At 49.8% G+C, this 67,270-nt stretch overlaps 5 protein-coding genes across 17 annotated transcripts in view; 3 read left to right on the forward strand and 2 right to left on the reverse strand.

Moving 5' to 3' along the window:
* Nucleotides 1–1,186: 1,186 nt before the first annotated feature.
* KHDRBS1 (KH RNA binding domain containing, signal transduction associated 1) lies at nt 1,187–22,892 on the forward strand. Of its 3 annotated transcripts, XR_009726595.1 has the most exons (11): nt 1,187–1,520; nt 8,520–8,647; nt 9,202–9,318; nt 10,360–10,506; nt 12,698–12,834; nt 13,682–13,904; nt 14,820–14,887; nt 15,198–15,256; nt 17,640–17,834; nt 20,459–20,520; nt 21,823–22,892. XR_009726595.1 is itself a non-coding variant. In XM_061360838.1 (10 exons), exons 2-10 carry the CDS (start codon nt 5,173–5,175, stop codon nt 17,735–17,737), a joined length of 1,059 nt encoding a protein of 352 aa, XP_061216822.1. In that variant the 5' UTR covers nt 1,384–1,520; nt 5,157–5,172; the 3' UTR covers nt 17,738–18,966. The 3 variants fall into 3 exon arrangements, 2 of the variants coding, with proteins under 2 accessions (XP_061216821.1, XP_061216822.1); XM_061360838.1 differs by lacking the exons at nt 20,459–20,520; nt 21,823–22,892 and adding an exon at nt 5,157–5,254 and having other exon boundaries at nt 1,384–1,520; nt 17,640–18,966; XM_061360837.1 differs by lacking the exons at nt 20,459–20,520; nt 21,823–22,892 and having other exon boundaries at nt 17,640–18,966.
* Nucleotides 17,748–33,381, forward strand: TMEM39B (transmembrane protein 39B). Of its 4 annotated transcripts, none has more exons than XM_061360834.1 (10): nt 17,748–17,834; nt 20,459–20,520; nt 26,624–26,832; nt 28,637–28,856; nt 29,242–29,325; nt 29,938–30,092; nt 30,691–31,027; nt 31,827–32,014; nt 32,439–32,559; nt 33,010–33,381. In XM_061360834.1, the coding sequence occupies exons 3-10, from the start codon at nt 26,705–26,707 to the stop codon at nt 33,244–33,246; spliced, it is 1,470 nt and encodes a 489-aa protein (XP_061216818.1). In that variant the 5' UTR covers nt 17,748–17,834; nt 20,459–20,520; nt 26,624–26,704; the 3' UTR covers nt 33,247–33,381. The 4 variants fall into 4 exon arrangements, with proteins under 4 accessions (XP_061216818.1, XP_061216817.1, XP_061216820.1 ...); XM_061360835.1 differs by lacking the exons at nt 17,748–17,834; nt 20,459–20,520 and adding exons at nt 24,595–24,702; nt 25,787–26,494; XM_061360833.1 differs by lacking the exons at nt 17,748–17,834; nt 20,459–20,520 and adding an exon at nt 24,589–24,702.
* Nucleotides 33,382–46,057: 12,676 nt separating this feature from the next.
* MARCKSL1 (MARCKS like 1) lies at nt 46,058–47,839 on the forward strand. The gene is made up of 2 exons (XM_061360856.1): nt 46,058–46,223; nt 46,649–47,839. The coding sequence occupies exons 1-2, from the start codon at nt 46,137–46,139 to the stop codon at nt 47,180–47,182; spliced, it is 621 nt and encodes a 206-aa protein (XP_061216840.1). The 5' UTR covers nt 46,058–46,136; the 3' UTR covers nt 47,183–47,839.
* A 1,500-nt stretch (nt 47,840–49,339) lies between these two features.
* Nucleotides 49,340–65,746, reverse strand: HDAC1 (histone deacetylase 1). Of its 2 annotated transcripts, XM_061360855.1 has the most exons (15): nt 65,644–65,746; nt 61,211–61,323; nt 60,639–60,756; nt 57,640–57,714; nt 56,325–56,463; nt 55,566–55,707; nt 54,307–54,399; nt 53,901–54,009; nt 53,633–53,773; nt 53,045–53,153; nt 52,809–52,939; nt 51,884–52,030; nt 51,733–51,781; nt 51,315–51,386; nt 49,340–50,042 (listed from the first exon to the last, which is right to left on the reverse strand). In XM_061360855.1, exons 1-14 carry the CDS (start codon nt 65,690–65,692, stop codon nt 51,359–51,361), a joined length of 1,443 nt encoding a protein of 480 aa, XP_061216839.1. In that variant the 5' UTR covers nt 65,693–65,746; the 3' UTR covers nt 49,340–50,042; nt 51,315–51,358. The 2 variants fall into 2 exon arrangements, with proteins under 2 accessions (XP_061216839.1, XP_061216838.1); XM_061360854.1 differs by lacking the exon at nt 49,340–50,042 and having other exon boundaries at nt 51,221–51,386.
* A 914-nt stretch (nt 65,747–66,660) lies between these two features.
* The window catches only part of LCK (LCK proto-oncogene, Src family tyrosine kinase), a 9,437-nt gene continuing 8,827 nt past the window's right edge, over nt 66,661–67,270 (reverse strand). For all 7 annotated transcript variants that reach the window (XM_061360861.1, XM_061360859.1, XM_061360858.1 and 4 more), the window contains one exon: nt 66,661–66,989. In XM_061360861.1, coding sequence (XP_061216845.1) covers nt 66,787–66,989 — 203 coding nt within the window. In that variant the 3' untranslated portion in view covers nt 66,661–66,786. The remainder of the gene's footprint in view (nt 66,990–67,270) is intronic.

Here is a 67,270-nt window from a genome sequence, read left to right on the forward strand (position 1 = left end):
GGAGCAAAGCAGGCACACGTATCGGGACACACAGAAGTCCGAAGCCATCACTAGCAGGAGCTCTTTATGCAGGCACGATGTTTTGTGCAGCGGAACTGTTGAGCGCAGCACAAAAGGTTTGTGCAGGTTCAGGAGAGGTTGTTGGGAAATGACACTGGAGGTGAGAGAGACAGGACAAGGTGCAGGTTGTCTTACCCGTTGATGTCGGGGGTTATGTTGGTCCATGAACATCAGCTTCAGCTCTGCAGAGAAGGGGTGGCTGCAGGCAGCAGTCTGTCACCAGATATTGAGAGATCAAATAAGAATCCTGAACAGGCTAAAGTATATGTGTAAATCACTCATTATAAAAGCTGTTGTCTTCTCATGTTCTCATTCTACAACTGCCAAATTATTAATGAAATGCCATGTTTGATTCTACACTGAGGAGCTGCAGTGCTGAAAATGTACCCTGGCTCTGTTTGTGCTGCCTCTGCATCCACACTAACAGAACACCCTGTACACCAGGGCTGTCACACATCATCCTGTCTGGGAAGCTTTTCAGTGCCACTGGGCTGGAACTCACGGCTGCGTGAATCCCCCAGCGAGGTCTCCTCCAGCGCGTCTAACTGGAGTTCCTTAACCTCTGATAACCGCAGCCCATAGGATTCTTCCTCTTCCCTGCTGTGTAAAGTCACCTGGCACACAGAAATTGCTGGCTCTCTCCAAACCCCCATTACATGGGACCAACGTAACGAGGGCTTGCCTCCCCGGGCACTGCCGAGGCCTTGCAGCACAGGACTACAGGGAGAAACCACTGCCCCTCACCGAGCCTGCACAGACCACGCCAAAGGGCGACTCTGCCACAGCACTGCCGCCTGCAGGCGACGCGCATGCGCGACACCAGCTTTGGCGCCGGCGCGCCCAGCGCCTATGCATGCGCAATGCGACACGGGTGCGCTTTCTCCCACCGCCCCAGGCCTAACGTCATACCGCCCGAGCCGGCGCTGCCCCCGCCTACCCACGTGTCGAGCCGTTGGGGGCTGTACGGCGCAAGTGCGGAGGCGCGCGGGGCGGTGGCGCGGGAGCTGGAGCTGGGGGGAAGAGAGAGGAGGAGGAGGACGCGGCGCTTCCGTTGCGTCACTTCCGGCGTTGTCGCCGTGGCGGTCGGTGTGGCCGCTCCGGTGTGCTCCGCCCCCCTCTCCTTGCCATGCAGCGCCGCGACGACCCCGCTGCTCGTCTGGGCCGCGGGCCTGGCCCCGGCGGTGCCCGGCAAGGGGGTGCCCCGTCGCGGCGGCCGCCCCGAGGCGGGGGGGGCCGTGGGGCCAGTAGCGGGGCGCAGCCTCCGCCGCCGCTCCTGCAGTCCAATGCCGCTGCGGCCGGCGCCTCTACCGGACAGGCCCCCGCCGCCGGCACCCCCGCCCCGCTGCTCTCCGGCGGCTCTGCCAAGATGGAGCCTGAGAACAAGTACCTCCCTGAGCTGATGGCCGAGAAGGACAGCCTGGACCCGTCCTTCACGCACGCCATGCAGCTCCTCACCGCAGGTACCAGGGGCTGGGTAGGGTGGGACCCCGGCGTTCGGTGGGGCGGGTAGGGGAGAATGCAGCTCCCGGTGAATGCCGTGTGGAGGGGTGGGGGAGCGGGAGACACCCGGGTGGCCGATGCTGCCGGCGCAGGGGCATCAGCGAGGGGCGGCCGCTGATCGACCCTGTCCAGTCTGACCGCGAGGGTTTGAAGTTTAGATATTTCTCTCATTTAATCTTTGTTAGCCCTGTGCTTAATCCGTGGCCTGGACCGAATTAAACGCAGAGCCAGAACTTTCTTTTTAAACATGGTGTGCGGTCGCGTTGGCTCTTTTCATCCCTGGGGAAAGAGGGGACCACAGAGCACGGTAAAACCCGGGAGTTCCCCATGCAGCGCCTGCTCGAGCCTCTGCGAGCCGTGGTTTGTGATCTGTTTTGATTATCCATTCTGGTAAACTGTGTTAGAGTTTATTTCGTGTCCCTGGTGAAGCTGAACAGGGAATGGAAATGGCAGCCTTTGTTCTGTGTCTGACTGGCTCTTGTCCTTCCCCATCACTGGTGGCTGATTTCTTCACGTCTCCACGGAGCAGCTGCTGGTGCCTCTGCCGAGCAGATTCTGCTGCTTTGAGACTCTGTGGCTAGCTTAAAAGTGGTAATGAGTCAGAATAGCTGCCACTGACAGCATTATGTGCAGGTAGTGGAGAGCTGGGAGGCACCCAGCGCAAGGGTATGATCTGGTTTAATCTTCACATGAGCAGAGAGCTTCACTCTGTTGCTTATTCTGCTTTTGAATTGGTTCATTTTAATTTTTTAGGGTCTTTAAAGTGTATAGTATTGTCGTGGCTGGTGCAGTGCTTGGGATTTTATTAGCTCCTCCTTTAACGTAGAAAATGATTCTTAGGAATCACTGCCTCCCATTGTGTGAGGAGCTGAGGTCTGTCATCGTGGGAACTTTGGCATCACTCACCGACATCTTGATCTAAATAAATTACTTTAATATTCTGATTTGACAGCAATTTGATATTTTTCATTAATAAACCCCTTTAGCCAGCTGATGCTCAGCAGCTCAGGATAATGCCTCCCAGAGAAATGAAACCTAAGGCGTTTGCTCATTCTGGCACAGAGCCGTGTTCTTAGCCTACTTCATAAAGCTGTGGTCACTCGAGTGGTGTAACTTATGAGTGGTTTTTTTTTTCCATTAAATTAAAAATTGCTTGTAGTAGACTGCAGCTTTGTGGGGCTTAAAATTGATAATTGGAAGAGCTCCAGATGCTTCATGCTTGCTTTGGATGTTTGAAAAATTGGTGACCTTTAGGAGCATTCACAAGCAGCCCAAATTCAGGATGCTCTGAGCAGGGAGCTCGTGAGAGAGAATCTGAACTAAAACAGTGGGTTTAGGTAACTGAATGACAGATGACCCCAAACTGATCTGGATTGCTCAGAATTTCTCTTCTGCTATGGCACCCTTTGGTGATGTCATGTTGGAGAAGCTGCTATAAAGCTTACTTAGGAATTTAGGTCTGAGCCAAAGCACAACTTAAGCAAAATGACTTCCAGACAAAGAAGTGACTGATTATTGAATGTCAGCAGTATTCTTATCCCAGCCTGTTTTCAGGAATAGAAGTTGCTTGTCCTGCCTACGTCTGGGAGGAAACCCTGAGGAGCTCTGCCTTGAACCCTAGCACTGTTCAAGGCCAGGCTGGACACAGGGGCCTGGAGCAAGCTGCTCTAGTGGAAGGGGTCCTGACCCGTGGCAGGGGATTGGAACTGGATGAGCTTTAAGATCCCTTCCAGCACAAACCATTCTATGATTCTATGAAATTAAGACTTCTTCTTTAAATGCAACGTGTAACAGAAGCCTACAGTACCTTTGTGGTTCTAAAGCTGCATTTCTAGAGAAAAATAGCATTATTAAGGCGCAAAGTGAAGGGCAGCACAGTGATGTCATACTGATTCCTAAGAAGTGTCCTGTGTGATGGAAAGACACGATTCTAAAGAAACTGAAAACTGGGATTTCTTGCACCTTGGAATATGATCCATGTTTCCTCACTTCTGTAATTCAGGGTCTGTGTGACCTTCCATAGGAACAAAAACCCTTTTTTTTTTTTTCCCCTCACTTTGAGTTATGCCCTCCATCTGCTGCAGGGAGATCAGGAGGAGATGCTGAGGCTTTGAAAGGCACAGTCCTCTCTTTCTGTGTGCCTTGGGAGGACAGGAGATGGCCAGCAATGTGTTATCTGGGTGTAGGGGTGGGGGATTCTCCAAATTCTTGTGGTAATCTTGGCTATTTTTATATCATGGAGAAACTCCAAGTGAAAAGAGCTGGTCATCTCTGAGCTTCCTAAGCTGCAAACAGGTATTTGAGCTGTGTCATTCCACTAGCAAGGCTCTGTGTAGCTAGAATCTAGTTGGTCCTCACGTTAAATACAGCCCTTTCCTTCCCCAGAGGTGTGGAGTGGTGAGGAGTGGATTCACAGCAGTGGGTAGGGTATTGGAGAGGGACCTGTAAAGGGAGGGGGGGCTGAGGACTGGAGTTAGAGCACCACATTGTGATGCAGGGAGCAGTGTGAGGTGCTGGAGGACTCCTAAACAAATCCCCTGTTGACCAGGCTGTTTCCTGTGCCAGGTTAATTCAGTCTGTGTGTATCCCTAGGAAGATAAAAGGGATGCATGGGAAAATTGGCTGCATGGGTGGTGGCCTCAGTGGAGTGACTAGCTAAGGAAGCCACCAGTGGGATTAGGGAAGGGCTGAGGTCATGGGGGTGATGAGAAGCTGTGTGTAACCCAAAGCAATCCAGTCTGCTGGAGCTTTCTTTGTGTGGGATTAAAGCTGTCCTGAAATGTGGACAATCGTACAGGTTCCTCTGCTTCCATGTGCATGCCCTGCTCCACAGGACCTGTAACTGCAGCCTTACGCTAGTGTCCAGATGTTGCAGGTTGTGATGTGCTCAGAGCATTTCCCTGTTGCATTTTCCAATGTATTATGTGCTGCTGAGCATGCCAATGTGATGGGGCGTTGCTCGGCTCTGCCTCCTCCTGCTGCCTCCCAGGAGCCTCCACTACCTGTGTGTTCCTCAGAGCTCACCTCCAGGCTTTCTCCCTGCCTCAGCTTGAGCCCAGTTCCTTTACTTCCCCACGTCCCTGTGCTAGTGGCAGATCCCTCCCTTCTCAGCAGCCCTGTTTGTGTGTGATCCCAGCATATGCACGTGAGGGGGGGGGGGGGGGGTGTTGTGGCAGAAAGCAGGAGGAAAATAATGGGAAATGCCAAACCCTGCAGCTTCCGCTCCTGAAGGAGTCCATCCCAGAGCAGGTCCCTGCTTCCTCTCCTGTGCAATCAAACCAGCTGGGGAGCAGTAGTGTAGAAGAGAGGTGGCTCTGCTTTCTTCCAGAGGCTCCCATCCGTAAACTCTTGGGGTTTTCCTGGGGTTTTTTGGATGTGGGGTCAGTATTGTTATACTGATAATACTGATAATACTCTCAGTATTGTGAATGAACAGAATGGCTCTCTGCTTACAGAGCACAAATGTGCTGTGGAACAGTGTTTAATGTGTTTTTTATTAAGGAAGAGCTTGGGTTTCGATCAGGAGTAGCACTGTGGCTGCTTAGCCTCCTCCTTGTGAAGCAGCGGTGTTACCAACCCCCTTTACCTACCCTTAGGATTTCTTCTGAGACAATGCAATCACTGCCCCACATGAAGTCCTGGAAACCACTGCCACACATGCCGCCAGCCTGCTGCCATTCCCCGTGGCACAAAGGTAACCTTCTGCTGCACCTCTGACACGGCTTTAAAATATCAGCACTGAAATGAGGCATGTTTAATCCCTCCAGGTATACGTATGCTTCTCCTTCCTATCAGTAAGTGGTCTGACAAAATGCTACCACTCATCAGTTCATTCAGTCCTGCTTCGTGTTGTATAGCCAGAATACAGACAGATAACGCTGGAATCCGGAGCCGTAAGACATGTCACAAGTGGAATGTTTTCAGTCCTTCTTCACACCTATTTCCAGACACAGAGTTTGCTCTGCAGGTGTAAAGGGAACTGCTGGGTCACCACTCTGACCTGAACCACAAAACCTAGAGAAGAGCTTAGAGTCATTCTGTTGTGCAGGGTTTTCCCGTCTCCTTTGTTTTATACCTGTGCTGGAGACATGCTGGTGGTGGATCGGATGAGGGTTTTTAGCCAACAGTTCGTTATCTGTTGCCCTCACAGACTGGTTCTCAGTTCTGCCAGGAGGCAGAGTGCATCTGGATGTGGGGTTGGTGGCAGCTGTAATTCACTGCTTTGCAGAGCCTGACATCTGATTGTGTTGTAGTTTGATGAGGTAGAAGATGCCTCTAGGTACTTTAATTTGTGTCAAGAAAGGATTAGGGTGCTTTTATTGCTGATGTGGGCATAGAAAACAGTTCTTGTTAACATGCAGAATGCATTTTTAGGAATTAATCTAGTGTTTTTGGAGAAACAGAACACTTGAGAAGTCACCGTGATGCATTACAGGGTCTAAAGCTGCTCCCAACCAGGGATAAGGCCACCAGAGCAATCTTCAGTTTCCAAATCCTGATTCTCCAATCTGTTCCTATAGCTAAAATTAAAAACTACATAGAACTCCCCACGGCAGCAGATTTTTTTCTTATTTTATACATTTGCCAGTGCTTGAACTCTTGGTTTTTTGTTTTTTGGTTTTTTGTTTTTTTTTACTTTTGAGTAATATCTTTAGAAAATCATCTCTTAAAGCAAAAATCAAGCTTTTTCAAAGCAAGTAGAGCTGGTAATTTTAAGAAGTCATGGTAACACTTTTGTAAGAGAGCCAAGATGTTTTTGCCAGTAGAAATAACGATATTCAGGCTTCTTTTTTTTTTTTTTTCCATAAATTTGCAACATAATTTCCAAGGTCCATGTTGAGAACCCGAAACTAAACCCCAGTATGTATTACTGTGTCCAGAACGGAAAGGTTACAATATTAATCATTGGATGATGTTTTCCTAAAGGTTTGGGATTTTTCTTGATTGCACATGTTGTTGGACGACTTCCTTGTGGAAAGGTGCTTCTGAGCCCACTAGGTTGTGGTTGCCTGTGCTGCAGGAGGATGCTGTTATCCCATTATACCTGTTTCTGTTTGGATGGTATGAGAGTATGACCAGGTGGATAATATGTCAAGTATCTGATACACCAAGTTGTAAACATGAGCATTTAATCTAAAGCTTATTGTTTCTGGCGTGGGCTGAAGTTCACAGGAAACACCAGATACTGAAATTCTGCTGGAACTTGGGTGATGACTAAGTAAGCCTCAGTTTTTGTCTTGCAGCTTTAATCCAGTTACAGGTGTAACCTGGAGAAAGTGTCTCTCTTCTCCCGAGATGTGAGAATTTGTATTTAGAGCACTTTCAACTCAGAAAAGGTATTTATCATTCTTGGGTTTGCTGATGAAATGACACCATTTAGGTTTAAGGCAGGGCCATGCTCCTCTCCTGATTAGCATCTGTAAATAGAAATTTGGGATGGCTATGCATGGTGTGACCAGTTTTGGTTTTGGTTGATCCAAAGAGTATGTAATGGTTCATCAGTGATTTGGGGTTGTTAATAACGGATTGGCTTCAAATTTGTGGGAACTTATCTTCTAATTTTTGGCCATTAAATAAAATTTGTACCTAAATGGACATTCCTGGAAAAGAAAAGCCAGTCAGCTCTGGGCTGCGGGCTTTGGGGAGATGTTGGGTGTCCTGCACAAGGGAAGGTGTGTTAATGACTGTAAGAACCTGTGCTAGAAATGCCTGCCTTGTAGATGGTCCGTAATCTTCTCCATTTGGGTTGTCTTTTGAGGTGATCATCTCCTACCATCTCCACGTGAGTTTAATTTCTAGCTGGATTTGAGAAGGTGTTTGTGTGCTAGTTCCCAGTTGGCCTGCCTTAACCATCTGCTTCCAGAAGGTTATTTGGTCTTTGTTCCAGATTCCCCTCAGGCTGCTGCATGCCTTCAGTTCAGTCAGGCCACCTCAGTGTTTTTCCAAGACCCTGGAATTCACAATATACAATTAAAAATCAGAATCTTAATTTGAGAGACAAAAATTTGTCCTTGCATTGCCTGACAGAGGGGAGACTGAGCTGAGCTCTTAGGCAGAAGCTCTCCCCTGTGAGGGTGCTGAGGCACTGGCGCAGGGTGCCCAGAGAAGCTGTGGCTGCCCCATCCCTGGCAGTGCTCAAGGCCAGGTTGGACACAGGGGCTTGGAGCAAGCTGCTCCAGTGGAAGGGGTCCCTGCCTGTGGCAGGGGTTGGAGCTGGAGGAGCTTTGAGATCCCTTCCAACCCAAACCACTCTGGGATTCTATGAATCAAGTTAAGGACTTGACACTCACAGCTGTATGCTTGAGGCTTACAACCAAGTTACGAATTGGGTCTTTAGAATTCATCTAATGAAATGAAGCTTATAAGAATTTCCTAAACCAGACCACACTCTAGTGTGTCATGCGTTCAGGCTTCTGTTTATTAGGAATCCTTGCAACTCACCAGAACTCCATGGTCTCAGTGCGTGGTGGCACCACTCATTAAATTGCAGGTTTAAAATAGTGCATCGGCTTGAACGATAAGAACTTCGTTGGTTTGCTGCTGGCTGCTGCGTTACAGTGAGCATAACACATAGTGTAGCTGGTGTCCTTGGAGGTTTGGGTGTCTGCATGGATTACTGCATTCATGGTGGTGGTGTGAGGCTGGGCGTTGACAGAGGAAGGCACAGCAGAAGTGATACACAGGACTGTATGTAGTTTCCTACTCTGATGTGTTGAAGTTATTTGTAGGGCATTCTCTGCTGTTCTTTCTTAGGTTTATTCATGACCCCATTATTGGCCTTCTGGAGTCCCTAGGTGTGAAGGGAGGAGGAGGCTAGGACTGTCTGTCCAGACTCCATCAATACAATTCTGAGTGTTCATGTATGCACAGAGAATGAGGGTTGTCTGTCCTGTTGTAATTCCAACTCCAAGTTATGCTTGTTTGAGGAATGTAAGCAGCCCTATTTTTATCTTGTTTAGAAATTGAAAAAATTCAGAAGGGTGAAACAACAAAGAAGGATGATGAGGAGAACTACCTGGATTTATTTTCCCACAAGAATATGAAACTGAAAGAACGAGTTCTGATACCTGTCAAACAGTACCCCAAGGTGAGGGCCAGAAAACAGCTTATTGAATCTCTGTGGTTTGCTTGTTTTCTATGAATTTTATGGCTGACTTTTGGCAATAGGAGCTGTCAAAGTGTCACCAGGAGTTATGCCATTGTTCCATTATTGCTATGGATTTTTTCCTATGCAAGCTTGCAGGGTCTTATTCCTAATATATTGGGTCTCTACAGTGCCTTGGGATAAAGCTAAATGGTGATGCATAGTAGATATTTTATTATTAGAACAGACACTTTGATAAGTAGAGCTTTTTGTTTTACAGTTAAGAACTCCTTTAACTCTTCAGACTTGCTGCCTGTAAAACTGCTGGAGAGTAGATGTTAGAATTAAACACCTTAGATGAGTTGATTTAGCTTGATTTTTCTGGTGGAGCATTTTTTCATGAAAAGAATGTTCTGGAACTTAAATTTTCCTGTGCGTTTTTTGGTGAGGTGCAGAGAAAAAGGAGCGGTTAATTTTCTTGTCAGCCAGCATAACATTCAGAAAAGCTTTTGTTACTGAGCTCTGGAGCTAAGGTTTTTTTAATTCTTCATTTACAGTTCAACTTTGTTGGAAAGATTTTGGGACCTCAAGGCAATACCATCAAGAGGCTTCAGGAAGAAACTGGTGCTAAAATATCTGTCCTAGGAAAGGGTTCAATGCGAGATAAAGCAAAGGTAAGGGCATCACCCTTGAAAACATGCACACATTAATGCCTTTAATATGGCCGTGAGGCGGAGTGTATTTCAAAGCATTTCATAAAACATCAAGCCATTTAAATCCATAAGCAAAGGCAGTCAGAAGTCCCACGTTTAGGAAGTCATGTTTCCTAAAGTGTTCTGTGCTTATTGGAAGCAGTCTTGGATGGGGCAGAAGCATGAGATGTTTTCTTTATGAGCATGACTTTGAGTCCAGTCATCTTTTAATTCCCTGTGCCCTTGGATGCAGAGATAGTTTATTTGAAAGGTGAAGTACCAAGTTCATAAAACAAGAATTAATCCCAGCTACTCTGACAAGTCGTTCACAAAAGGAATATTTTTCACCTCCAGGAAATAAATAAAATCCTTTTTCCAGTGATTCCCTCTGAAATCCTGAAATTCCAGTGGTTCACTGAAGATGCTGGAGCAGAATGTTCCAGGGACTCTTTACTAGATCGCAAAGTGCCAAGAGGGTTTTTTTTTGACAGAAAGTGGAATTATATTTTTTCTTCCTTCTTATTCCTAAAACTGAGCCAAAGGAGGACAGAGCTGTAAATTAATTCAGCTTTTTACTTCAGTAGCACAAAAAGCTTTCCTACTTCTACCTTATTTGTAGCTTCTGCAAACCATCTGAATAACACAGATATCTGAGAGGCAAGTTAAAGAGCAAGCTTGTTTGTGTTGTTAGGTAATAAAGAGCACCTTGGGCAGAAAGGTGGTGTGGAAGAGGAATAGCACAGCTTGCCTAATCTGGGGGGAAAAAGAGGCCAGCATCACTCTATTAGCAAAACTATCAGTCACCTGCAAAGGCAGCTGCAAAGAGATTGGAGGTATAAATTGTGTGTGGCTTTTTATAGAACTCTATGCTCATATCCATCCTGTGTTACCATGATCTGTGTCCAGACATGACCAAAATGCCTTTACAGACATCTCCTGCTAAGGCTGAGAAGACAGGTAAAAGAAAAATAGTTTCTCTGTATCTTATTTAGCTTTAGGAATCCCTAATCTGCTTTGTTTCAGGAGGAAGAACTGCGTAAAGGGGGAGATCCTAAATATGCTCATCTAAACATGGATTTGCATGTCTTCATAGAGGTTTTTGGCCCCCCTTGTGAAGCGTATGCTCTGATGGCTCACGCCATGGAAGAAGTCAAGAAGTTCCTCGTTCCAGTATGTATCCTGGTGTTCTTTCCTTTTTGAAGGAGGTAGATGGGTTGTGATTCTGGCTATAAGGATGGGGTAAGGTCTGCACAGTGCAAGGCTCATGCTGCAGGAATTGGTGTCACTGAAGAACCCTGGAGTATTAAAGTGTGTGTGTGGCATTTGAAGATGACCCCATTAATCCTGCAGGGAGGCATGTATCATTCTTCTAACCATAATTATAAAGACATACGCTTACAGAGCAGTTGTTTAGAACACTTGGAGTATGTATTTCTCTCCCAGGACTAGCTGTGGACCTGGTGTGGGTGTCAGTTTTAGCAGGAGGATTAAGTTTAGCCATGCCTGGAGTCTTGACTGGCTTCCTCTGAATGGGGGCTGTAGTGGAGAAATCTGGCTAGAAAACTTCATTGGTCAAATGAGAAACTAGGTACAGAGGTGTTTGCTCTGCCCTGAAGGGGTGGTGAGAGGATGAGGAGGGTGATTGCCCAGGCAGCTGGGTATTAGTATTCAATGTTGTAGTTGTTTTGTGAGACAAAACTGTCAAATCAATATTTCTCCTGCTTTAAATGCAAGTGATACGAAGGAACCTCTAATTTTGCTACCCAGGCATTTATACAGATGACACTTGTCGGTTTGGGGATGTCTTTTACTGGTGAACCTTGTAAGACCTTCGTGGGCAGTTTTGTGCCAGTATGTAATGCAAAAGTGCTAGAATATTGCCTCCAAGAACTGCAGAGCTTGGAGGAGTCTTTCATGTATTAAAATGATAATGTCTCTCATTAAATTAGGGTAAAACACAATGGGGAAAGAAGCAGGTAGTACTCCCTTTGTTCATTATCCTTTGTGTCTGGCTTGCTCAGCCTGTAACTCAGACATGTAAGGGAATATAAGGGAATAGTTCTTCCTGAATGTAAGGGAAAAGTTCTTTCCTGTGAGGGTGCTGAGATGCTGGCACAGAGAAGCTGTGGCTGCCCCATCCCTGGCAGTGCTGAAGGCCAGGTTGGATACAAGGGCTTGGAGCAAGCTACTCCAGTGGAAGGGGTCCCTGCCTGTGGCAGGGGTTGGAACTGGATGAGCGTTAAGGTCCATTCGAACACAAACCAGTCTGGGATTCTGGGATCCTATGAATGTCAGGCCCTGGTGCTGCTCTGTAGCTGTGGTTGGAGAGTTCAGAAGTGCTTCCTGAAACACCAGGGGCAGGTGGAACCCAAGAACTGTGGGTAGTAGGGAAGAACGAACAAAAAGTTTGTGGGTACTGTGTGATTTTTGTGAGTGACACGGAAAGGAGAGAGATGGCTATGTGAAGTGTCTTTGAAGGAAAGAGGTCATCTTCAAGGAGCCCCTGGGATGTACAAAACCTCACAGCAAGCGTGCTTCTTGCTATTTAAAATGTCTTAAGTACTGCTGCCTTCACACAGTGTGTGAAACTTGTGAGAATTGACAGAGAAGTCATTATGGAAGCCAGCACTGCTGTGAAGACACATCTGGTAGGAGACTTCTTGCTCTGTGGTGTTGCCATGGCACTGTGAAGATCCCTGGTGCAAGGCTCAGCTTGCCTGTGTGTTGAGGAGAGATGTGGCGTACAATGACTTCTGCAGGGTCGTCAGGCATCTATCTGTGCTAATTCCAGGAGCTACATCCCCCAGGGTGATAAAATGCACAGAGCCAGAAACATGCTGCATTCCTAAGAATTTAAAAAGACAGCCTGGATTTGTACATGGGTGTTTGCTCTTTGTCAGGCTGTCTTACGCAGTTCCTTTAGTGTGTCAGGATTGCAGCAAGGTGTTGTTGCCTCACATGGGCTTGTTGCCAGTCACTCCTTAAATGTAAGGTGCTTGAGGTGAGGTATGTCTTGCATGACTTTACCTCTGAACTCCCCGATGCTTGCAAATAAATCTTGCTGACATCCCTGGGATGCTGAACACCACATAGCTCCCAAACAGCTGTGAGAGGCCCTCTTTCCTGGGAGCAGTGGTTGGGCTCACCACAGCTCCTCAGTCTGTGCAGGTCATGTGCCCTTCCTGGCCAGTTTGGAGAAAGTTGTAGTTGTGCACTGCTGATCACATCCCAGTAAAACTAACCCATGGATTTTCATTTAGGACTATGAGGTTGGTTTATTCCAGTGTGGTAGCCTGTGGTATCCTGGAGCGCAGACTGGCTAGTTAACTGTTCTCTGGAGTTCACTCTTTCCCCTTTTTAGGATATGATGGATGATATCTGTCAGGAGCAATTCTTGGAGCTCTCCTATCTGAACGGCGTACCGGACCCAGCCCGAGGCCGGGGAGTCCCTGTGAGGGGAAGGGGAACAGCCCCACCACCGCCTCCACCTGTCCCAAGGTATCTTTCCCAAAGCACAAGACGTGGAAATGCTGCATCTTGCTCAAGAGTTGTCCTGCCAGATGAGGTTAATGCACATCAGCTATTAGCTTGACCTTGGCTTTTCCAAGGCTTTCTGACGTTGTATTGCAGGCTTGCTTTTGGCAAGTTGGCATTAAATGCTTTGTGGTTTGAGATGTGATCAAGCACAGTGGGTATCTTCTATATTATTTTTGATATCTGAAATCAGTAGCATCATAAAGTAACCTTTCAAAACCAGGTGTACAAAATCATGTATAGATAGATGTTGTGTTTGCTTCTGTAGCCTTCAGCAGAATAAGCATTTTCAGTTTAAACTGGCCATCTTTTGACAGTTACAGCATTACTCTGTCATTGCTGTCAAGGCATGGGGATAAATCAGTGAGAAAACTGTTACTAGGTTCCTTGCTCCACTACCTGTTTCATGAAGGGGAAGTCTTTGCTTCTGAGTGTTTAGCCCAGAAGTGCCCCTGCTCATCTCATCATTGATCTGTAACTTCTGGAGGTCTGGCAGTCATTGCAGGTTAATGGCAGAGGGTTGTTTAAAATGAGCTCTGAGAAATTACTTGCCCAAAGCTCTGTAGCAGATTTATTTCACTGTCCGTACCACATCTAATACAGTAGAGTTCCCATCCCAGAAGTTTTTGTAAATCCGGCAGTAACATAACAATTTTTGTGCTAAAGAAGTCATAGTTTGGTTAATGGTAACTCCATTTATTTGTTTATCAAGCTATTGCATTTTAAAGTAGGTCTAAGAAGCACATGTGCTGCCCTCAGCATTCAGCACTTGAGCTGTACCTCTTCACAATCCTTCTCATCTCCTTCCCAGGGGACGCGGGGTTGGTGTCCCCCCCCTGCCTCCTCCTCCTCGGGGGGCCCTCGTGCGAGGAGCCCCAGTGCGAGGTGCCATTGCCCGGGGAGCTGCTGTAGCCCGCGGGGTGCCTCCCCCCCCAGCAGTACGGGGGGCTCCTGCACCCAGAGCACGAGCAGCCGGCATTCAGAGAATACCGCTTCCTCCTCCTCCTCCCGCACCAGAAGCCTATGAGGAATATGTGAGTAACTCTATATCTTTGGTTTAATTCCAGCTTAGCTGACCACGTATCAGATGCTCCACATTACTGAAATAAGGGCTAAGATTGCTCTGGAGACATGACCAGCAGCACAAATGTTGGTATGGGGCTGGGTGACCTGCTCTGTGTCTTACTCCTCAAAGGAGGGAGCTGCTCCTGTCCAAAATACAGGGCAAGGCGTGGTTTTGGTAAAACAGAAATGCTCCCCTAAGGCTTAAGCTGGCCAACTATTACTGCATGGTACAAAAACTACATCACAAAGATTGATGTAGTTCACATTCTGCAAGGGAATTCTTTAAGGAAGAAACACCAAAGATTTCCTGCTTCCCCTAAAATCCTGAGAGTAAATATGTGAATGAGTATGGTGATGTTTCATGCAATGTAACAAAGCACCACCCTCCCTCCAAGCTTCTCTTGGCATATGTGCTCTTGATATTCTAAAGGGAAAAAAAGGTTTTGATGCACAATAGCATTTTTGGGAATCATCACAAATATTCATGCATCTAAAAAGTCTGTTTATCCTCTCAGTTGAACTTAATTTTTGCACTGAAACCAATCAGAAGTTATTAGGTTGTGTTTGTCTACCTGTAAATCTGTGGTTTTGACAGCACAATTACAGGCTTCTTGGCATGAGGATTTGTAGCACAGACAAACTGCAACCTTGGACGTGTAAATGACTTTCAAATGCATTGTAAATATTAGTGTGGTTTGTTCCTCTGAAGCCAGAGGACACAAGCAGATCTCAGCTACCTGTCTTATGGCTGAGCCCCTTCCCTGCAGCAGGCAAGGATTCACAGGTTCCCCTGGAAGCTGAATTCAGTTTTGCCATTACTCTTGGTCAGGCATTAACCATCCAGTCCTTCCATTAACACTGTTTTACATCATCATCCATTTCAGGGCTATGATGATGCGTATGCAGACCAGAGCTATGAGGGGTATGAAGGCTACTACGGCCAGGGCCAAGGGTAAGTCTGCTTGTCTCCTGTTATTGAGCAAGTTATACATGGTCCTCTCTTTCTCTTTCTTTTAAGGGAATGGAAACACTCAGTTCAGAATTTGAGCTGTAGGGAAAGTGCCCTATTCTGCTGAAACCCAGGAGAGCCTGGGTAATAATTCTGGGGAGCGTCCCAGTGTCCTTGATAATTCCATAAAAGCAGCGATGAGACTCGCCAGAGCCATGAGTGACATTGGGCATCTTTTGCTTTTCAGGTGTTTGTGCAAGTTGTGTCAGTTTGATTTCAGCACTGTATGTAACCAAGACAATTACTCTTCCAGGGACACAGAATACTATGATTATGGACACGGGGAGGCACAGGAAACCTATGAAGCTTATGGTATGTCTGGGAATACTGTTCTCCTGACAGGGAAGGGGCTGCACATAGTTGGAAATCGCCTGCAGCAGTTGCACACAGTTGGGAATTGCTTGTGGTCAGCCAGCTGTTTTCTAGTGCCATTCCATTCTCTAAGCAAAAACTTACTGAGAACCTCGAGTAGTTTTCATGGTAGGGTATTTATGCCCTACGGATTATTCAGGTCTGAACAGCCAAAGGCATCCTGTGGATTTTAGATTCTTATCTAAGTGGGTTGTCTCAAAGATGATGCTTTCAAAATTCTGTTTTTTTAACTATGGAAATATTTTTTAATTTCCTTATAGCTTTAGAATATTTTAAGAGCTCTGGATTTCCACCCACAGCACTACTTTTGCTGCAGTCTGGTTTTCACAGATTGTATTTTGTTGAGTTGGATGAGTGCATGGTTGCATCTGCTTCCTTATCCTCAAAAACCTGCTGGCTGATACTGACTTTGCATATACATTTGATTGAAAAATGGATTTAAATGTCATCTGAAGGCCTTCTTTTGAGTAGGTGAAACAGTTTTGGTCAATATGACTTTTAAGTAGTCTATGAAGTTTTAGCTAATTACATAAAACTGTCAACTTAGGCTAGACTGAGGGGTGGGGGAGAGCAGTTTAACCACAGCTGTACATCACCAGCTGTCAAAAACAATAAGCCTTATATTTGAGGTGCTGGCAATAAAGGACTGGGTGACAACTGCATTTTTTTTTTTAAGCTAGTTCATATATCCAAGCTTATGAATGGCGTCTGCATGTGGCAGTGAGTAAGATTCGTTTTCCTCTCTCTGTAAACAAGCTATAAACAAGTTATGAAAGCCACATAGCGTGCTGCTTAATGGCATGGAAATAGGCTGTATTGTAAACAGCAGAGCATCAGCCTGAAGGCTTCAGTGAATGCAGGTAGTGAGGGTAATGACCAGCTGGAGGGGATTTCTGGGGTCCTTGGGACCTGGGAATCCCAGTCATGTATTAGGGAAGCAGAGTTAATGATGTGGCTGGTTCCTGCCCCAGGGCATTCCTTGCTCTGGACTTAAACTGTGTGAAGTTCAAATTCAGGTGCCTTTCAGGGATGTGTTTCCAGTCTTTGCCAGTCTGAGATGCATTTCAGTAGACAGCTGCTGTCAGGAGCTCCTGTCTTTCCTGCCTTCAGTGGCTTGGTTTGTTGCCTGTGTTTAGTCACACAGTACAAAGAGGCTTTTGTGCCTCCTACTTGGTAGGAGAGTGGTGGTGCTGGCTGGGATATGATGGCCAAAATGCTCACTGTACACTTGGTGTCAGGTTGCCACAGCTAATCTGTTTATCCACAGTAATTTCCTTTGGTCTCTGCTTTCATAAAAATAGAATTAGAGAAATAAATTGTTGAGCTAGGCTGGAGAGTTCTGAGAAAATGGGAACATGCTCTGAGGTGGTAGGAACCAGCTTGGCTGGCCTCAGGCTTCATACACTTGATTTCATAAACCAGTGACCCTGGAGAGAATGGCAGGCATGCAAGTGTGAATGTTGCAAGCACAAGCCATAATGAAAGCTGAGCTTTGATATCTGAGGCTTGAGTGAGCTCAGAGACAATGGGGTGTGAATTTTACTTGCTTGAGCTGTGTGCAGCAGGAGGGTTGGGGCTGTCCTGGTGAGCGCTTTGCTCATCAGCAGTTAACACTGGTACAGTGAACAGATGCTTTCCAGTATTTGTGGAGGGGAAGGAACAGCATGCCACAGTCAGAAAGCAGACTGGTATCTGGAAGTTGTCCTATGCTACAGCAGCATAGGGACTTAATTATTTTGGCATAGTTATCCAGGACCTGTCTTACCTGGTGGCTGGGAAGGAGGGCAGTGCTACCTGTAGCCGTCCCCCCAGCGAGACAGCAGGTTAGAGATGCTGCTGGCCACCAGCCTGAGGGGCTGTGGCTGTTGCCACCTTTGCCACAGCCAGCTGCCAGCGCTGCCCTGTGAACTGGCTTTGGCTCTGCTGGAGTTAATGACCTCTAAAAGGCACTGGGTTTGTCCAACTTGGTGCTGAGCCAGGCTGTCGGGGCTGCAGGCTTCCCAGGATCCCACACAAATGCCTTTTTTTCCCAGTGTCAGAAGGAATGTGGTTTAGTGATGGACTTGGCAGTGCTGGTTTAGTGGTTGGACTCAATCTTACAGGTACTTTCCAACCTGAATGATTTTTTGTGCTGCGAATGAGAGGTTTTGGTGGACCCACGGGGTACTTCACAGACCAATTTTGTGGTGAAACCACCCTAAAGATGCCCCATGCTGCTGCATCGACTCTGGAGGGAAGCCCATCCATCCAGGACCACAGCTCCCTCCATGCCCTTGACTCACAGCACTCCACCATCCTTGACATATCCCTCTCTTTTCTACAGGGCAAGATGACTGGAATGGAACAAGGCCCTCCCTGAAGGCCCCGCCGGCCAGGCCAGTGAAGGGGGCCTACAGAGAGCACCCATACGGACGTTATTAAAAAACAAACATGAGGGAAAAATATCAGTTATGAGCAAACAGTTGTTACTGATTCTTGTATCTCCCAGGATTCCCGTTGCTTTACCCACACCAGACAAGTAATTGTCTAACTGTTTTTCTTCGTGGCCCTTTTTCTCCCACTCCATCCTCACCCTGCATTCTGGCTTCTGTACGTAGTATTTTAAAATGAGTTAAATAGATTTAGAGGAGCGACTTTCAGTTCTTTTTGTTTTGTCCTTTTTTAAGTGTGTAGGTGGCTTTTCTTTCTTTGTCATTTAGCTAAGACACAAACTGTACCTTTTTTTTAAGAAAAAGAAAAAAGTTGAGTTAAAAATGTTAGTTTCAGAAGTGACATGCTTTGCTTAGCAGTTATGAAATTAAGGTTTTGTTAACCTCTTCACTTTGGTTTTAAGGAACCCATAAAAGTTGTAGTTGCAGAATCCCAAAGTAGGCTACATTTCAAAATTCAGGGCTGTTCTTAAGAACTAATAGCATAATGTAACGGTAGTAGCTGCCGCCGTTTAAAAGTAACCTCAGATGTCAGACTTTCCTTAAAAGCAGATTGCTGGTGAATCCTAAGTTTAAATTTTAATATGAAGGATCCTCAAACAAATTAAATAGTTGGGGGGGTATTATTAATTTATTTTAAGGTAATTGACTTAAATGAAAAAAAAAAAAACAAAACCAAAAACAACCAAATTAGGTTTATAAAATTGATTTTTCTTATGTGGGTTTTGAAATCTAGCCCCGAACATGCGGTGTTGAGAGATGCTTGGGAAGCAGATTTTCCAGTGTAAAGGGGTTCTTAGTTTGGTTCTGTATGAAGAACTTGGAAGGGAAAATCAAATCAAAGCATGGATCTAATTGCCCAGTGTTTGATTAGAAAGCAGAGTAAAATTGCCGTTTTAGTCCTCTAGTTCTTGGGGCAGATAAATCAGCTCTAGTTTAAAACCAACATAAGCGTTGATGTTAGCGATCCATTGCCTTGTTCAAGTGTATCTCAACACTAGCTTTGCATAAAAAGGGACACTGCAGCTGAAAAAAAAAAGAGGAAAAACTTCACTTTGTACATAGGATAAAGTCCTAATTGGATTTGTACATTGTCCTCCCACTCTGTTCCTGAAGATTAAATGCTACATGTGTAAGTCTGCCTAACTAGGTAGCTAAAACTTGTCAAAATGTCTGCCTCAGTTTGTCAATAAAGTTTAGTCCTTTTTTAATCAAAGTAAATGTGATGAATTGTCATTTTTTGGTTGAGAGCTAAAATAGCTATTTATATTTTTTTCATTCAAATAAATTTAAATTAACGCTAAAGATAATTGTCTTTTTAAAACCTGGAGACATTCTAAACCATGGTCGTTTGTGTAATCCTCACAAAAAAAACTCACCAAGCTCATTGAGCTTCAGTTAAAAAGGAGAGGAAAAAAAAAAAGGGCAAAAGAAAAGCAAATTTGTTTTTCACCCCCTGGAAGTTGTTGCAGTCAGTTTGATCCTGGGCTATGGCAGGAATCTGTCCTTAGGAAAGTGGTCATGGTTCTTTGCTGAATTACCAGTTCAGATTTCAGCCTCACCAGGCTATTCCATGCTGCAGACTCCAGATTGAGTCTGAAATGGCTGGTTTAAACGTAGCGTGACAAAATGAGCGCTGAAAATTCCAAGGCTCAGCTGCCACCAGGAGGAGAAGGAAGGTTGCTTTCTGCTTCATGTTAACGCCCCTACCCCCCTTGGCTAAGCCCTTCCGACTTTCAGTAGCCTTTCTTTGGAAAGCCACATAAAAACGTAATTTTTTTCTTTGAGAAGGTGCTCCAGTTGCTCCTTATATCCTTCTGCAAGGGTGTGTCTGTCTAGAGATAGAATAGAATAGCTTAAACTGCTGCTTAGACATGAAAAAGGGTTTGTATTTCCCATCTGCAAAATGAATCTGGCATTCCAGGGGGAGAGAATTAAACTGCTCGGGGGTGAAAAATAGAGCATTAGGAACCAAACTGCCTGTAGTAGTGCATGATTGAGGGGAATACTTTAAAACAAAAAGTTGTATTTGTAGATTGTTATTAAAGTGTAAATAACGGCATTTTCAACACTGGTTTGGAGTCAGCTTTCAGGGCATAATGTCTTGCTTGATGAAAAGATCACCCTATGCCCCCCTTTTAAAGGAAAATTATCGCAGGAGAATCAGGATGTGTAAAGCTAACATGCATCGCAAAGCCCAAAAGGTAACCTAAATGTCTGATTTTAATAGCACATTTCTCTTTTACATAAACTGCGACGGCAACTTGCATAAACTTTATTGAACCAATTCTTCAGATGTTAATTTTAGTGTAAAAAAAAAATGGCAAAAAATTGTTTAAAATAAACATTAAAAACACCCAAACCACATGCTTCTGCATAAATCAGCAATAACTTTAATAACGTGCCCTTTGAAACTGTAACGTAACGTGGGCAAAAAGGAATCGGCAAGCTTAAATCTCAAGAGATGTAAAATGACAGTGAATATAGATAGTCCTGCTACTGCCAACAACAAAATTCTGCTCAGTTACTTAAACATGTAAAATGATGGCCCTTTTTAGACCCCGATATTGCTATTTACTGCAAAATGCCCAAAGCTCAGCTTAAGTTGCATGTTTTCCTTCCTGTGTAATTGCATGCAGGAATCTCTCTGGGCTTTTTTTTCTTTTGACTTGTGCTTGCCTTTGGGACACTCACAAATGTCTTCAATTTACAGGAGTCAAGAGTGCATCGTGCCGAATCACTTGGGTGAGGATGAGCAGGGGCACCATGAAGTGGGTGAGTTTATTTATTTTTGCAACCCATTGCAAGCTGCTAATGTGTTCTGTGTGGGAACGGGGGGGGGGGCACCATCTGAGCTGTGAAATCAAAGCCATTCTTGCTATATGCATAAATAAATGACTGGAAGGCTGGTTACATGACTGACACTCTTGCAGAGGTCACAGTGTGGAGGAAGCTTCGGTACATACCTGTGTAACGCTCTGCCACTGAGATCCCGGAGAGAAGGAGGTTTAGGTGGGTTTGAGGAGATGGAAATGTGGGGAGATTTGTGTCTTGGAGCCAGTTCCTAATTGAGATACCTCCAGGAGGGTGCTGTCAGCAGCAGGTGCTGTTGAAACTGTTATCCAATGCTCTAGAAACAGAGCAGCCTGATAGGAATTCCTGTGTGAGTCCATAATATATTAAAATTGCAAACTGCAGGGTTTCGATCAGATCCTGCCCAGCTAGATCTTGCTAGTTCTACCCTATCCATGTCTCCATCAGTTCTGGAATGGGATCTGGCTACTGGCTTTTGTCCAGTGTCATTGCCAGAGATGATTCTGTCAGTAGTCCTGCCAGACTGAGCGGGATGCGTTTAGCTCAGAGCCCTGCAGGGCTGCACGCCTGTTGTCAGTGGGTAACATCCTGAGCCCTCAGGAGGAATGCTGGACCCCCAGCACCTTTGGGTGCTGGTGCTGGAGAGCAGTCACAGCAGTGGGACTCCCTCTGTCGGCTGCTCTGGCCTCACTGATGTGCTAATCTCCAATAAATACCTTAATAAATGCACACAAGTGCTCACAAACCAAGTGGCACCTTGCACCTTGCACCATGCACCAGTGGAGTGACCTGCACACACAGCAAGGACACATCTCCCCAGGGCCCAAAGGCAGGAGCTGGAAGCATTTCCTTTAGGGACAGCTCATTGCTTTCTGTCCAAGCTTGAGATCCATAAATAAAAGAACAAAGAGTCAGGTCCTTGCCACGCTGAAGAAGTCGAATGGCTTCAAAAGACAACTGTGAAAAGCCTTGGGCATAGGACAGAGAAGGACGTAAGTCTTATATGGAAATTTAAAGCTATCAAACGAGCTTCTCTTATCTTAGGAACATGAGGAAAGAGGATAGCAGAGGATAGTGGAAATGCAAGAGTGAAATTACCCTTAATTTTTCAACTCAAAAATTGGATCCATAGTTTTCTGATAGGGAAAATTACAACATGTCTGGATTTGTGGCCTGTTTATTGAATGCATCTTCATTTACAATGTAATTGGAACATCAATTTATATGGTGGTGTACCAATCTTTCCCATTTCTTTCTTAATAGGCACAGCTTTTATATCAAGTGGAAAAGATTTGATAGAGATCATCTATTACGATGCAGTTTTTTACCAATAGAAGTGGATCTTGTGACACTGCTTTTGGAGTAACACAGCTGGGTTGTGCATTGCGTTTGTTGCATGTTTATGTGGAAGACTTTCATGCTATGGAGGAACATAAATCTTAATCTACTGAAATAACTCTATATGGGAAAAGTATTTTGAAAACATGCCCTGCATTAGACATCTTCCTCCCTCTCATAGCATTCCTGCATTTAGATTTTAGCCTGGAGTCTGCAGATGATAATTTGATCATTGAGGTCCCAAAATAGCCATTGGCACTGGATGTATCTCTTGGAGGTAATCCAATTAGCCAGGCATTCCAGGGGTGATCCAGGACTGAAATTAGTCAGAGGTACAGATTCCTTTGACTGCTGAAGGCTGAGTCACTTAAATAACCTTCCCTTTTCTACTGTCACGTACCTAGTGGAGGAGGTAATCTGGCTCTGAGCTCACGAGCACCAGTGATCTTTCATTTCCTGCTTTCCCCAAAGGGCTAATCCATATCTTATTATTTGTAGTATTTTGGTAAAGACCATAAACAAGATAAAGGCCCCCACTGTACTTGGTGCTGTGGGGTGTGATGTACAGTAATGGTCACCTCTCCTCTCTGGAAGGGTTTCCCAACAGTTCAGTTGTTTCCAAGAGACGCAGCTCTGGAAACACTCTCTTGCAGTGAGTGCTCTGTGCCTCCACAGTCCCATCTCCTCTGGTCCATGCTTCCAGCTCTTTGGTATAAATACTCGGGCTGGCCTTGCTTGGAGCTGCCGCAGACTTGGACTTGACTCTTGCTTGGTGATATCTCACCATGCACAGTGCTTCATAGTCAGTATGTTGGGCAGCAACAGGAGTGGGAACCAGAGCTTGCAGGGAAAAACACTCCAACTGGTATTAGAGGTATCCCCCAGTGTCTTTTCCTGCATGGAGGCTGTCATTCCCTGCCTGTTCCTTATGCCTGGTTTCAAGTTGCTGTTTGGATTATTAAATAAAGCAAATGGCTATGAGCTTTATTTTATAACTTCGGGTATTTTAATGTTTAACTTAAACCACTGTTCTTTCAGTAAGGCTAAGGCATTATCTTGACACGGCCCTCTCAAACTCTCTGTTTGGTAGATCAGGATTGAGAGCATAGCTGGATTCCCCACCTGGCTGTTGAAGCAGATGAGTCCTTTAGTACAGAAAGAAGGTTTAAATTTGTACAAGAGCATCTGTCATGAGCAGAGCCAAGAGAAAGAGCTCAGATGTGTGCATCTTCCTTCCCTCACCCCATGCCAGTGCTCTCCTCCAGAACACCGGGGCTGAGGGTGATTCCTGCAGCCAGTGATCAACCTTCCGAGCAGCCCTGGAGAAGGAGGGTTACAAGGAACAAGTACATATGGTGGTGTTGGGGACGAAGATGTGGCTTAGGGAAATACTTTAATTGATAAGCCTCTACCATCTTGGATGAGATGTTGGACACATGCCCCCTTTGTAAGCTTTGAGGGGGAGGAACCCCTGCAGGTTGCGCTGGGCCCGTGGGAGCTTCCATCTCTGATGTAGATGTTACTCCTTTCTACTCAGGAAATTCAGTTCCTGTGAGCACAGAGCAGAAACCTTCGCTGTTACTGCTCAGTTGAGGCTTCTATTGCTACCATATGTTCTACTGGAAGTGTTTGTCTCTGTGTTCATTTTGCTCCTTTTGCAAAGTGGGATGAATCTCCTGATGAGATGATTACAGATCTGATAAAGGAAGGTTAAGACGCTGTTTGCTCTGCTGTGGCTGGGAAATAGGAACCTGCCTGCTCTTGGTGAGTGTTGGAGAACACCAGAGTGTTGGAGAGCGCCTTGGCAGCTGCAGATGCTGGAGAAGCACCAGTGTGCAGGAGTAGTGACACAGAAAGTGTTTTGCAGCAAAGCTACTACTTTACTGCTGGCTTCAGAACCAAATAACTGCAACCGACAGCTCATATGCAGTGTTACAGATGCAGACCTGGCATCAGTACAGGTTTGCCTTTGTACAGTTATCAGTACTGTTGCCTTTAGAGTTGTTCCTGGAGGACTTTTAAAGCCTCACGTGTCTGGATACTCTGTTTTTTTGATGGCTTTGCATGATAAGAGGTTTCAAAACCAGTAAGAAATGAAAGATTGTCCTGATGAAAGGCCTTGTAACTGCAGAGATGGACAGGGCTTGGAGCAAGCTGCTCTAATGGAAGGTGTCCCTAGGGGGTTGAAGCTGAATGAGTTTTAAGGTCTCTTCCAACCCAAACCATTCCATGATTCTATGAAAGGGCAAGAATTGCGGAGATGTCCCCATGAAAGCTCATTAATCGGTAGAGGTGGCCCTGTGAAAGTTCATTAATTGCCTCCAGCCCAGACACGGGTGATTCTCAGGGTTGTATAATGCTCCATCTGCACTCAAGCGTCAAAACACCCACGACTTAAGGAAATCAGTGGAAAATACCACACGTGGCTGGTGGAGATGGTGAAAGCTGATCAAGGTGAATCACAGCATTAAAATAACTCGCAGGGGAGATGGCTGGCAGTGGGGAGCTGGGGCAGATGTTGGAAGTGATTAGTCATCCCCTCAATAAAGGCCTAATGAGGTTTATTGCCCGGAGGTCTCTCTCTTGTGTCTCTTCCCACCGCGGAGCTGTCGTTCCCGTTCCCTCCGTGGGGATGGAGTCGTGGGGGGGGGTCCCAAATACCCCCCAGGGGTGTGCCCGGAGGGCGGGGTTTGGGGCGGGGGCGTGGCCATGCGGGCGCGCACGCAGGAAGCTTGTCCGCTGCCGGCCGCCATCGCCCCGCCCGCCATATTGTGCCCGGCGCAGGCTGAGCGCGGCCGGAGATGGGTGAGGGGGCCGAGCGGCGGCGGGAGCGGGACCGGCACCGGGGCGCGAACGGGGGAGGATGGGGGTGAACCGGGAGCTGGGGGAAGGGCCGGACTGCCCGCGGGCCGCTGCAGAGCCCGCAGTTCGCCCCGCCCCGCTGCCGCTGCGAGGGGGGCGGCTCCCGGGCCGCGGCCTGGTCCGGAGTCAGCGGCGCTGCCTCGGAGCCGTGCTCATCCCTGCAGCCCAGGTGCGTGCTCCTGCAGCTCCCCTGGAGGCCCCCTTCCGGAGCCGCGAGTGCTGCTCTGCAGGTTTATCGTACCCCGGTGCTCCCCCGTGGGCCGTGCTGTGAGCCTGTAGCTCCCACTGCAGCCCTGCCTGCTTCCCGAGGCCCTTGTAGTCCCCACTGCGCTCTCATCGCCCCTACTACTCCCCGTGTGCTCCTGGCTGCTCTCCTGTGGTCCCTACTTGTGCCCCCAGATTTCCCCTTTCTCCCTTGCAGCCTCTGCCTGCATCCCTGGAGTGTTTGTGGCTCCTGCCTGCACTCCTCTAGACGTTACAGCCCCTGTCCTCTGCCCTCACAGCCACCACTGCCCCGTCAGAGCCCACACTGAGCTCCTGATCTGCTCTCCTGCACCTCCCAAGTGTTTCTCCCAGCTCTGTACCCAGGCCCAGCACTTTCATCCTACAGCCTTCCCCTCTCAGACTCTCTTATCGTGGTGTTGTGGGTGTTGAACCCACTGGTCTGAGGTCCTGTGCATCTAGTGCCCCCCACACAGCCTGTGTGTTGTATCCCTGTGCATAGCCCCTCCTGTTCACCAGCATCCCCAGCTCACAAGGACTCTGTGTGCCATGGCACATACTGAGGTTTCTGCACTTTACTCTCTACTCCCAGCCCTGCAGCCCCCTCTGTGCCCTGTGAGGACGCCCACCTTGGGGTGTCTTTGCTTCACTCAGGTCTAGCTCCAGGCACAACTCATTTGTGCTGTGTCCCTCATTGTCCACTATAGTGCATCAGTTGCTGGAGGACTGCAGCTCAGCCTAAGCTTTAGACCTTGTTTAAGAGCAGTCTCTAATCCTTCAGCAGTTATGTTTTTCCTTTTCCCAGATGCTTAGTGATGCAAACTGGAAATCAGCAGTCAGAAAAAGAAAGGTTGAGCAATTGATATGGCCTGATCAGGGTTTCTTCACAGCCAGATTTCACTTCTGGTAGCTCTCATGTGTTATCACTGGCCTTTTGCTATGGTGTGTAGATCTTCTAAGGTTAAACAGGATCTAGAGGGAGGGCCGTGTTATGGTTTACACTGACAAGAAAGCACTAGAAAAGCTAACTTTGGACTAACGTCTTGTTGAGCTCTGTGCCATCCAAACATACAACAACAACGTAAAACTCTAAAAATGCTAGTTATTTTTTCCCCTCTTAAAGGAGCAAAGAAAAAAGAAGCCCCTTTGTGTGCTGTTCTGGTGTTCCTTTAAAAGACTTGTGAATTTTTTGATTCCAGAACAAAATTTGGCAAAAAGGGGACCTAGGTAATACCCCCAGTTTACTCAATCCTTTAGGCAAATTATTTAGCATCTCCATAAGTGTATTCGCTCTGCCTGTAAAACAGGGATAACACCACAGCCATGCAGATCAAGTTCCTTGTAAACTGCTTTGAGTTGGGAGAGAGGCATGAAAAGCTGCTTCCTGCTCCCCTGGGAGCCTGCATACACTAGGCTTTAGACTCTGAATTCCCAGCACCTTGACAAGCTGCTGCATGTCCAGGAGTCAGGAGCTATCTGGGGCTGCATCTATAGCCTGTGGCAAATACAAGAGGTGTAGAAAGGGGCTGAGCAAAGTGATCCTGCTTTTTCCCACAAGGCAGCAGTGTGAGCAGTGGGTTACGGCTGACACTGGGGGGGCGGGAAGCAGGTGAGCCTTAAATGATAAACCTTTTCCGTTCAGTTCTAAGGCCTGCAGACCTCACCAGGCAGTGAAGAGCAGAGAAGGCACCTGGCAGAAGAGCCCTGTGCTCCCTCTGTTATTATGGCAGGGGGACGACGGGGCCCCAACCGCACGTCCTACTGCCGGAATCCCCTCTGCGATCCCGGTGCCACTGGCGGCTCCGGCCACGCCACGAGTTCCTCTGTCACGGGCGTGCGTTCCCGCACCAGGTACATCCAGCTCACATATCCTCACACCAGCTGCTCCTCAGCAAGCTGTGAGACCACCTCTGTGTCCCCATCTCACACACTGCTGCATCTCCTGGGGCTCAGCATCTGTTGCCTCCCAGTGTCTAGCTGGGATCCTCTTTCTCCAGTATGTCCATGCTATGTGTTCTGACTGGGGTAACGTGAGTTCTGATTTCCCTGAGCGCTTTATCAGAGTGTGACATGCTGCCAGGAGACAAATCTTTCTCCAAAGCCTTACTCTGGAGTTCACTTGAGACCTGAAGTTAACATCAGTCTAGGGTAGAATTTAGCCAGGTCAGGTGATGTGTAGTCTGTGTTTGGGGTTTTTTGCAGGTTATAACCTAGCTGGTTCATTGCATTTCTGCGACTGGAGAGGAGGAAGGAGAAGCAAAGCACCAACAGCAGTGCATAAGCAGCAGGTGCCTTTTTGTGAACTCTCTGTGAAGAAAATGTGAGATCTGTCTTAACATGCTCCCTGCTTACGGCCCCAGGCCAAGAAATTTATAGGGATACAGTTATTCAAAAAAGCTATTGCAAGGCCACAGAAGGTGGAGCAATCCACCTTGTACTTACTTTGCTGTGAGAGCACACACAGAGATCCTTGTCACGAGTAGGTGATGTGGTACAAACCCACGCCCCAGTGTACCTCCAAGGATTCACCTCTGATACCGTATCAGAGGGTACCCGTACCCTCTGTGGTAGCCTCCATCACCTACGTGGCAGTCCAGGCTGAGAAGTCCCAAAGTGTTTTATATGTGTGTGAGACCTTTGTTGCTGCTTTTGCAAGAGCACCCTTGGGTCTCGTGTCTGTTTCAAGCAGAAAAGGCTTTGTGTTTCTATTTAAAGCTCTTTTCTGGAGAACGGGAATTCATGTTCGTGTACAGGAACAGAGTTTATTGGTGGATTTATCAGTCCTGAGGAGCTGAATCAGTCTGGTCAGCTTGGGAACGTGGGGATTTCAGAGAGGCAGCTCAGGTTCCTAGAGGTTTCCCTTCATGCACGGCCTTATTTTAGGCCATCAGGAGTGATGCACCGTGTCCACTGCTGGGCTCAAAGGCTGTCTGCAGTCATACTCTGAGACTGTTGTGGTTTCATTTTGGAATTTTCAATAGGAGTTTGTGCTCTCTAGTTCCTTTGAAACCCACACCCAGATTCCTTTGACTGTTGTTATTTAGAGATTGCAAATCAGGAGAGATATATCTAGTGTATATTAATTCCCTTCCCTTTGAGTAAAATGGTTGCTGTCTGGGATTGTGTGCATGCTCACACTGGAATACCTCTCACCTCTGTGCATGCTCACACCTCTGACTAAACTTGTTTTTCCTCCATAGTTGAATGAAATTGAAGAATGGGAAAGAGCTTGGGTTTAATTGCTCTGGATTTCATGTTCAAGTACTCCTAGAAATGTAAATAGCAACTTGAGGCCGTAAAGCTTCCAATTAATTAAGAGGGCCACTGGTTGCCCCTTGAATAGCAAAACACAGCTATGGCTTTTGAACTTGATTCAGTGCAAGGGACGTAATGTCAAATGACCTGGTGGTGTAGGCTGGCCTAGTTCCAAATGCTACTCTCACTGAGAAAATTCCTGCTCACATCTGCTGTAACAGCCATCTGAGACATCTTTGGGTGCTGATGCCTCTTGGTTTGTGGGCAGCCAGTGCCCATGAGTGAGCTTAGGTTTCACAGTCAGTATTAGAACCCTGTTTGTACAGTGTGAGCATGTGGGCTGGAGGACAACACCGTGCTGATCTTGAAGTGACTGCTGGCTTTTGCTTTACCTTGACAGGAGCGGTTCAGGCACAGGTCTTTCCAGCCCACCCTTGGCAACTCAGACAGTCGTCCCCCTCCGGCACTGTAAGATCCCAGAGCTGCCTGTGGAGAGGAGCGTGCTGTTTGAGCTTCAGCTCTTCTTCTGTCATCTCGTTGCTCTGTTTGTCCACTACATCAACATCTACAAAACAGTGTGGTGGTATCCACCCTCCCATCCTCCTTCGCATACCTCACTGGTAAGCACCAACGGGCAGCTGCTGGTGGGGATGCTCACGGGCTGTCTCCTTGGTCCTTAGACGTTGAGTTTTCTAGGTATGTTTGATGCGTTCAACATGTGACACTACAGCCCTGGCAGGTTGCTCAAATGACTCTTACTTGGGAAGTTTTGGGCAGTGGCTGTCTGCTTGGCGTTTGACGTGGTTTAGTGGTGACCTTGGTAGTCCTGGGGTAACAGTTGGACTTACGGTCTTAAAGGTCCTTTCCAGCCTTGTTGACTCTGTGATTCTGTGCTTCTCATCCTGGAAGAGTCCAAGGAGAAGAGAATAATTGGGAGCTTCTCTGTCGAATGTGGGTTTCTGATGCCTGATGGAAAGTAGAATCACTTTGGTTTTGTCACAACAGAACTTTCATCTTATTGACTTCAACGTGCTGACGGTGACAACGATTGTCCTGGCACGCCGGCTGATCAGTGCTATTGTGAAGGAGGTAAAGTCCCCAAGCAGATCTCAGACCTATTCTTTCCTCTCGGGTGAAATGTAAAGCTATTGCAGTTCCAGACTCTTCTGTCCTTTTCTAAAGAACTTTGTGCTATGTCCAAGTCAGAAACTGAGGCGTGGGAAGAACAGAGAACAGAAATGAGTGCCCCAAACCATTGCTGTCCTTCTGTGATTCCTTCTGAATTACTGTCTCAACTAGACTGTAGTAATTCTGCTTTCTTCCTTGTGAAGAGCAGTCTTTGGCTCTTTTCCTGCTCTCTTAATTATTTCATCTCTTCACAAGGAAGAACCAGTGTAGGTCGGTTTCTGCTGACTGTGGTGAGCAGGTCCAGGAGAGTGGTCTGTTCACACCGATAACTACCACACATTAACAAGAAACTCTGAAAGCTCTCCTCATCCCGGCTTGAGGAATGAGGTCCTGGTTTATGGAGAGTCCAGATTTCAGCCTCGAGAAAGCCTCTCCTTCCTAGTGAAACAGAGCTCTTCCTTCACTCATATGAAGTTGATTTTACAGATTGAGTGCTGCTCATTTACTGTTTGCTTCCTGTAGGAAGAGTGGATGAGTCTCCCTTCTGCCCAGCTCCCTCTTCTCTCCCTGCAGGCCTCACAGAGTGGGAAAGTCTCCCTGCCACGCTCTGTTTTCCTGGTGGTCACTCGGTTTGCTGTTCTCACTGGCACAGGCTGGAGTTTGTGTCGATCGATAATTCACCTCTTTAGAACCTACTCTTTCCTTAATCTCCTGTTCCTGTGTTACCCGTAAGTATCTCTTCTGTCACTTGTGTGTGATTTCTAATGTTGCTTCAGTGCAGTGGGTGATGCTCAGTTGAAAAGCCTGAGAGTAAATAAGTACTTGGTTGCCTGTTAACAGAACTTAAACTACCCTTTTATGTCCTTCTGTGTCACATTTCTTCTTGGTGGTAGGGCATATCTTTAACATTTACCCATATTTCAGCTTTAGTGTAAGCATTGATTCGTAGATTGCTCTGGAAAGGATTGTCTGCTTTTCTCATGGTAGTTAAAGAACCTGTGTCTTCGGTTTACTTCAGTCATTGGGTGCCTCTGCCAGGCAGTGAATCAAACAGCTTCCCTGCTTCATGTTAACTAACAAAAGGAAGCCTGTTCTATTTCCAGTAGCTCCCTTTTCTCTAGTAGGTACAGGAGGAAGTATCTCAAAAATCTGAGACTCTGCTTGTGTTTGAGATCAGATTGGTGAAGCTCTTTCCTGGAGTTTTATCTAGGTACCAGATGCTGTCTGGGAGGGGGATGTGATCATGATGCTGATCTGCAACCAGCAACGGCATCACACAGGGAGCTCGTAAGGAAGTAACGGCCTTTCTGCACTTTGCTGCCCCAGGTTTGGCATGTACATTCCCTTCCTTCAGCTCAACTGTGACTTTCGGAAGACGGGGCTCTTCTCCCACGTGGCCAGCATCAGTCCTAGGGAGACCAGCGAGGTGACCTCCAGGAGCCGAGACTACCTGAGTGTCCTGAAGGAGACGTGGAAGCAGCACACGCGGCAGATGTATGGCATGGAGGCCATGCCCACGCACGCCTGCTGCCTCTCCCCAGACCTCATCCGCAACGAGGTGGAATACCTGAAAATGGACTTTAACTGGCGGATGAAGGAGGTGCTGGTGAGCTCCATGCTCAGTGCCTACTATGTGGCCTTTGTGCCAGTCTGGTTTGTGAAGGTGAGCAAGGGCCAGCACTGCTGTTGTGGATGGTGCTCCTCCAGGACTGGCTGGGGAGGGTTGCGGAGAGGGGGACACAGAGATGAGGTCTGATTCTTGCTTCTCACTTAGCTGGAATCTGGGAGAGGTCAGTCAGGGGGCTGGTCTGGGTGCACAGCCAGCTGTATCAAACCCTTTTAGAGAGAGGCCTTGTGAAAAGCAAGAAGCAAAGCCATCTAGGTTTAGCTTTGCTTCAGCTCCAGGTGACAGAGAACAATATTACCCCGATAAAGCGTATTCTGACTGTCGGGAACGTGTGCATCCCTTTACAAGGGAGCACTGCCTCTTCCTGCTTCCCCATGGAGATAGAAGGACTGCAGGCCACCCAGTCCCCCACACACCGACCTTCTGTGAATACAGAGCCCTGGGACAAGGGGATTGACTTTAGTAAGGGAGACAGTACAAAGGAGGCTGGACCTTATTAGGGTTATTAGCTGTTCTATTTAAGTTCTTGATATGTTGTACAGTGAGATAAATGTTTTATAGTAAATATGTCAGACTTTGGGGTGAGCCTAAGTCCCTTCCCCTGCAGGGTTGATGCTCCCACCCATCATCAGCTGAATTAGGAGTGTATCAAGAGCTGTCTCTGCTTTTATGATAGGGGATGATAGCATATTTTCACTATGGTGTGTTCAGAACTTGTGCAGCAGCCATCCTATGTGGGTGCTTCTTTCTGAAATGGGATCAGTAGCTCTGTGCAAAGCCCTCATTTTACCTACCTGAGTGCTTCATGTCACACATTCTTCTTGTCCCCCCACAGAATACTCAGTACTATGACAAGCGCTGGTCATGCGAGCTCTTCCTCCTGGTGTCCATCAGCACATCAGTGATCCTGATGCAGTACCTCCTACCTGCGCGTTACTGTGACCTGCTCCATAAAGCTGCAGCGCACTTGGGCTGCTGGCAGAAGGTCGATCCAGCCCTCTGCTCCAATGTGCTGCAGCATCAGTAAGGAAGCAGCTGACTCCTGGGGCTGGGGCTGGAGTTTTCTCTTGTCTGGCAGGCCTGTTGCCATGAACAGGGATGGGATGGGGAGCTCAAATTTCCAGCCACCTCTCCTCCTCTTCTTGCTTACAAGAAAGAAAAACGAAGGCAGAGTTGTTGGCTGACACATCCGACAGCGTGCAGACACTGTCTCTGCTGTCCACTTCCAGGTGCAGCAGGCAGATCTCCTATTTGGAGATGTGCCTTCTGCTTGTTGCCACAAGTAACTGCTGCTTGTCACTGCCACAATTCTCAGCCTTGGTGGCCAAACTCTGGTCTCGCAGCTGTGGAAGCGGCTCGTATGTTCTCCTCTCTGATGGTGGGACAACAGCAGACCCCCTTTCAGCCATGGAGGTAGAAATCAGAGCGCTCTGCTTGCTCCCCACAGGTGGACAGAGGAGTGCATGTGGCCCCAGGGAGTGTTGGTGAAACACAGCAAGAACGTATACAAAGCTGTGGGTCATTACAACGTGGCAGTGCCCTCGGACGTCTCGCACTTCCGCTTTCATGTAAGGTCATGTTTCCTACAGTCCCAGAATCCCAGCCTGGTTTGGGTTGAAGGGACCATAAAGCTCCCCCAGCTCCAACCCCTGCAACGGGCAGGGACACTTTCCACTGGAGCAGCTTGCTCCAAGCCCCTGTGTCCAACCTGGCCTTGAGCACTGCCAGGGATGGGGCAGCCACAGCTTCTCTGGGCAACCACTTGGTCCTGTCTCCTGAACACTGAATTGCCTGAGCTGGCTCTGGCGGGAGAGCTGCCCATGGTGAGCAAGGGTGGCGGAACAGGTTGAGTTTGGCACATATTATTAGAGGGCAATTGGTCCCTGCAGCCCAGGGCTCTGTCCAGAGCCATTCAATGGTGAATATTAAGGGAAATCCCGGGGAAGTCCCCACAGGCCTCTGCTACACGTATGGTGTGGAAGACACAACCCAAAGTGTCTCATTGTGGTCTCCTACAGTTCTTTTTCAGCAAACCCCTGAGGATCCTGAACATCCTGATCCTGCTGGAAGGAGCCGTCATCTTCTACCAGCTTTACTCACTGATTTCTTCAGAGAAGTGGCACCAGACCATCTCGCTGGCTCTGATCCTCTTCAGCAATTACTACGCCTTCTTCAAGCTGCTGCGTGACCGTCTGGTGCTGGGCAAAGCCTACTCCTACTCTGCCAGCAGAGACTCAGAGCAGAAGTTAAATTAAACCAATTGCACTGGTGCTCAGCTGATGACAAAACAAAACGAGATCCTCAGAGCTTTGTATTTTTGTTACCACTGCTTTTTTTTTCTTTGATAACTGATGTAATTAAAAGGAAAAAACATATTTTTTTACTCCCAACCACTGTTTGTGTGTTTGTTGTCTGGTAAAACTCCCGGGAGGAGCCTCCTCCTGTTTGCATTTGAGAGGAGTGGTTGATGAACAACTGCACTGAGGTTTGGGAGGTGTGATTGCTGCTGCTGGTGCTGGAGCCAGCTCCAGCTGGTGCTGGGTGGGAGGATGAGAGTTCTGGGGATATGAGAGCTCACACCCTGGGTCCCTTTACCAGGGCTGAGCCCTGACGCCCAACGCCTGCACCGCCGCAGTGGAGTTCTCCGTTGCCCCGCTGAAATGGGTTAACGGCTGGTGGGAGCTGCTGCAGCCCCCCCCTCAACCCTCAGCAGAAGTGGGGGGGGGCTCAGTGGAGCTTTGGGAACGCTCCGGCCGCCCCAGCTCTGCCGGGTCAATGCCGGCGTTTCCCCTCCTGCCCAATGAGCCAGGGAGGGTGCGCGGGGAGAGGGCCCGGGCCAGGAGGGGGGATCCGGTCTTTGTTCCGCTGCGACCCCGCTGCCGCCAGGGGGCGCCGGGGCCCCGCGCGCTCCAGCTCCCGGTATCCCGGTCCCGGCAGCGCTGCGACAGAGAGCGGAGATCGGACCACGGCCCGGGGCTGGGGGGAACGGGCCCGGCCCCTGCGGCACTCGGGGCGGGGCAGCAGCACCGGGCTGGGGCTCCCATGGGTGGGTGGGGGGGATGCTGTGCCCGGCCGTGCCAGCGGGAGGACCCCGGCAGCAGAGAGGGGACCGAAGGTGCCCCGGGGGTCTCGGTGCTCGGCAAGAACCCCACAGGCAGCCCCGGGACACGGCAGGGACACGGTGGGGCCAAAGGCCACCGGTATCCTGTTACCGGGTGCCGTGTGCCAGCAGAAGGGCACCGCGAGGAACAGGAGGAAAGACGAGAGAACGGGGATCCTGCGGAGCCCCAGGCTGGAGTGCAGCTGAGCCCCACAGAGGCCCCAGCACCGGGTCAGCACCATGCAGGGATGGGAACGGGACGGAGCAGAGCCCAAACACCGGGGGGCTGAGGGCAGGGAAGCTTCCCTGTGTCCTGATGTGGGAATGCTGCAGGAAGGGTCCCCCGACATCCCCTTGGCGTGTCCGGTGGGACTGGGATTGGGGCTTAGGGTCCAGCCTGTCCCCAGGCTCTCACATTGCCCCAGTCTGTTCCAGCTCCAGTCCTGGTGGGAATGTTGGGGCGCTGTGGGCAGCTGTGTCTGCATGCTGACCCCATCCCCAGCGTGGCAAGAGGAAATAGCCATGTCCAGCCTTTCCCAAGGATGAGGATTTCCTTCCTCCCATTGAGCGGGGCCCCTGAGGTTAGCATGCAGCTGTGGGGCGCTCAGCCTGCAGGATGGGGGCCTGGCAGGTAGCAGTGGGGCAGAGACACCCCCTGACACCCACATGGGGTGAAGTTCCCAGCAGGATCCCCACTTCCTCCCCTGCCTGGCCAGGACCTCATGCAGCTGCCTGCAGGGGTGACGGAGCCAGTTTGATGGGGTCAGGATGGAGACATGGATGTTTCCTTCTCTCCTTCCTCATGGCTCCCCTTTGCCCAGCCTGAGTGTCCTGCAGGTATTTTGGGGGCAAAAAAAGGAGTTGGATGCAGAGAAAGCGGATTCCCAGGAAAGGCTCTTCCTGCTTCTGGGAAAGGCAGTCGCAGGGAGCAGGAACATCTCTCAGATCCTCTCTGACAGTTCACAGGGGCTTTCCCAGGTGATGACATCCACGGGGAGATCCCAGGTGGGAATTCCCCTAGGAGCAGCCCTCATGGGCTCCCAATGGGCCCTGGGCTCCCAAACGCAGGAGCTGCTGATCCAAGCAGATTCACATCGGCCACCGCTGTCCCGCCACTGCCTGACCTTGCTCCGGGCTCCCCTGGCCAAAACCAGGGCAGGACATGGCCCACGAGGCCCCACACTGAGACCTGCCATAATTGGCAGCCCTGAATTAGTGTAACCATACCCTCATTAGCAAACACACACACACACGGCCTCATTTTCCCATCTCCAGAAGCCCACGGAGCAGACAAACATGGGGAGGTGCTGCCCAGCCTCTCCTGGTCCACTGCTCATCACCTGAGGCCACCGAACTCATTGCACTTGTGCAGCAGAGAATGGCGCTGGCACCCTCATCCCCACCGCATGCTCCCCATGGGGAGATGATGACTCTCAGCACTACATTGCATGGAGCAGCCCGGGATCCAGGTGGATCAGTGGAGCGGACCTCTCCCCTCCTCCCCTTCTGCTTTTGCTGCCATTTAACCCAGCTGTCCCCAGAAGAGGCTGTAAATGTACAACAGCTCCATCCTCTGCTCCAACAGCCAGAGGGAAGGGAGCTGCCACCACTGCCGCTCTCTTCGCACCGTGCTGGGCTGAGAAGCTGCATCACTCTGGGTCTAAATAACCCCAGTGATACAGGCTGGAAGCTCGCAATGACTGGAAGGCTGAGAATGGACTGATCAGAGCCTTTGGAGTATCCACAGAGCAGGGGACAAGGAGGGAGCAGGTCTCCCACCTCCCAGTAGGTGTCAGCCTCTTTGGTGGCCCCATCCCAGGGTCTGTGCAGGTTGAGCCCTCCTGGGTGTCCAAGGGTCCACAAAGCACCCCCAAACCCACCCCTGAGACCGGGGGGGACCTCACTCCTTGCTCAGACCCCAACCAGGAGACCTGTGGGCAGCAACAGCGGGGAGCAGGGATGCTGGGCTGTGTCCCCAGACGGCTGCAGGATGTCCCACACGAGCCTGCAGGCCCATGGGCTCTCTTGCTGGCACCAGGAGGGTTTCAGTCCCCCATGAGCCACACGTGCACTGGGGCCCGGCTTCCTCCCGCTGCAGCCCCGAGCCTTTCCGCTGACCTTCCGCCAATCCCAGGGCCGCCGCTGCCTTCCTGCCCTGCCGCCCCGTTTCCTGCCCAAGCTCCCACTGCTCTCCCTGCAGTGCCAGAACCCTCCATGGATCTGCCCTGGGACAGGGGGACCTTCCCCCAACACAGTGTCCCCAAGCACCCTTCTGGGACACAGCCCTGATGCCACTGTGGAAGAGACCCAGCTCAGACAGGGAATTTCAGGGGGTCTGTGTTTCCCCACCCATTTTCTTCTCGCTCAGTGATGAAGGCATCAAAAGGAGCAGGTCTCCGGTGGGATCACCCCTGCAGAGCCGCAATTCCTTGGCTCCCATCACTTTTGGGGATCTATCAGTGATGTAGTCTTGAACCCACAGCAGGGATCCCACGCTGGGCTGCCTTCAGGGGTGGGAATGAGCAAGACCATCGATACCCCTGGTGCAAACCCTGCTGTTGCTGGGAGCTCGGCAGCGCCAGCCCCGCTCTGTGCCGCAGTCCCTCTGAGGTCAGGCCATTCCCACACTGATCCCAAGGGTTTCACCCAAACCGATCAAGAGCGCGGGAGCCCCAGCCTGCAGCAGCAGCAGCCCCGGGGGGGGGCAGGGAGCAGCGGCGGGATGGGACCTGCACAGGCACTCCCGTGACCCAGGCAGCCACAATAGAGCATGAGCAAAGAGGGAGGCAAAAAGGATTCCTTCTCCTTCCTCCTGGAGCGAGCTGTGACCCCGCTCCATAGCACAGCCCCTGCTGTCCCCCCCAGGCACCCCTCAGGGTGAGGATAGGGAAGGGCTCCTTATCTCCCTTCCTGGGTGATGCAAGGTTTGCTCATCACCGCTGCTCCCCAGGGCCACGCTGCTGCAGCGTCACCACCCCAGCTTCACCCCGCGCTGCAGGGGTGATGGCCCTCACTTACGTTTCATCCCTCCCTGCCCCACAACTGCCTGGCCAAGACCCACCAGGGTTTTCCCCCTTCATTTCCAGTGCAGCCGGGGACGTCCCAGGGGACAGAGGGGATGGGGAGGTTCACTGCTCAGCAGGCTTTGGAAGCAGGCTGTTGGCAGCCCGGTGCCAGCCAGGAATAAGTGGATTAGGAACCAATCTCATTATCACTGCAGGCTGCTTCGAGAGGGCTGCGGGATGGGGACACAGGGCAGAGCGTGGCTGTGGTGCTCTGGCTGTTGCCAGCCCTGCAGCACCCAGCTCTAATGAGCAGGGAGGTTAATTAGTCAGTGTTAATTCACGTTAATTAGTCAGAGGAGCTGAGAGACTGATTCCTCCTCTGCCACCTGGCTGGGGTGTGCAGGGCCTGGGTGGCGGGTGGCACAATGGTGTGTGTGATGCACCTGCGTGTGCACACATGGGTGTCCGTGTCTGCACGTGCAGAGACAGCCCATGTCCATGTGCGCACGATGGGACGAGGGACGCGGAGTTCCCTGTGGGTGATCTATGCTATTCTTCAACTTTGTTGCCCTATAGCAAGGGCTGAGACCCCCGAGGAAGCTGCGAGGATTTCCAGGCGGGCTTGGGAAAACACCCCCGCCAGGATTTCCTCCATTCCCTGGGGTCCAGACACAGCTCTTTGGGGGTGAAGAAGCCCCATGGGCAGCAGCAAGGACAGGAAGAGCAGCACTGGGCTCTGCTGCAAGGAGGGAAGAGGATGGGAAACACGGCGTGGCTGGATCCAGCCAGGATTGAGCCCCGCTCTGGGCTGGGGGCTGAGCAAGGGATCCATCTCACACCAGTTTAGCCAGTTTGGTCTCACCAGCTTGTGCTGCTGTTGGCTTCTGCAGTTTCTCTCTTCTTAAAACAGGATTGCAACCACAAAAATACTAAAAAAGGCAAAACCTTAATCCTGTAAATCCTATGCTGAAGGCTTGGGGTGCCCATGGTCAGATGCAGCTCAGTGCCTTTACGGGGGTGTTGCAGCCACCACATCAGCTCTGCAAATTGACCGAGCTTAAATCAGCTGCATGCCAGAACAAACTGTTACCCCTGCCAGGGCAGCAGGGATTCATCCATCCCACTGGGGCACTGGCACCACGGTGAGGGCCATGCTGGGGCAGGGACAAATGGCACACACTGAGGCCTTGGGCTGCCACTAACTGAGGGAAGCAGGGTCTGTGTCCCCATGATGGGGATGAGCTGATGTCGCCCCCGGCTCCCAGCCATCTGGCCAGGCTGTGTTAAAGGCCTGGAGAAGCTGGAGAGGAACGAGGTCAGGGCTGTGATGGCAGCCTGTACCCACTTCTCCTTCCCTGGTCACCCTCTTGTGTCTCCAGTGGGACCCAATTGTCCAGAGCAGGGACTGCTCTTTGGGGTATCCTTGGAACCCGAATGGGAGGCCAAAGCAAGCCCCAGCCCTGACTGGTGCCATGTGCTGGGTGGACTTTGCACCACCGCAGCATTACCGCAGCCTGGCAGCACCAGCAGAGCTGAGCAGAGGGGCTGCACTGCACCTTGAGGAAAAGCTGCCCATGCCCTCAGCACCGCTGGAGACACTCAGGGCATCCAACACCAGCACAAAGGGAGCGCAGAGCCCCGAACCCCTGCAGATACCCGGGGATATGGTCAGGAGGCACAGCGTGCATCCAGAGGTGCCACTGCTGCCCAACCCCAGCACACGGTGCAGTGCCAAAACCGTGCCCGCGCATGAGCGTGACGCGCATGTGCGAGCCCCCGCAGGCAGCTGCCTGCGTGTCATGCATTTCTCAGGAGAACAGGGTTAGTGGGTCACTGCAGCACCCGGGGCTCTGCTCCAGCTGAGCTGCTTTGCTGCCAAACCCAGCATCATGGCACTGACAGGGCTGGGGCAGGCAGCAGCTGAGGCCACGACAAGGTGCTGTGGCTGCAGCTCCCTTGGGCTGAGATGATCTTAATGCCCTCCAGCCATCACACACTGGCATCCAAGAAGCCAGGCCAGTGCCCGCCCTGCTGCCAACAGGCAGGGAGCAGTCAGGGAGGACACATGCACCCTCCCGGGGGACACTGCAGCCCCCCACAAGGGCTATCAGATGCTGCAGCTCCCGCAGGCTCTTGGTGAGGCTGAAAAGGAAAAGCTGCCGCAGTTAAAAGTTAACATGGAGACAAAGCAGAGCTGGGCCAGTAACGCCAGCTCAGCCCCACCAATGCAAACAGCGCTGGCTTTATGGCAGCCCAGCCCTGATAAAGGGGTGAGTGGCTCCGTCTCCAGCTGCCCTGCCTCTCCCTGCCGTGCTGCTCTCCTTGGCACTGTCATCCCCACCAGTGCCCATGTCCATGTTTGCACATGCATGTGCAATGCAGCATGAACATGCTGGTGCACTGTGGACTGGGAATGAGGTGACTCCAGACCCGGGGTGAAGACAGACCTGGGTGCAACCCAGCCATGGGGCACACCAGCAGCAACGCAGGGCCCATCACTGTGCATCCCTGCTCCCACAGCCACCCGCATCTCGCATCCCGCAGCCGTTGCCATGGCTACAGCCATGCAAGTCTGGGTGAAATGCATCTTCTGGAGCAGCCACAAGCCATGGGGGTGGGGAGGGCACCACTGCTCTGATGCATGCCACTGAAGGATGATAAGTACATTATAGTGAGGACCCCCCCATGCCAGAGGTTTGCCAGCACTGAGCAGGCCCAAGGATGGGGGCTCAGAGAGCAACAGCTGCCTCCAGCCCATGTGCCCCCCACCAGAGCATCCCACCAGCTCTTGGGAGGCAGAGAGTGGAATCAGCATTCCTGGAAGGCAAAGTGCTCCCCAAGAACCTTAGCACCAGGCTGGGGCATGGAGCAGCCCTTTGAGCCCATCACCAGGGTGTCTGGGCTGCCCGACCATCTGGCTCCTGCCCAGCCCTGCTCCAGGCCCACTTTCAGTTTTGCTCCAAGGTAGAGGGGAATTCTGTTCCTGCCAGTTAAGCAATCCAGGGACAGCAGGGGATGAGGGAGGGGATTTCTGATGGAAAGTTGCAGACAATCCCAGAGCTGCATCATTCCCTGCTGAACTCTGCTCCCCGCTCCCACCCCACATCTCACCCTGTGGGGCCTGAGCCCCTGCCCCATCTCACCCGCATGGGAACTTGGGAAGAGGCTTTTCCTGGCACGCCAGGATTTACTGGGGGGGACAGGTACCCCTGGTGACACATCCTCAGTACACATCCAGGATCTCCTGGTAGAAGGAGCAGCAATGAAAGGGTTAATGGCATCAACACAGATTCCTAATGAAGCTTTATTGTTAATAATCCATCAAGATGAGTGGGGCTGGAGTTTGTATCTCTCTGTTTGGATACCAAAAGATGACACCAACCTTCCCATCTCCCCCATTCCACCCTCCACCCCTCTGGCGCTCCCCATCCTTCCATCCAGGCTGGGTGTCTGTGTGTCCTTCCTGCTGCCTGTCCATCCATCCATCCCAGTCCCTTCCCCCATGCTGTCCTCTGCACACACTGGCCTCTTCTCTCTGCCTGGGCCCGTCAGATGTTGCTGAAAGGGAACAATGCGACGTATTGTCTCTCCCCGCTTGCAGGCATCAAAATCCAGCAGCGCAACAAAAGGACACATTGACTTGCTGGGAGAAAGAGGCCCACACATCCCTGGCTGCTCCAGAGCATCCCAGCACTGAGCCTCTGGCCTGGATTTGCCAGCACGGCTGCCCCATGATGTGGTTGGGTGGATGCCACTGGCCCTGGGACTTGAGCAAGAGGGGTCACCAGGATGGGCTGGGGGTTACCAGGGTGGTATGAGGGTTACTGTGATGAGCTGCGGGCCACCAGGATGGGCTGGGGGTTACCACGATGAGCTGGGGGTTACCACAATGGACTGGTGGTCACCACGATGGGCTAGCTGTGACCCATTGCTAGGTTATACCCTTGGGATCAGCATTGTGCCTGTGCACGTATGAGATGCTCGCTGTACTCACACTGACTTTGCTGTCCCCCCCCCCAGCTATGCACCCCCTCTGCAGCCCCAAGGAGACCTGAGTCTCACCCAGGGTTGTACCCTCTGAGATCAGGGAAGGACCCAGACATGTTCACCACAGCACGGCTGGGCTCAGGGAGCACCAAGCACTGTGGCAATCCCCAAAACACACATGCCCTCCAGCTTGCTTCCCACTGTGTGCCCCAGCTGTGGCCTGCGGACAGGTCCCGTGCACCTCCACAGGCAGCTACAGAGGAAACAGGATGGGAAAAGCTCCACTTGGACTGAGCAGTGCTTTTGTTACCATTATAAACTTCCCTTTTAATGAGGAAGGAGGCTCTGAAACACAGTCCCTGCTAAACACCCAACTGGGGGACCCCACCAGCAGCCTCAGCGATGGAGGGAGGGAGCAGAGCACTCATCCACCCTACCATCTCTGGTGCCAGCTGCATGCTGCGGCCTCTTTGCTCTCTGAACACCCACTCACAGCCACCCTGCTCTCCTGACGCAGCCGAACCGGCTTGCTCAGGGTCAGGGAGCCCTTTATCAGCACTGAAATGCAGCCTGCGGCAGGATACGGGAGATAAGGCATGTGGGATGAGCATCCCGCCTGGGCAAGGGATTGTGTTGGGTTCCTGGTCTCCCAGGAGCAGCCAAGAGACCAGTGGGCTGGGAACAGGGATGTAGGGGCTCCTCGCGGAGTGTCGATCCCCAGAAACTCCTCCTGCCCATGCCTTGCATCCCACCACCGTCTTTGGGGCAAAGGGGGCTGCGGGCCCGGGGAGCAGAGCCCAGCCCCTGCTGATGAACGTGGCTTTGTTTGCAAGTGCTCCCGCTGCTGGCCCAGCAGAAGGGCCGATGGCCGCTGACGCAAGAGCCCAAGGTGATTGCTCTCTCTTTCCCCTGCCATGACTCCAGCTGCCAACCACCTCCTCCCCGGTGCGAGGAGGGAAGGGGAAGACTGGAGGAGAAGGGTCCTGGGGTGGAAGCAGGGGCTGGTCCCATGGGGTGGGATGTGGGAGGATGGTACTGGAGGGAAAGGCAAGCCCAGAAATAGCAAACACGGTTACACAAGGCACTGGTTGCCATGGGATCTTCACACCAAAACTGCCGGCGCTCTGGCAAGCACAAGAACGGCCCTTTCATGTGTTTCTAGGGGAAGTCAGCACCGGGCTGGAGCCTTTCCCAGCGCAGGGAGGATTTTGGGACCCTGGCTGTGGCACCAGCTTTGTGCAAGGCAGCAGCGAGACCCCTGGTGATGTCCCAGGCAGACCCTTGCTTGCGTCCAGGATGCTTTTTCCTGGGGCCAGTATCAGAGCACCACTTGGCACCGCCTCAGAAGCCAACCCGAGTGACAGCACAGCCATGAGTGGGTTCAGCAACAACCAACTTCTGCTTAGTTGAAGGATGGGGAAGACCCCTTGGGGACCCCACAGCCACGTTCTTCCTCCTGCCTGCCCGGCTCCACCATCCCTCATCTGCTGCAGAAATCCCCCTCACCTGGCACTTACAGTCCCCCAGCCCCTTCACCCACCCCCTCAAGGTTAGACAGGCAGAGGCAGACCCTCAGCAGCACGTACTGTTTATATGAGGGTTGTTTCCACAGGGCTGCTCCCATGCCAGAGCTGCCATGTTGGCAGAAGCCGTTACCATCCATCCCTGCATAGAGCACAGCCCGGCCCTGCACTGTCCCTGCTGGAATTCTCCCCCCGGAGAGATCTTATTAGCTAATTCCTTTGCTATTTATAAATCAATATGGAAATCCCTCTGCTTTATTCCCAGCTCCACAGGTTGCCCTGGCTGGGGCCCTGATAACTCAGTTAAAACTCTCAAGCAGATGATCAGAGGCTCGAGATTGGCTCTAGATAAAGGAATAAATAATTGCATTAAGTCTTTGTTAAGGGCTGGGGGATACGACGGGTGCCAGTGGCAGGGCAAGGGGCAGGAGGCTGCAGACCCAACCCCATGGCACAGGGGCTGTGTTTGCTGCAGTCTTTCAGCCCTTAACGCCTACTAAATTACTAATGAGCACACAGGCTAAGTAGGTCTGGGAAGTGGAAAATAATATCCACAAAGATCTTGGATCCTGGGGGTCTTTCAGGTAGGAGCAGGGCAGACAGATCTGTCTGCCTACCCATCTGCTAGAGGAGCAGACAGAGCCCTAATCTGCCCATCCACTGCACCCTGCAAAGCACCATCACTTCCCTATTCAGCCACAGCTTCGGGAGCCAGTGGAGATCCCACATGGAGCATCCTCTGCTCTGCTCCAGTTCCCTGTACAGTGCCTGGGGATGGACCAGCCCAAACTGCATGTGATGGACCCCATGGCAAGAGGTGGCTCTTCCACTGTGTGGGTTTGGGTTGGTTTTTAGTTTATGGTGTTGCCACAGCATGTGCTCTGTGCCATCAACATCCCTGCGACACACAGAAGAGGAAAACAGCCTCTTCCCAGGCTGAGAGCTGGAACAACCGGGTCTATCTGGGGAAATCCATGCTCACCCCGCAGAGCTCCGGGGCTTGTCCACACCAAGCACCACTGAGCCCTCCTGGTGCTGCTGCCACCGGCATGGCAGGGTAGACATCTGTAGCAGAGCCAGGCCTTGGAAGAGGAGAAGCACTTGGGAACGCATAGGGGAAGGTCTCTATTTATAAACACAACCCTTACACAGCGCTGCAGAAGAGGGTTTTAATTAAAAGCTGGGGTAAAGAGATGTGGCAACTGGGGACTCCTCGGAGGTAAAAGCCACAAGAAAACCATGGGTGAGGTTTCCTGCACCACCTCAGATGGGGACAGGGGCCACCACCACCCCAGCGAGTCTGCATCTTGACTGATCATGCTGAAGTTCGCCCTTCAGAGCCATCGCATCTGCCTGCCCTCATTCCAGTGCTGCTCAACGATTGCTGTGGCAGGGAGCGTGGGTGTGAAGTGCTTTCTCCCCTCCAGCAAAACGTGGAAGAGACCTGGGCTCTGCAAAGGGCTGGTGGATGGGAGGCCCCAACCCCATAGATCTCCTCTCAAATAAGGAAGCTCAGCCACTCATCCAGCCCATCACTGAAGAAAACATCCTTCCCAGCAAGGAGCACTAGGGCTGCCACTGGCACCCCAAAGGCTTCATCCCCAGAGTCCCCAGCTCCAGTACCTGCAGTGGGGACGGTGCAGGAGGGTCTTGAGGTCGTCACATGGATGGACAGGCTTGGGTGGGTGAAAGCTGGTGATCTCTCTGGATGCCAGATGTTTTGGTGCAGTGGTGGGGCAGCATGGTGGGGTGGGATGAGATGGACGGATTGGGACAGGATGCAATGGGGTAGGGTGGGATGGAACAGCAGCATGAAGACTCCTTGCATTGCAGCAAAGAGCCAGGACAGAATGAACCTTAGCAGAAAGACAGAAAGTCACACCCAGAGAGTGGGAAGAAAAGCCCAGATGCCACCAGAGAGCTGCTGGGGTAGAGGGAAGGATTCACCAGCTGTGGCTCTGCTGGGTTTTGCTCCCCAGCAGGTAATGGTTGGGAACATTGGCCCAGAGCTGACCCCCAGGAACAAGTGGCAGAAGACAAAGCGTGTTTACTGACCAACCCAATACACTATCTTGGACCATTTATGTTCCCAAAGCAAACAGCAAGGCACTTGCTTCCAAACAGGGCACGTCCTCTGTGGGTCTTCTGCAGCCGCGCCGGCTGCTCGGGCAGCTCCATCTTGCTGATGGCCAAAGCCATTCAAGGGCTTTATCAACTGGCAACTGAAAGTCAATAAGGAAAATGCTGCCTGGTTTAATTAACAGAGAAACCTTGCTCTAACGAGGGTGAGATGATGTCTGCCGGGGGGAGGAGGGAGGACAGAGACAAAACATGACCTTGTTGGTGGAACACACACAGCACCACATTGTTTTCCCCGAGGAGATGATGGCCTTGATGCTGCACAGGCTCGGTGGGTGCTGGGGTCCTGCCTACCCCATGGCAGGGTTGGGCATGGGATACATGGTGCCTTGATGGCACTGGGGCTGTGGGGCTCATGACCTGGCACTCGGGAGCTGCAGCTCTGGGAGGATGTGGCTGGCCAGGGAGCGCCAGTGGCTTGGGCAAGCACAAAGGAGTTTTGATTTTGGGACCCCCCCCCCCAGTGAAATCAGCTGTGCCTGGGCGGGAAGGGACCCCTATGAGTGAGTACCCCATGGCCACTGCTGGCTCCGGGCAGCAGCAAGGCTGTGGCCAGTGGCCATGGCAGCATGGGAAGCTTGCCAGTGTTAGTGTCCACTTTGGTTTAGTTCCATTTTCCTTTCTCCTGAACTCTCCTTTTCCAGAAAAGCAGAGAGGAGAAAGACCCAGAGGTGAAAAAACACCCTAATGATCTGCATGTCGGGGTTCCCTGCAAGGGGGGAGCTGAGGTGTGACCCATAGCACAACCTGTCCCCTGCAGCAAGACCCATTAGGATCTGATGGGGCTGGAGTGAGTAGTACCTCAGGGAAAGTGGTACCCCAGGGTGACAAGGCTGAGGCAGGCTGCACCAGGACACTGTCCTGGGGGTAATTGGGATCGGATGAGTGGCATCATGGGACGCTCCTATGGGTGTCTGGGATTTGGGGAGCAGCACCCCAGGGGTGTAAGGGCTGGCAGCAGAGGAATCCCAGGGGTGTCAGCGTCAGGATGAGCAGCACTGTAGGGTTGCCGGGACTGGGGACGACAGGGATGGAGAAACACCCCAGAAAAGTCGGGGCTGGCGACAGAGGCACCCCAGGGGTGTCGCAGCCATGGGGAACAGCGCCCGCTCCCGTTGCCCACCGCCTTGCAGCAGCCCCGTCCCACCGGGGCTGTCCCGTCCCCTGGGGTCGCACAGCGGCCAATCCCCCAGCTCGTCCCCGGCGGAACGGTGGCTTCATCCCCATCCCCATCCCCGTCCCCGTCCCCGTCCCCGTTCCCCGCCCCCGGGGCGGGCTCGTCATCGTCCCGCCCCCGCCCCGCGCCTTATTGCCGGGGCGGCTGGGGGCTGCTTCACTCCTTCTCGGCGCCGCTCGCCCGCCGTGGCGCGGTCCGCCCGACGTGCCGCACTATGGGCAGCCAGGGCTCCAAGGCGGGGGGCAGCGCCCCACCGGTCGGTCACGCCGCCTCCACCGACCCGGCCAAGGCAAACGGGCAGGTAGGTACCGAGCGGGGGAGGACCCCGGAGACCCCGCCGGGGCTGGCGGGCGGGCGCGCAGACAAAGGCGGCCACAGCGGCCGCTCGGCGGGGAAGGGGCGGCGGTGACGGCCCCGGGGGCCCCTCCTGCCCGGCGGGTACCGAGCGATGAGGCTTCGCCCGCGCCGCGCCCCCGGCTCCCTCCCGGTAGCGGGTGGGGACCTGCCCGGTGCCTCGCCCTGGGACGGGGCGTGGAGCGCGGGCGCCGCCCGGTGGCAGCGCATTGACACCCGGCCCCCGTGTCCGATGAGTGCGGCCCGGCCTCCCCTCCTGGCTCCAGGTGCCCGGCGGGGTGCGGGGCTGTGTCGGGGAGGGAGCGGGGTGCGGTGTTGCCGGGTCCCCGCCGTGCCTGATGTGGTTCTCTAATCCCCCCTCTTCCCCCTCAGGAAAACGGCCATTTGAGGGTGAACGGGGACACGACGGCCCGGGCGGGCGGTGAAGCTGCGGTCCCGAACGGGAACGGCTCCTCCGAGCCCCTCGAGTGCAGCGGGGACGCCATCGAGCCTGTTCCCCCAGCCGAGGCGGGGGATGCTCAGCCCGAGGGGGCCGCGGCCGCCCCCCGGGACACCCCCAAGAAGAAGAAGAAGTTCTCGTTCAAGAAATCCTTCAAGCTGAGCGGGATCTCCTTCAGGAGGAACAAGAAGGAAGCCGGGGACTCCGCGGGCTCCACGCCCTCGGAGGAGCAAGGCCCGGCCGGGGAGAGTCCCGGCAGCGCGGCCGACGGGACGGAGCCCGCGGCTGCCTCCGGCGAAGCGGCGGCGCGGGGCGGACCCGCGGCGGGCACCGAGCCCGGCGGAAGCGGGGAGGAGAAGCAGCAGCAGCCGGGGGAGCTCCCCGGGGCCACAGCCGAGCCAGGGGAACCCTCAAAACCTGCGGGGCCTGAGCCTACAGCAACCGCGGCGGAGCAGGAGGAGGAGTAGATGCCGCTTGGAATGTCCCAACCCCGGGAGTGTCACGGACTCGCTGCCTTCCCCCCACACCTCCGTCCCACCCAAACTGACGCGGCTTTCCAAAACCAACCCCCTCCCAGAGTGATTCTTTCCCATCTCCATTAGAGAGCTGGCCGCCACTGCAACTTGGAGTAGTTCTACCTGAATCCTTCACGCTGGTGGAGGGAGATTATCCTGGACGTAACTGGAACTTACAGTTTGTGATCGCTGCCGGCTCCTGGCTGTCCTCGAAGCCTAAACTGTTCAATGGATCGTTTTCTTCTCTCTTTCAGTTTACATTCCTGGTTCTGACTTTAAATGAAAATATTTTGTGCTTTTTTCCCCCTAGAAATCAATGGGTTAAGAGCTAACCTTGTTAGGTTTCTATAATGGCTTACTCTTGGCTTAAAACCATAAAGCTTGTAAGTCCCCTGTGTTTAATTCTACTCTAGTGGTGTGGGGTGGACAGGCAGGGACCTGCAGCTGTAAACTGTGAAGCACGTTGGGGTTCTCTGTAAATAATTACTTTTTTTTTAATGGCCAAAACACTTGATTTGCAATTTTCTAAAAAGAAAGGGAAAAAAAAAAAAAAGCTGTATGGGCTTTCTTGTAACATTTGAAAGGAATAAATGGTGACCCCTTCATGGGTGAGCTCGAGTCCTCCTTGTCCTGGCTGAGGATGGTCCCAGTTGCTTATTTAGTTCACCAGCTGCTGCATTTGATCACTCCAGCCCCATTAATTGACTTGCAGCAGATGTAGAGCTGCAGCCACAAGGGGCTTTCTCACATGAGCCTCTTGTCACTGCTTTGGGCTCAGGGTTGAACTGGCTGCTCTGTATCTGTGTTCTTTGGGATCTGGTAGGGTGGAAAGAAAAAGCTTTTCCTGATAAAGAGGGGCCCAGGATGGCTGCTGGGTGAAATTCCCATTTTAAGTTTGCTTTCTTTAATTCTAAATATTCTTTAGACTGTGATTAACTCCTCTTCCCTGAAGACAGCTTAGAGTACAAGAGCCATGTGCTGGGAGCAAAGATTTACTTGCAAAGAGAAAATGGGTGCTGTTATCACTTGTCCCATTGATCTGCATAGGGACAGAGGTGATGCTTCCCAAGCAGGCAGTAGTACAGACCTTGAAGGCTGTGGCCTCGCCTTAGAGCTGCAGCAGCAGCCCTTCCATTTAATGGTCTGCTCCTAATTCCTATGTAACTCCTGGTATTTGGGCTGGCAAAAGAGAGAGAAAGGCAAGGACCCTTGTTTGCCCAATGGGATGGTGGGGCCTGGGATGAGGACTGCCTTCTGTAGCCCTGGAGTAGCTGGAAATAGCCAAAACTCTTGGGTTTACATATCCCATCCTGCTATCAACAGCTAAAGCGAGTGACCTGATTCCAAATGCAGCCTGATGTTCATCCGTAGTTATCTGGAGGGGCAAAAAAATGGGTATTTTAAATGTAGTCACAGGTCTGCAACTGATTTCCAGGATTGCTGGGGGTCTGTGGTGGGAGATGGAACTGCAGCGAGCCCCAGTGGAATGCAGGGCTCAGCCCACCCCAGTGCAGCAGCCTAGCAGCCATTTTAGGAGACACTGGTCAGAAGAGGGCTGTGGATGCACATGGGGGAGCGTGAGCTGGGCAGGAGTCACCTCAGTAGGGCGCTTGGTTTTGTTCAAGGATGAGAAGATTTCAATTGTCTGCTGTGGTGAAGGGGATAACAGAGTTTCCTGGAGCAGTATTCCAGCAAGGGAAGTCAACTGCACCATACGAAGCTTTGTTTTTCTGACAGCAAAACCAGAATTACAATCCTTTGCTTATGAAGCTTGAGTCTTTTGGGCCCCTTTCAGGTGTGATGCCTGTTACAGAATTATCCCGCTCTTACTTACATTAAATAAATTTTTTACACTTGAATACCAGATAAAACCCACTCAAGTTCATCCAGAAGATGCTCCCTTCCCATACCATATTCCTTTTCTGGGTCAGCATTGCTTTCAGAGCATCTACTGCATGAAGGACCAACCCCAAACACACCACAGACCCAGTGCTGATGGATAAGAACCCAGCTGTAATTAAGGAGACAAATAACCCCCATGACCCTTAGGAAAGTTGTGAGCACACAGACCCTGTGATGTTTTGACTTGCTTTTTGTGGAGAGAATGGGCATGAGGAAAATTTCAAGGCTATTCTGTAAAGCACAGGGGAAAAGAAAAAACAAACCACAAAACCCCCAAACATCAACCAAAGAAGATGAGGCCACCTTTCACCTGCAGCATGGAATGTGCACCAAATATAATGTTTTGGTGAATGGCATTTAAACCTACACATCCAACCCTCTTCCTGAAAGAGGGAAAGCATTCCTGCCTCACCTCATCTTTCTTTCCAGAGCTTTGTTACAGCTGCTGTGTTTTGTGCCTTGGTTCTACATTATACTTCATTATCATGACCAAGCTACTGCTCCATTTTCCAGAAATGTCTCTGAGAACAAACTAAACCCCAGCTCTTAAGCATTTCCTCTCAGCAGAAAGCAGCACAAACTCACACCACCCATAGAAATGTACCAGTTTTATTACAAAGATTCTCAAAATTCAAAATAAAAGCATCTTTAAAAAACCACACTATATCCCCCCCCAACCCCAAGGTACACTGATCTCTCTCACTTCACATACAAACACTGAATAGCTGGAGTGAGGTGTCACTCGGATTCAAAAAGAGACTTAAAAACTCATGGTGGAAAAGGGAAAGAAAGTATTTAAAAAAATAAAACATTTAAAAAACCTGTGTGAAGTTAGCAGCATTATTAGAGTTGAAACCGTCAGCAGCGCTCCGTGGGAGGTACAGATCCTCTTAGGGCCAGAGGAATCCCCCTGAGGAAGGAGAGCAGCGAGTCAAAACTGCCTGCAAAACTTCAGCAAAGTATTTCCCCAGAAGCTTATCTAACGATCTGCTGTACACAACGAGATGCAAAAGAAAGGCCAGTTCTGGTCACAAAAAAGACCTCTTCGTGTGAGATAATGTGTGGGAGCAGGAAGAGGAGTAGTCATAAAAACTTACAGAATCCCATCTGCTGTTCCCTGATAAAGGTAACAGCTTGGGAGGCTGGTAAGAAGGGTCTCCTTGCTTACTGGCCTTGAGAGCAAGACAGAGGAAAGGTTTGGTTTGATAATGTTTGTAACTTCAGTTCAGAGAAGAGATTTTCGCTGACTGACACACATCAACAAAAGATGTCAGCCAAGTTCTGTTCATGAATGGTGGTTTCAGGGTCAGGACATGGCTCAGTACTGAGGAAAGCACACGACAGCACATGCAGCATGGGCTGAACAACCAGGGAAAGCAAAGCAGGCAGCCAAATGGGCAGTAACTCACTCCCCTCCCCAAAGAGGGGCGTAGGTATAGAAAAAAGGTATAAAAGTTTCATCCCTTCTCTTACTTGAAATGCAGAATGCAACACCAACTGGATCTGCAAGAGTTTGGAAAGTGTTAACCACCACATGAGGGTGATTTTCAGTTTGCTTTTTCCACATCCTACACCCTCAGGGCTCTGAGGCTGGTTCACTTTTCAGATTACTTTTAAGCTGCTTTGTCTCTTTCTGCAAGTTTGCTGCAGGGAGGTAGCCAACTCTATTCAAGAACTGCACTATATGACCCTGAGAAGTGGCACCAGCTTGCAGTTACTTGCTATAATGGAATCAAATTGAAAACCAAAGAAATAATTAGTCTCTCACAGGCTTCATTCAGGAACTTGGATTCTCCCACAAAACAAAAAGGAAATAAAACATGAGAAAGAAAATTCATGGCCATCTCTTTCCACATAATCCGAAATGCAGATACTACCTCTATTTAAATTATTCTTTTCCAAGGGTGGTTATTTCAGAGGAAAGAGTAAAGAAAGGAAGTGATTTTTTCTTAAAGACACACTATAAGGAGGCAGTGGAAGGCAAGAGTGAAACTTCCCAGTCACCAAATCTGGGCAGTGCAGGTCTGTCTACTCCGCAAAATCCTCCCTGTCTGCTCCCAGCGGAGTGCAGTAAGGAATAATTTACAGTTCTCAAGTCATTTATATATTTATATAGAAATATATACAGAAACATATATAAAATATAAATCCTATGGAATAGGAGGCAACCAGAGAAGCTAACCTATGACAGCTACACACTGACAGTACTGTCCAGTTGCAGCCATCTCAGGTGGATTTCGCCTCTTCCTTCACCCTGTGGAAGCAAGCAGTGAAGAATTTGTTTCTAACAAGCAGCTCAAGCTTTCATAACAAGTCAGGGTTGTTTGTTTAACCCTAAAAATGCTGCTTATATGGCCCATCTTCATCTAAAACTTGTAGCATGTTACTAATGAAGGAACAGCATTTTTAAGCCACTTCCATGGAGGCTCTCACAGTGCCTTATCAGATGTGGGGTTCTACATAGGCAAATTTCTTCCCATTAAGAGCCCATGACAAAGCCACCCAAACCACCATGTCTTTCCTCCAACCCCTCAACTTGTGCAACATTCCACTGGCAGAATGAGTGGTATTTAATTGCAATGCCACGAGACGGGGCTCACCCTTTGGGTTCTGCTTTCTCCTCTTTTGCCTTTTCCTCTTCTTTCTCGTCTATGAAAAAAAACAAAAGACACACAGTAGTGCAGTAGGAATGTACATGCCAGGAAAAGTTGCAGAGCTGTGAGGGCTTCTAGTTCTAGCTCTCATCCTTACCCTTCTTCTCCTCTTCCTCCTTTTCCTCTTCTGTTTTCACACGTTTAGCTTTCTTGAAGTTGGCAACGTTTTTGCGCCCTCCTTCCCCTTCATCTTCAGAGTCAGAGAATTCTTCATCACATGATATTCTCTTATCAGAATTGCGAACTGAGGATGAAGGGGACAAGGAGTTGTTTCAGGAGATTTAGAAGTCAGGAGAGACCAAGCACTAACTTCTCCAAGTGCATTTACACAATGGAATGAACTACCAAGCCTATGTAAGTCAGAACCAGGCCATGATAAAGACTTTATCTTTCTATGTGCTGTATCTTTTAGCTCATCACTCCAACTACTCACGCCCAAGACGCCAGATCACATGTATGACTTGGAATAGTCATACCACTTGGAATAGCTACAGTATGATGTCTAGACTTGACAGTGTAAGAAGGTTAATCAGCCTCACACTGAGAAAATCTGCCTGCCATATCTAAAGGCCATCAGCCAATCTGGATATAAACTGCCATTTTCACTGTAGAAGACAACTTGTGGGATCCATCCTGACAGTCTCTCAGAAAGCATCCTGTCATAGCACAGGAACTGTTTAAATTCTCATATGAAAGCCTAGGTTCTTTCATTATGGAAATCATCTGCCAACAGTGCTACTTCTCCAAAGGCAAACCCCCCCCCCCCCATGAATCTATCAGCCCTGCAGTGTTGAGCATCATCACTTTATCTTACAACATCAATTGGAAAGATTCCAGCTGAAGGACTGCAGAATCAAGCTGTATCTAAATCATAGCTCCCATAGCTCTTTATGAAGGTAACTCAGTCTGGAGCCTGCATGCTTCTCCAGCTAACACATCCTGCCCAGCTTTGGCACCCACAGGCTCTGTAACAGTACACTGCCCAGCCGGGCAACATAACCACACCAGAGACAAGCACGTACTTGAAATGCGTTTCTCAGGATCTTCTTCCTCTTCATCCCCACTGTCTTCCTGAACAGCATCCTCAGGAATTGGCTGCATCTGGACACCAGGGGCATGAGGCAGCATGCGCAGATTCTCAAAGAGACGTTGCCTAGAGCCAGCCAGGAAAGGAACACCTCCGTCAGCAAGATGCTATCCACGGCTGTGAAGCCCTCAGTGGAAGGTGTCAGTCTCACGAAGAGGAGCAAACACTTACTTGATCTTCTCGAGATACTCATTGGTATTCTGGTTAGTCATGTTTGAGGGACTGATGTGGAGCTTAAAGTCTGGTCCAAAGTACTCAAAATAGTCATTATACGGAAGTTCTGCAAGCAAGTTAAAAAGGAATAAACACCAAATTACCACTGAACTGGTGATGAAATACAACAAACACTTTATACTTCTAAAAAAAAAACACAACTGCATTTACCTGGGCATAGGAGCCAAAGCTCTCCTAGCCCAAATTCAGATCAAAACAGACAACTTGGCAACAGTGCAGTCAAAGCTTACTTGGCAATTAAACACTATCAGTGCACACCTAAGTTTTCAGTACAAGGTCATCTCGTTTCAGTAAGTTGGCAAGGCTGCTGGGTACCTTTTGCTGGAAGGGGAGAGCTACAGGACTAGAATGCAAACAAGAAGAGCTACTGCAAATGAAGGCAACCAAAAGCTCCTCCGAAGTCATAATCAAGAGCTAATGAAACATCTCAGGGTTGCTACCACTCCCACAGCAACATCACTCTCCTGTGCTCTGTTACTAGAGTGTCCCTTAGTCCTTCAGCCTTTCTTCAAAGGGGAGAATTACCATTGGGAATTTCCGTGTCCAAAGCCACAGCAGTCTCATAGGTCCAGCATCTAGCCACATTGCGGATTGTGTAGCCACCTCCTCCCAGCATCAGCATAGGCAAATTAAAACTTTTTACAAACTCCACACACTTGGCATGACCTACAGAGCAAAAGCAGCAGGGGAAAGTGAGGTCACAGCCTCATGGCATAAGAACAGCAAACTTTTCAATGAAATCTCATTTTATCAGTTATGTCCATCCAAAACAGGTACTGTACAGTACTCTTACCTTTGATGGTCAGATTAAAACACCCCAGCCTGTCCCCTGACAGAGAATCTGACCCGCACTGCAAGACAACTGCGCTAGGCTGGAACGTCTCCATCACTTTAGATATAACCTAAACAAGAAACTTATTGTTACACACTCTTCACAGGACAGTGTCACAGCAACACAGTAATATCCATGTCAGCAAGTGACATGAAAACATCCCTAGTGCTCCCACAGCTGCTGACTCCCCTGTATTGGTAATACTGAGGCTCTTACGAGGAGATGCTTACTGCTGACAGGCTGCAATTGTTAGGGAGGAATATAGACTGAATCAATCTCCCGAGAAAATGGCTTAATGAGCTACCCAATGACAAAGTATGAACCACAAGGAATCACTCAGCAAAGTGAGTGATATATTCAAATTTACCGGCTTGAATATTGCTTCATAGGACTCATCATCGATTCCGTCCCGGAGGGGATAGTTGACAGCGTAGTACTTGCCTTTGCCTGCACCAATATCCTATTAAAGTGGAAGACAGGAGACACCACAAGTCACCAGAGAACCAACTGCAACACAGAAATTGTTCTCCAAATTAGGAAGGAAAGCCTGGGATTCCATCAGTGTAATCTGAATGTAAACCCAGGATTTGCCTCATGGACAAACACTGTCCTGGCAGAAGGCAGCAGGAGGCAGTTGACTCCAACCACAGCTTATTGGCAGAAGTGGGTGCACTAGCCCTCAATGTTCAGTGAAGAAAAATCTGCTATTACGTGTTGCTCTGAGCACACAGGCTCTCATTTCCCCTGGCAAAGGCACTTTCTTACATAGCAATAAAACTGGCAGCCAGATCTCTCGCTCCAAACCTGTACACTGCAGAGATGTGCAGCCCAAAATACCAGTCTGGGCTAACTGTGCAGCCTAGTAACTGAGGGAATCTATATTTAAGACTATATATATACATATATATATATTTACATTCCCATTATCATTCTCATAACCAAGTGTTTTATTAAAAATAAGGGTTTAATTTATGGTGCACAGTTGCACCAGGATGCACCAGGAAAGAATCTTGCAGATGCATGCAGCTTGGCATTACCATGGACAAACTCTAAGCAGGCTGAAAAAGTACAACTCAAGTGGAAGAGAAAAGAATTTAAATCAGAAAAAAGCATATGAAGAAAAGTAAAGAACCTTTCACTCCCAAGAACAGCATTCTGGCAATGTCACAAAATGAACCACACCTGCATCTAAACCAAAGAAGTGCCATGTTTAACACCACAATTCGTGAACCTGCAGAACTGACTCATGGGAGGAAATGCCAACAAGATAAACCAACACAGGCGGAAGTGCTTCCTCATAAACCTTCATCCCAAAGCTTGCATGACCAAGCTTAGTTTCCAGGTAGCTACATAGGACCAACATGCCATCTTCAGAGTCACTTTTCTGAGCATAATCCCACTGGAAGGCCACCAAGAGACTGACTGCAAAGCCTTGGGTTTATTACTATATGGGCCATGATTACAGGGATAAGGCACCCACTCCAAGAGCTAAGCCCTCAGAAAAAGGATGGCACTTCGAGGGCAGGAAACCCGAGAAAAACAGTGATTTTAGTCAAATTAGTATGACAACAAACACGGAAGAGACCAAATTCCAGGGTAATTTTTTTGCTAAGCCTTCATTCTCACCCGCAGGTCCCCTGTTCCTGGGAAGTATTCACCATACTTATGAAAGGACACGGTCATCACACGATCTGTGGTATAAAAAGCTTCCTCCACGCCGTCTCCGTGGTGAATATCAATGTCAATGTACAGCACTCTCTGGTGATACCTAGGATCACAAAGGAGTCAAAATACTGCATTTCTTCAGAGCAGAAAATGTCTTCATCAGCACAGCAAATGGGAGGAGAGGAAGGAACTTGGTGCTAACCCCCAGACTGCCAGCTACCAGGCAGCTTCCTCTCTGGGATCTACAAGCACAAGAGCTGTGAAGAACAGACACAAGCCTTGGTTGCCAGTAGAACAGAACCACAGAAGAAAATGAAGTGGCTTTTGCTGCTGCAACTGATCTTTGAAGGCAGACTCAGCTTAGTTTATTCAGATTCAGCCAACAGACCGCATTTTTATGTCAAGCCTCCCACTGAGGTCTGCCTTGAGCCAAAAGCTGTCACATATTAGAGCTGTGGCCCATTTTCCAGGGTGGGTGGTACAGGGAAGGGTCTAAAAGCAAGCACACAATGCTTCCAGCTTCCTGCATAGTGCCACCACTAGACACAGCCCTTTGGGAGAGAGGGTACTGCACCCCAAAAAATAGCTGCTTAAGCCCTCCTGGGAAAACACAGCTTAAAAAAAAGCAATAAAAAGAGAAGGCTGGGAAGAAAGCACCAAGGACTCAGAGGAAATGCAGCAGAATGGACAAACAAAAGGGGTAAACGGCAGTGCCCATACTTTAAGAGTTCCAAGATAGCCAAGACGATATCATTGACATAACAGAAGCCAGAAGCCTCTGACTTCTTAGCGTGGTGAAGGCCTCCTGCCCAATTCACTGCAATATCTGTCTGTTGCTTGTTCAGCTTCACAGCACTGGCTGTTGGGAGAAGAATTACACAGAGTTAGCACAAGAGCAAAGGCCCATGACAGAGAACAAATGGTAAAGCACTGGTCCCTCATGGCCACCTCTCTGCTTATGTGTGTGTTTGTGTATTTCACAAACCACAAGGCTAAAGGTTTAACACTGGATGCCTCCACAAATGAACAAAAAGCAAGGGAAGAGACATGCAGCTCTGTTTTGTCTGCGTATACCTTTCATAGCTTCCCACTCCTGCCTCAGAGCACGAAAGCTCCACAAACAAATACAAAGGATTCTAGCTGGTGTCATAGCTGAAGACAGTTGAGATTTCTCAGTGCCCTGAACAAAAGATTTTAACAAAAGGTCTTATACAACATAAATGTAGGTCATTCACTGAATATGCATTCAGGCGAAGGAAGTTCTCTTCCCCCAACCCCTTCAAAAACATTCTGCAAATCCTGAAAGTTTACCAGATTCAAAACAAATTATGTATTCTGTGGAATTAGGACCAGAGAGCACGGAGCTACTTCAAAAGATGCTGCAGGCAGCACCTGTCTGTACGGCTGAGCTACATTACAGGAAATAGAGACTTCTAGATGCGACTGTCGGAGCAGCAGCCACAAAGTTTTAACGCCTTTACATAGGGATATCAGTCTGCTACAAAGTACTTGAAAATAGCAAAAGCATTTTAAATGTTGCAGCTTTCAGGGAGCTTACTGAAACCTTGCAGATTCTGTTTTGCCAGGCGTCCATGAGACACTGGTGTTTTGTTAAAAACAACAGATAAAGTGGCCCTTGTCTTTCCTTTTCAGGTTCTGCCTGCCCTGAGCAAGGATGTTACAACTTTTTTTTTTTTTCTTTCCTGTAAAGCTGACATTGATTTTTTTATTAAACCCCTGTTGCTGCTGTGGTTTTAACTGTATTGCTGGTGATGTTGTTATACCACTTACAGAGCTTCACATACTCAGTGAAGTAACCTGGACTAGTGAAGACACACTTAACAAATGTAGAGGGATCTGTCAATACACAAGGCTTGAACTCCCACATGGGAAGAAATCTGGATCTAATTATTAAGGAAATCAGAAATACGTTCACGGAGCTTCCCCACCACAACCTACAACAATGTATTTCCCAGACAGAATGACATTACACACAGCTGCCTAAAAGGAAAGAACATACGAGTCATGAGCTTACCAACTGAACCTCCGGCAGAGAGCTGACAGAACTCAAACAGCCCATCAAACACAGGGCAGTCTTCCCCAACATTAACTTGAAAAGAATACAGAAGAGTTAGTAAGAAAAAACTCCAAGTGGCAAAGCCTATACCACCACTCATTTAAAAAGCTAGCCAGGTAAGCGAGCAACAGTTTTGAACACTTACAAAACATGAACATAATCAACCTGAGGATGCCTGACGAGGCAAAAAAGGGTTTTGCTGTAGGGAAGATGCTCCTGACTTGCAAGAAAATAGGAAACCAGGTCCCAAGAGCACTGGTGAGAGCAGCACTCCATCTACCGGGAATCCAGAAACCAGGCAATCACAGTGGCAAACAAGAGGGCAGGGAGGAGCTCTCAATGAAAGCTGTGTAATAATACCCATACATGTCCTCAGCTGCAACTCAAGGTGGATTTACAGTACTCTGCTCTGCTCAGGCAGCTCATGCTAGTCACCACAGGCACATACAGGCTGTGCAAAATGGGGACCAGAACTCCTTGCTACCCCACACAGGCCATGCTGCTACCTGGGCACCATGTTTTCGTGGGGATTGAAGGAGGAGTCACTGTTGTCAGTGACTATAGAGTAACATCAAGCTCCATTACACAACCCCCCAGCAAGGGGGAAAGGGTTTTGTTCCCATTTCCTGCTGTATTGCTGATGAGGAGCTAAGAAAGCAAACAGTGCCAGCACTGCAGGAGAATGTGGGGAATGGCAGGGAGCGGTGGGTACTGGACGAGAAGTTCACATCCACATCTTTGTTACACTTTGTACATTCCTTTTACTTCACACTGGGCAATCAGTTTTTAAGTTCTCAGCAGTACTGTAGTTCTGGCCTAGATAAATTTTTTACTCTGAATATTTCCATGATTAAAAATTAAAACAATAACAGACATATTGAATCTAGATTTTGCAAGATTTATTTCTACAAAAAAAAAAAAAAAGGCATTTTTGTAACATCATCTGTAGAATGTTTTCTTCTGTGCTTAATAAGAAAGACACCACCAGCACAGTTCTTGCAGCACTGGAAACTCGTCAGTGCACAGACTCCACAAAGACCATGTGATAAGGGAGCCTGAATGATCCCAGTTTGGGACAGGGAGACCCAGAATGAAGCAATTGCTCCTGCTTTCCAATTGTTTCAGCAGGGCATGGCAACTGGCAGAGTTTGAATATTCAGCTCAAAAAGGTTGGAAGCTTTCCCTGTTAAGTGAGGAGAATTTAAATTGTTGATTTCTGCATGCTTCCCATCACAGCAAATTAAACTTCTTGCCCTTCAGGTGACAGAGCAGCTTTCCCAACTCCTCACGCAAGCAACGGACATGAACAGAATGAAATCAGAGCCTGTTCATTACCTTTACTGCCACTCAGAACTTTGTGGGCAGCACAGTACTTGAAGCATCCCTCTGCTATACCTGACAAAGAAAGAAGCTGCTGTGCAGATGCCAGTTGGGCTTTTTCCCACCTGGAAATTCAAATCAGCCAGGACTGCTAAGGAGGGATTTAATAACAAGGGTCAATCACTGACTGTAGGCATAAATCTCTGGCATAAGACAACGAAGGGCACGGATGCTCTTTTTTCCTTGCAATGGGTGGGTGAGCAGCTTTGTATCTGGGAGAGCACAATCAGAGACGGACCAGCATTAAAGGTGGAAATATTCTCATAGAAATCATAGCAGCTACCCCTCCCTCAAAGGGAAAGCTGAAGTATCAAGCAGGCTAGAGTTCTGGCACTGGACTTGGGAGCAGTGACCTTGTCTCCTATATCCCTAATGTCTGTTCTGAGCCGCCTGTGGTAGTTTTCTAGCTACACAGAGGCTACTATTTTGAGGTCCTGTTGAAGCAGAGCTCTGTCCTCTGCATGTTTTAAGATTAATTTTCATATTTTGCCTCCTCCAGATAAAAACAGTTCTGTGGAAATAGAGTACAGAAAATGCTGACTACCAGAGAGCAGAGTGGGTGATTTTGAGCTGTATCTGCTTCAGGAGCAAAGCATTCAGTTTGTGTAAATATGTACTCTGGTATGTTAAGACATACCATTTACTGTAGGGAGTCTTTCAACATATATTACTTATGAGCTATGTTACCCATTTTTGCTTGTGCCTTAACAGCTGTCCCCTTCAGCTCATACCACATTTCCAGTTGCCTCTACTTCAGACTCAAGACCCACAGCTCCTCTAAATTGCAGACTACATTTATTCCACCTAAATAAAACCCATGGGCTTTTTTCTGCTCTTGAGGACTGCAGTATGCAAGGCCAGAATGCTGTTTAAATGAACTCTGAGCCCTCCCCACTATATGTACTTGCTAGAAATCTAATTTGCTGCAGCTATTGCCAAAGAACATCAACTCAGAGTTTCAGAGACCACAAAAAAATGTTTCTGTAACATTAAAGTCACCTTTAAAGGCCTTTCCACAGATTGGAGAGGTTGGAACAAGATACTATCTCACAAAATAAACCATTCTAACACCAAGCAGACAAGTATTATTGTGCATCTCAACCGTCCCCTACTTCCAAACTGCCACTGCCCTGAAAATTCTCCAGAGTTACTGCAGATTTTGAACACAACTTGGAAGTTGTGAAGGGTTTTTTTTTGTTTGTTTGTTTTAAATTACACAACCCTTTCCCCACCTCAATACCTCTGGTTTAAGGTAGGCAATAACACAAAACACACGCAGATCATAAATAGAATAGTTCAGTCATCTCTGATCAGGAAGGCAATTTTGAAGAGTTTCCATCAAAACACAAGACCAAAAAAGACAGCCAGGTCAAAGGGTTTTCCTCAGCTCTTTTGGCATATTAGCTAAAGGGAGGGACCCATTCTTAAAACGCACAGTTTACCAGAAAAATCAAATCCAAAGTCAGGATAAAGACAATTTCCTGCAGTTCTTCCTACTCTTTTTTATCACAAACCTCTGAAGCTGGCCTGGGATTCCCAGAACCAGAAGTTTTAACAATGGCAGGAATAAAGCTTACATCTTTGCATCTGCTTGCTGTACTCAGACATGTTATCTGGGCGAATAGATCTCAGAAATTTTATGTAGTCATCACTGTGGTACTTCGTCATTTCTTCTGCATTTGCCTTGTGAGGGCGCTGCAAGGACAGAAAAAGACCAAGCCTCACTTTGCAAGTCATCTCTCTCCCTAATTCCCATTTCCAATCTCAGATTCACTCCCAGGAACAGCAAAAAAACTCAAACCAGCATCATTAAACAAGAGAAACTTATTTTCAAAGGTTAAGAATGTCACTACCAGAGACTGGCATGCACTACATATCTAAACAAAGAAAGTATTTAAGTTTCAGGAAGAAAAGCCATTTTCCAGTCTCCAAAGTTTATCTGAAGTAAAGAACATTTCATTACAAGCAAGCAGAAGAAATACATCAAAACAACTGGTTCCTTTCCTTTCTTTTCTCCTTTCCTTTCCCTTCCCTTCCTTTTTGGATTGTCAACAGAGAACTCACAAGTCTGAAGCATCAAACTTAAAACCTAAGACCTAAACTAAGGTCTTCCACGTCAATTTCTCTTCACAACCAGCCCTACACTTACATATATTTCCATCTTCCTGTACAGGCCATAGTTCAGCAGTAGGTTGTGGGTCATCCGGATCCTGTGGGGCTTCATTGGATGTCCCTGGCCATAATAGTAGTTTCCAACATCACCTGGAAGCAGAAAGGATTTTATTACAGCAGGGAAAACTATTAATTCCTTCAATTGGGATCACAGCTGAGCCACAAATCCACCAGGTCATCTGTCATTTTATTTGTCCTTCAGCAGCGCTCTGTTCACAGGGTAATAGGGGCTCCCATCTTGTTCACACAGGTATCTGCATGGATTCAAAAAAGCTTATCCAAGACTCAAACAAGACAGACATTTGTAAATTAGGATATGGCCAGACAAGGAATTTTTTAATGCCAGTTCTGAAGACAATAATCTAGGAAGAGCCCGAACAACCAGCACAAGAGGAGAGAGCTCCAGCTTTCCTGGGCAGGATGAGCTTTGTGCACCGCATCTGCCTGTCCTCACCCAAAGCACTACAGCTCTCCAGTGTGATCTCCAGGTGGTTCAGGCCCACTGTGGTACCTCACATCTACAGCTCACACATTTCGCTGTGAAATGCAGCCACGCTTTGAGCAGAAACCTGAACACCAAGAGGTACATGAGTCTAATCCCAGCTCAGACAGTGACTCATCAGTAGGAGCACGTAGCCTCTGCCTCAGTTTCTTACTATTTCCCTAACAGAACCAAGATACAAACCCTACCAATAAGCAAACACCACAGCAGCTATAGTTTTGCCATTTTCACTCCTCATTATTGCTTGAAATCCTGCAGAAAAATCCCAGTCCCACACACAGACACACCTGATAAGCTATCCCATGGGCATCAGCATTAATGAAGTTGGCTTCCTCCGAATATATCACACAGATAAATCACACAAATTTATCATGCCTGTATGTGGATGTTCTCCTACCTAAGCAAAAGCTAAGCCCATGCTGCATTCTCTCATAGGTGCTGCTGGTTTCTCCCTCCTCCTCTCCCAGGGTACTTCTTTTCATGAAACTTAAAAATTTAATTTGCAGATTTCTGCCTCCTGTCTGATTTGGCTGCAAGAGAGAGAGTCAAAACTTGTAGAGAGCAGGAAATGCAGACAGCTACACACAGCTGCAATCTGAGGGTGGTGAGGCCCTGGCACAGGTCTCCCAGAGAAGCTGTGGGTGCCCCATCCCTGGCAGTGTGTAAGGACAGGTTGGACATAGGGGCTTGGAGCAAGCTGCTCTAGTGGAAAGTGTCCTTGCCCCTGGCAAGGGGGCAGGGGGTTGGAACTGGATGAGCTTTAAGGTCCCTTCCAGTCCAAAAACAGTCTGGGATTACATGATTCTACAACAGCACCATGCAAGCCCCATTTTCCTGGGAAACCAGGCTAAGTTGTTCATGTAGTTGTACAACTCCCCATCAGTTTAGGAAGCAGGAGACCCAGTCCAGTCTGTCTGGTGACTCAGTTGGGAGTATTAATATTTCATCACCAGTCTTAACAGTCAGGAGAAACTACAGCTTCCCCAGTGCACACAGATGTAGGTTTTCCTCCTGTAATCGTGGCTCTATTTTTTAATCAAAGTAGATGCAACCAGTGCAAATCCTACACCCAAGCAACTCTGCTGCTGGAGTTTACCTCTCCCATGCCACTATGATGAAACAGGGTGCTCTCTGCATGAAGGTATTTTACTGGGGCAACTATCCCTTCAATAAAATCAGGTTAAATCAAGCTTTGGGGAATCCCGTAACAGATGCGTAAAACCCCATCTAGAAAATACAAGCACAAAACTACATGAAGCTTCGAAAAATCATCATCTTCACCTCAGTCTGCAGCAAAAGGCCCTATGCACACCCATACCTCTTCCAGAGCCTCATGATACTCACTCTGCTAAATACATCCCACCACAGGTCCACCAGAGTAGCAGACTAGCTTGTCTGCTCATGGATGTCAGTGAAGTGTGAACTCAACAGGTACCTCTTCCTGTTTGCTAGGGTTAAGCAAGTTAACATGGGGAGCCTATAAAGGAGAAGCAACCGTTCAAGCTCAAACCCTTGCATAAACCTCAGCACACCTCAGGTTTTCCAGGAAGGACCCTTAGGATACCCATATCTTTTCCTGCATTGCACCTAGACCCTTCCCTGCAGCTTAGGCTCCTTCTCCAGCACAGGATGCCCTCCAACCATCTGGAATTTATGGAAGACCCACAAGCCACCCAAAAGAGTTCCCAGGGACCTCCTTTCAGGGTGCAATTACTGCACTAGATTGCACTGCTCAACCTCCCTGTGTGGAAAATAAGACCCTAACAAACTAGCCTCCCTCAACTGCTGATCATGCCTTCCTCAGGAAGAAAAGTACACTTTTACCACAGGACACATTGTGGATGCTTGCCAGCAACTTGTAAAAGAGCAGTGGAAAGAAGACCCTAAAACCTCACCACAGAGTAAATTAGTGAGGGCAGCTATAGATGAGAGGATGTAATGGTAATTTCACATAGCTACCATGCAATAATAACTACAAGGATAGCAACTTACTTAGCATTTTCAAGCAAAATGACTAGTAATTTCATATTTAAGACATCACTGTGTGCCTTTAAAAATTATAGCTTGTCCACAAACTGCTGCTTTGTGAGTAAAGTGACAAGTTGCTTTGTGAACATGTTATATTCCAAAGCCAGGGATAACTTTGGACACCGTTTTTTACCCAGCATCCAGATCACGTGCACATGTGTGGCACTGTAGCACATCCCACACGCACTCTAAGCTTAAAACAGGCATTTTAGGGGGCAGGGCTCCAGCACCCCCTTGTATTTCGATATGATTGCACAGAGATTAGTTGCATGGTGAAACTGGGCTCAGTTTCACTGCACCTATTGCTCTAATCCAGATTCCTCCTCACCCTGCTCCTGGAGGCACTGGCCAAGTCAGAGACCCTGCAGACTGTCATTACAGGTTGCAGACCTGTTTAGATTGACTTGTCCAGAGAAATAAATGCCCTCACTACATGCCTGACACATGCAGCAGTTTAGAAGAGCCCCGCTTCATTGCTGGAACACCAAGTCCATCCACTTAGCAGGAAAAATCAGTGAGGTTTTTATCTGATTTCACAGACTGAAAACCATGAGGAAACAGAGAATTGCACAATACCTTTCACAGCCTCTGTTAAAAACAAGCTTGCCCATCACCAAGGCATCAGTTCACCCCTCCAAAGGGAGGAGGTTGTGAACGTGCAGATTGTGGTTTCTCCCACAGTCTATGGGGTAGAAGCCATACAAGATACCCAGCTTGGGATCTGGCTAGCCCTAACACCCCATTACTTCACAACTCCAACGGGATGATTATGTAGGCCCAAAGAAATGGGTCCTCAGCCTTGTAACAGAAAACAAAAAGAACCAGTCTAAGGTCCAGCCAAGTTCACAGCCAGAAGGAAACAATGTTCCCAGACACAGGAAACTCCCTACAACTAGTCATGCAGTCCGTCTGTCTGGCTCCTCGCACCTCCGGCTTATCCCTTGCTTGACAGACAATACCACTATCCCAAACTGGAGCTTCAAAAGAGCCTCTTCATAACATGGCTTGAGAAAGTTTAATGTCCCCACAATCTATCCTGTCTCCCAGTACTTCTCCGAGTCCTCCCCATACTCCTAGAAACCTTCTTCAGCATCTCAGCACGGCTCCCAAAGCCTCTCTTATACTCATGTCCCCCTCTCCATCCTGGACCCTTTACAGCCTTTCTCCACTTAGAAACTCTCTACATCTCCATACCTCCCCACCCTACGCTACCCCTGTCTCTCCCCAGTACTTCTCCCCTCTCTTCCCCACACTCCTCCCTTTCTCCACTCCAATGCTTCCTCATATCACCTCCATGCTCCCTATGCCCGCAAGCATCCTCCATTCTCTATCCATGCCACAGTCCCCACATAATCCTGTCCATATCCATGCCCTGACCCCCATACCTCCATGCCCCTATCGCTCCCTGCCCTCCAGTGCAGCCCCCAGCCCTCCCCGATCCCTCAGTAGCTCCAATACCCGTCCCTGCAGCCTCTGCCCAGTGACCCCCATTACTCCTCCCACCATCTTCAGTGCAGCCCCCAAACCTCCCCTGTCCCTCAGTGCCCCCAATACCCATCTATCCGCCCACAGTGACCCCCATTACTCCTCCCAGTGACTCCCACTACTCCTCCCACCACTCTCAGGACAGCCCCCAGCCCCACCACACTCCCCAATAACCCCCCTACTATCCCTACCCCCCCTACGGCCTCCAATGACCCCCCATTACCTTCCCCCAGCCAACCTCACCCCCAAGCCCAGTGACCCCAATTACCCCCCAGTGCAGCCCCCACTGCCCCCCCATTCTCTACCTCCCCCTCTCCCCACACCCAGTGTCCCCACCCCCCCCCCCATCCCGGCGCCCCCCGTGGCGACCCCACCGGTGCCCTGCAGCCCCTCACCGTCGTAGTAATAGCAGACTTTCCGCTTGGTGCCCTGCGTCAGCGCCATTTTCCTACCTCCCCACAGCGACAGATCCTCCCGCCGCCCCGCACAACCCAGCCCGGCCCGTGCCCCGCCGCCCCGCCCACCGCGTAGCTCAAGGCCTATCAGAGAAGACCGCTCCGCTCCTCTCCCTCCCACCAGCCAATAGGAAATCGCAGCGGCGGGGAGAGCGCGGGAGCGGGGGCAGCGAGCAGACCGGGCGGAGCGGCGGGGTGCCTGGGCTGTACCACTGCTGAGGAGATGAGGGGGAAGAGGGGAGAAGAAGGCGAAGGCGCGGGATGCACCATCGCTGAGGCGCGGGGAGTGGGGTGGGGGCAAATGAGGAGAGGGCCCAGGTGTGCGGGGCGGAACCATTTGGCGTGGGAGGGGACACCAGGTGGGGCTGAAGCCATCGCGGGGTGGGCGAGACACACAAGGTACCGGCCTCTACCGGCACCCAGCCTTGTCGCCCCCGGGGCTGGTGTAAGAGGGACTGGGGGGGTCCCAGATCCCGGGATGAGAACGGGCCGGGACCCCCAGCAGCACTGCTGTTAGTGGAGTCCATCCCCTGAGGCCATAGGGCAAGCACCCCGCTTGCCCTATTGCCTCACAGTGGCTGAGCATCCTTGAGGGCCACAATGGCAAAGGCCTTTTTCTCCTCAAAATGGCTCCTATGAACACCACAGTGAGAATAAGGCGCACCCCACAGCCAAAGGCTTCAGCAGACATCACTTGCGGGGGGTTCCTGCCATCACTGGGGGTGAAGGAGCTGGTGAGGCCCATGGGCGAGGGTCTGGCATGGCCTCGGCCAGCCCCTCGGCCAGCTAGAGGCCGGGTTTGCACTCAGCAAGTGCAAAGGGACAGTGTGTGGGGAACCCAAATGGCCCCACATCACACCATCAGGCCCCACACATACCAGCCCTCTGCTCTTTGGAGTCATTTGTCGGCTTTGCCCATCCATCACCTTCTGAAGGAGTGAAATCTGCTCCAAAGACTTGAAGCACTTCAAATCTTTACTGCTGAGGTCCAGGCAGCGCTGGTGAACACCCCAGGTGATGTACATAGAGTCTGTGGGGACCTGGTGCATGGGGAGCAGGTCTGGGCACCCCAAGCCATTGTCCTTATGGCTGCTGCTGATACTGGCCCTCAGTGGCAGTGAAGAAGTCCTCCAGCACGCTTTTCATGTACTCAAAGGTGGGACGCTCCTCGGGCTTCTCCTTCCAGCACTGCATCATCAGTTCGTACAACTCTTGTGGGCAGTTGTCTGGCTGCGGCATGCGGTAACCACGCTCCAGGTTCTGTATCACCTCAGGGTTGGTCATCCCTGCGAGGAAAGGCACACAACACTGAGTTTGGGTCACCCCCGTGTTGCAGGTAGCACCCTACACTTGCAAATCCCATGGGGAAGCTTCCTTCTCCCTCTACTGCCACTGAAACCCGCCGTGGCTGGCCATGTGCATCAGGAAGTGGTTGAAACCATTGCGGGCTGGCAGGGAAAGGAGCCAGATGGGGCGGCTGGGAGCGTGTGTGCGTGCAGGAGTGCATGAACACACTCCTGGGTGTGCGCTTGCGTTAAGTGCGTGTGTGTGAGCCCTTCTGCTGCAC

This window comes from Neopsephotus bourkii, unplaced genomic scaffold (assembly GCF_033783945.1).
Source record: "Neopsephotus bourkii isolate Nb327-2 ecotype Australia unplaced genomic scaffold, CSIRO-AGI_Nbou_v1 NB_1036, whole genome shotgun sequence".
In the NCBI taxonomy this organism is placed as follows: Eukaryota; Metazoa; Chordata; class Aves; order Psittaciformes; family Psittacidae; genus Neopsephotus; species Neopsephotus bourkii.

Excerpts from the sequence above, each read along its gene's own strand:
- KHDRBS1 (XM_061360837.1), top strand. The coding sequence starts at position 1,187 with ATGCAGCGCCGCGACGACCCCGCTGCTCGTCTGGGCCGCGGGCCTGGC. Across the intron at positions 1,521-8,519 it reads CATGCAGCTCCTCACCGCAG|AAATTGAAAAAATTCAGAAG; the intron begins GTACCAGGGGCT and ends TATCTTGTTTAG. Across the intron at positions 8,648-9,201 it reads CTGTCAAACAGTACCCCAAG|TTCAACTTTGTTGGAAAGAT; the intron begins GTGAGGGCCAGA and ends CTTCATTTACAG.
- TMEM39B (XM_061360834.1), top strand. The coding sequence starts at position 26,705 with ATGGCAGGGGGACGACGGGGCCCCAACCGCACGTCCTACTGCCGGAAT. Across the intron at positions 29,326-29,937 it reads TCAGTGCTATTGTGAAGGAG|GCCTCACAGAGTGGGAAAGT; the intron begins GTAAAGTCCCCA and ends CTCTCCCTGCAG. Across the intron at positions 31,028-31,826 it reads TGCCAGTCTGGTTTGTGAAG|AATACTCAGTACTATGACAA; the intron begins GTGAGCAAGGGC and ends GTCCCCCCACAG.
- MARCKSL1 (XM_061360856.1), top strand. The coding sequence starts at position 46,137 with ATGGGCAGCCAGGGCTCCAAGGCGGGGGGCAGCGCCCCACCGGTCGGT. Across the intron at positions 46,224-46,648 it reads CGGCCAAGGCAAACGGGCAG|GAAAACGGCCATTTGAGGGT; the intron begins GTAGGTACCGAG and ends CTTCCCCCTCAG.
- HDAC1 (XM_061360855.1), bottom strand. The coding sequence starts at position 65,692 with ATGGCGCTGACGCAGGGCACCAAGCGGAAAGTCTGCTATTACTACGAC. Across the intron at positions 61,324-65,643 it reads AGTCTGCTATTACTACGACG|GTGATGTTGGAAACTACTAT; the intron begins GTGAGGGGCTGC and ends TTCTGCTTCCAG. Across the intron at positions 52,031-52,808 it reads TCCTGAGAAACGCATTTCAA|TTCGCAATTCTGATAAGAGA; the intron begins GTACGTGCTTGT and ends CTTCATCCTCAG.